The sequence below is a fragment of the Metopolophium dirhodum genome, chromosome 8 (assembly GCF_019925205.1).
Source record: "Metopolophium dirhodum isolate CAU chromosome 8, ASM1992520v1, whole genome shotgun sequence".
Taxonomy (NCBI): Eukaryota; Metazoa; Arthropoda; class Insecta; order Hemiptera; family Aphididae; genus Metopolophium; species Metopolophium dirhodum.
In genome coordinates this window covers 34,667,978-34,740,066 of record NC_083567.1, presented here as the reverse complement: position 1 = coordinate 34,740,066, position 72,089 = coordinate 34,667,978, and the positions used below count along the sequence as shown (strand labels likewise).

At 29.3% G+C, this 72,089-nt stretch overlaps 1 protein-coding gene across 1 annotated transcript; it reads left to right on the top strand.

The window, feature by feature from the left end:
• The first annotated feature begins 42,663 nt into the window (after window positions 1-42,663).
• LOC132950696 (uncharacterized) lies at window positions 42,664-48,160 on the top strand. Its single transcript, XM_061022234.1, has 6 exons — window positions 42,664-44,323; window positions 44,412-44,588; window positions 44,938-45,109; window positions 46,855-47,056; window positions 47,255-47,376; window positions 47,468-48,160. Exons 1-6 carry the CDS (start codon window positions 44,266-44,268, stop codon window positions 47,598-47,600), a joined length of 864 nt encoding a protein of 287 aa, XP_060878217.1. The 5' UTR covers window positions 42,664-44,265; the 3' UTR covers window positions 47,601-48,160.
• The last annotated feature ends 23,929 nt before the right edge of the window (window positions 48,161-72,089 follow it).

Genomic DNA, 72,089 nt, shown 5'->3' with positions numbered 1-72,089 from the left:
ATACACATTATTATAAATAATAATCAAAAACGTAAACGTTTATAACGAATACGGTTTTGGTCGATCTAATGTAATTTATGATAATTATTATTATGGGGTACCTACCTATAGGAGTTTAAACATATTCAGTCGATTGAGAGTGAGTCTGTAAGATATAATAACACCGTTGTGTTGTAAATTGTAATCCATGCACACACGGACTTTATACGCGTACGTAATAATGTATAGACAATAATAATATAGTCATAAATAACATAATGAAAATATTGCATTATGCTCACGAAGAACATCGTGTGACGTATTATTTATTAATGTATTTAATTTTTACAACAGAAAAAATACGTTTTTATTAGGTATTATATTTTATATCTAGTTACACTACGCAAATAAATTAATATTAATAATTCACAAACAAAAATAGTTATCAATTGTATTAACAACTATAATTATAATGACTGTAATTAAACACGCGTAAATTATAGATATAGTTGGGTGCCTCTTAACGAAGTAAAAATGAGATTTGTAAATTATTCGATAATTATTAATGGTGCACCGCGTATAGTGTGTACCCTCTAATTTTTTTATCTTAACACTTACAACGTCGTTGATCTTTCTGACATTTTTATAAGTTAATTTCTTTGTTTACACTTGTATATAAACACTACAAACAAAATATGGTAGGATATATTATTTTGTTTCATTGTAAGCTGCGTTTGAATTAAATAAATAAACAATACTCACATTTAATAACTAATAGGCAAATACCTACTATAGGTACAATAAGATGTTTATTTTAATTAAAAAACATTAAATACAAAAAGTGAAATAAAAATGATTCGATAGGACTGGACACTGGACCGCCGATCTACTCAGTATTATATATTATGTAGGTACTAAGATTACATTTTCAACTTGTCATTCAAATATTGGTAAGTTTAACTTATACATAATACAAAAAATAATTATCTATGTTTATTATTTTTAAATGCAGAGTAGTTACCTAGTTTTGATCAATTTCTTCTACAACAATGCAGTTGTTTCCCTGAAGTGTTGTATAATATTATAATGTTAACCTGTGTGCCATCGAACGACAATATAGTAATAACATCAGAGATATAGAAAACTCTATAAACTCTGTATATTATAATAAATCTCGTTTTCTCTTCTCCTACTACTTCTCCGTCTCATTATTATTATTATTACTATTATTTTACTGTAATACCATGTCTGTAGTTATTATTTTAAGATTTCTACACGCGTGTACTGAAAAAAATTCGATTATAGTATTTAATGAAATACAATATTATTATTTTTATGTCCCATCGCGTTTACCCTTCATATAGGCCGATATAATATAACATGTATATGCTTAGCATTTGATATCAACATGTCGTACGACATTATAATTCCATTTGATCAGTACGACGCGGTGGCTGTGCAAGCGGCAATAATATAAGCCCGTACAAGAATGTGTCATAAGAACGATTATATTATTGTAGGTTTATACTTGTCTACATAAAAACGAACGTATATAGTAGGTATATATTTAATATTTTATTGGAATTATCATTTTCCAAGCTGTATTATATAGTAGGTACTTACTATATATACATACATACATAGGGGTATATACTTTTATACCGAAATGACGGACAGTGACATTCCTCGACAACTGTCTGAAACGAAATTGGATTCTTGTCAAAAATTATACTCACTCGGCGGATCGGCGGCACCGTGTACCTACTATTATTATTATTTACGTATATATAATATATACAATGTATGCGTGTATATTTTATGGGTTTTAATTATATTCAAGAACGTAATCCAAACACCTGACGTCGGGGCCCGGTAAAAAAACTAATTTTCTCGCCGGTCCACTCGATTTACATTCACAACAACCAGCGCGCGCGATAACGTCAGGACGGGGACGAGAGACGACCGGCCGACGTTCGGTAACCCTAATAAGTAATAACCATAAACCAAACGGTTTTTCAACCGCCTTGAGAAATCTAGAAAATAAACGCAGTAATAATAATAATGATGATAATAGCTAGTAATGTTTAAAATATATATTATACTGTATTATACAGGTATAGGTACGCATTACTCACGACACGCTTGCGTTCATTTATCAATCGCACTGCAGTTTACTACAGAGCTGTGTATCTAACGCGTGATAATAATACTACAAAAATATTTCAATTTGTGTCGGTAATTACTAGGCAGACACAAATGTTTAAGACACGATGTACAATTTGATCGAAACATTATAAAATCCGACTGTACGTATATAAAATACTCATATTTTGTTTGGGTAACTATAATTATAATACAATGGATATTATGATAAATACAAGTAAACAAAACCGGCCTTAAGGTGGAGCGAGGACTCAGAATATATTTTTTTATAACGCGAGGCTGAAAATGTCATATACAAATGTGCGAGGCCCGAGATAGACCCTATCTACAAGGCCGGCTCTGAGTATACAGTGCACGGGTTTAGAGCCCGAATGCATACGATTTACCATTTTGTGATCACGATTTCATATATTCGGGGATAATTGCTCTCCTTACTTAAACCAAAATGTTCGAATTGCACTCGATCCGATCATTCCGCAGAACTTATAATTAATATTAACTTACTATAGGCGTTGACCAATGTATTATTACGCACAACGTAACTAATTTATAAATAAACGCAATATGTGGAGAGTGTCCACCGTTCTTGACGACAAACGTAAAAACATAACATTTTTAACATTTGCCAACATGCATAAAATTAAGCTTATTTAGCTTACGGAATCGTGTTATTAAAAAGGTATAGTTAGTAGATAAGTACCACTTATAAGCATCGTACTGCATGCAATCGTATTCCACCCGATATAGCGTCTGTCGGTCAACCCTGTATAGAGCGTTTTTTTTTTATCACCATAGTTGTACAACAATTCATTCAGTATTAAATTACGTGTGGATATTTATTAAACGCATTTGCTCGAATAACATTGAACAGTTTATAACTACCGTATTTATTTCGAGAGATGGTATAAGAGAGGGTAAGAAAGGAATTGGGGAGATGTAAGAGTGAGACGAGGGAGAGGTAGAAGACGGAATGATAGAGAGAGAGAGAGAAGCATAAGACAGACATTCTTCTTCTTTGGAGTCCATGGCGGCCATAACTTTTGGACCTCTCCTAAAATATTTCTCTCGTGACTCGTCTATAAACAGGCATTAACACTACTGCTGCAGTCACATGTAGGTACGCATATAACCTCCTCGGCCTGGTGATTTAACCACGATAGAATCGGTTTTTTCTCTATCGTCCATAAATGGAGAAAAATAAACAAAAAAATCCAGCCAATTAACCCAGAGATCCAGAGATACCACAAAACACGTGATCTATATTTATGTTATATATACGTATCATATGTATAAGACGTATAGTTTTTAAACATTTTTTTTAAACGGTTTTTTTTGTATTTTCTAAAATTTTAATCTAAATAGGGACAATAGTACCTACTATCATATTTTTTCAATTTATTAGGTATAATCTAAAAAAAGTTTAATAATTTCCAAGGTGTGACCTAAAATTAATGTTTTGTTTTTATAACTTCATGTTTCATAAAGTCAATTTAAAAACCAGCCAAGTATAAACCAAAAAAATGGTTGATTTTAAAAACAGGTGTATATGAAAAATAAGAAACAAAACCATAGTTATATTAAAACAATAGATAAGTATATCTATTTTTTAATAATCTTTTTATGAAGTAAATAATAAATATTTATACACAATGTGCAGTATACACTCCAAAGCTTTGATTTCATATTTATTATAAAATCAAAGAGTTAGATACCTATACCTAATTTTCTTTTTTTGTGTTCTAAAAAATTCCAAAATTTGGTTGTATATATAGATAGTAATAGTATTTAGAAACTTCACGCTTCAATATATTATGCACTAAAATATTAATATACAATAATACCTCCCAGGGAAGGGAGGTCCTCCCTATATTATTATTATAATATCATATTGTTTAACAATTTTTGAAAAAATAAGAAACATCACACGGTTATTTATATAAAAATAATTTTAAACATTGTCCAGAGAAATCATATATATGACGTCATTGATTGAAAAACATATCCTGGGATTTTGTTTGTTTTTTTTAACAGAAAAATCAACCTACCAATTACTCGTTGGAGACTTTAACGACCGTGTAACAGGTTTTCAATAGCGGCTTATAAATTAAAATTTACAATAAAATTATTTTCATTACTTATGTATAAGGTAGGTATTATTAGTGTATTTCATAATTACTATTTACTTCATTCAGACAAAAATCTGGAGTCTGGACTCGAATTAGTACGTCCCCCCCCCCTGTAGGAAATTCAAATAAAAATTTAAGAGAAGAAGCACTAACAAAGGAATAAAATGCACTAACGAATAAATTTGTTTGGACCTGAAATTCAATATGAGGGTGTTGGAATGTCCCCGGTACCCGCTGTACGAAATTCTAATAACTTTGGAAGGACTAAAGCACTAACGATGTGATAAAAAGCACTAACAACCAAACTACGATCGCAGCGGGTTCGGACCAGAAATTCAAAATGTGGGGTGCCATCGATATGGACTTGCAATTCAACAGATGAATCCGGGAAAATAAAGAAATTAGTTTTTATAAATGTCAAACCTATATTTTATAATATATACTGTCGATCCAGTCTAATACCGGCTTTACATATGCCATCAACGTATCTTAAATATATTTTGTACAAATAATGATTAGTATACACTAAGTAGGTATATGTACATAAGTATATATATCCAAACATATTTTGATGTCTGCAGTGATCAGAAAAAAAATGTTCTGGAATTCGAATAATTTAAAGGTATATAGGTATAGGATTTTGGTAATTATTTCAGTTGGTTTTCTGATTCATCTGCAGAGCGCATGCTTAAAAACTTTCTCGTTATATTGATATAATGTCAATCTCGAGTAATAAAAAACGTTTGCCGCTTGCCGCGTACATCGTTGGTATAGCAAAAATATATAGGATTTATGACGTGAAATTTGCAATAAAACAATAAAAGCATAATACTTCTGGAATGGCGAAGATTACTTTTGATATGTGATTTTACAACTGCAAGAACACAACTGGTTTACGGAGCCACGGAGGATTTAGTAAAATCTGAAATAATCGGCCTAAGTCTACATTAAATTTTTAAACATATCATATTATGTATGTAATAATTTATGTTAATATTACTATATTTATAATAGCTATAGTAGTAGGCATCATAGGTTAGTTTAGATCGTACCCATGTAAAAAGTGAGCATCGAGGTTTTTCGAAAGCGTATATATTATGTAAGTTTTATGCAACCTATACATTACAATAATATTACCAATATTATAATTTTTGAATTTTTGATATTAAAATTACCTTTTTTAATAGGCCATACAGTATGAATTCTCCAGTGCAAAAACACTTCTTCGATTAATTTATATAGACACACGCGCGCACATATTATGCGTGGGAGCACATACGTTATATTATATACGTAGGTTGTATAGGTACCTATATCATTTGGTTTTAGTTGAGCTTGGTTAAAACGTTTATGATACAGAATAAAATATAAATGAATAATAAGTATACAGTACTAAACACAATAAAATAACATTATACTGCCGATTGAGTTCACTAATATTGCACGTGAGGGTTATATATTGTAATTGTACGCCGTGCAATAACGTCCTCTCTACGGGATATAAATTATTATAAAACGATTTTCAATTAAGTGTAATAAGAAAAATTTAAATTAATTAACTTTTTGCTATCAAAACAAAACACTATTCCTAGTATAATTAATGTCTATCTAATTATGTGAGCAATTTTACTTAGAGATTTAGCAATATATTATTAGGTACCTGTATGCGTGCAGACAACATTGTCCATATCCTGCAGACAGCGGTAGTAATTGAAGTTTATAATACGCACGTGAAATGTAGTTTTAATTATTATATATATTATATGGCAGTTACTTTGATAAAAAATACTTAAATAAAATTCTTAACAAAACTATACTGCAGGATACTCCTATACAGTATCTCGTAGATGGGTGAAAATAACGTGATGTCCAAATCGTATAACTAGTTATCATATAAAATATGCAATGCTAATTACGAAATGTTAAATGTATGCTAAAAAAATAAATTTGATGTGGTAGGTAAACATTGTTTTCATTTCAAATGAAAACAATAAAGACATTTTTTCAGTATTTTATGAATTTTGTTACGGTTCATTCGAAATAATATGTACTTTAAATTCGTCTGTAAACCCTATTGTATCAAAATATTACCTTGACCAGAAAAAAACGTACTTTTGAAAATAAAATAATAAATAGATTATTTGCGTCTAGTGCATTAATCATGCAACATACACAATTTTATGATTTAAGCACACAATTTTTTACCTCTTGGATTTTTATTATAACAGATGAATAGATGACAAAATGTACAGATAGGAATTTACAGGATATACATATATAGGTACAAGGTAGAAATTGCATTATTATTTTGGTACAATTTGAAAGCGGTGATAAAGTATATTGTATCGAAACAACTTCTTTGAGATGATTACCAGAAAATGTTTAATATTTTGTTAAAAACCGGTTTGCGTATATTTCTTCTTAACTTTTCAAATTTCTCATATATTTAAATTTCTGTGGAATTAAAAATAAATAATGTCTCTAAAGTACCCAGCATGTTCAGCTTGGATCATTATTTATAGGTACCTATTGCTCGAAAACAACGTATTTCGAAATCAAAAAGTGTAAAACAAAGACTACATCATTATAAAACCGCAAGAGCTCCTTCGTTTGACTCAGAATTCAGATAACCTAAATATTATCAACTGAGCATATACTAAATATATTGACTCTATATAAGGTGGATATTTTAATGGAATATTAATGTAAAACTGCAGTTAACTCTTCGTGATTGAATGTGTACGAAAGTCTTTTACTGCTTATTGCAGTTTGATTTCGATTTTGATAATATTTGTATGAAAAAAAGTAGTCTATAGACTATTATAATATATCAACATATTATTATAATTAGATTATTTTATACTATTTTCAATTTTGGATTAAGAGGTGTCTACATTTACACACATAAAATAAAATGCAATAGGATTTCCTGATAAAATTTATTAATATTAAGCATTAGCTACAATTTTAATATATAATTATTTATCTAGAGCAGATGTTAAAATGTTAAATGTATTTATTAAATACCATAATAATTGAAAAATACATTCCTAGCTTTACTAAAATAATTAAATTCAAAGCAAATGTGATCCTTAAAACTATGTTTTATAGAGTTTTTATAGCGATTAATCAGGTTTCTATAAAAAAAATATATTACTTATAACGGCAATATTGAAGTATAAGCTTTCTTATTATTCTCGAATAATAAATTTTAAAAAAACCGTTAATAAGTGTCTGTAAGTTGTAACTATCATTTTGTACTCAGTTTATATTTATATTATCTGTTATAAAAAGGAATAATTATTATATTATAATATTTAATTGGATACCTGCCTAGAAACACAACTAATTATACAACAGCTCAAAATGGTTTTAGATTTTGTGATACATACATTCAAAATAGTTAAACTATTTTTTTATATCATCATAATAGGTACTATAATATTGAGTTAATTAAAATATTTAGGTAGATTCATTAGGTATTATTTATTATAAATTATAATTAAAAAAAATAATAATAACGAAGCATCCATAAATAATTGGTAACCAATGTTTAATTAATATTTAAATAACTACTATAATATGAAAAATGATATATACATTATACCTGCATATAAACATACTAGCTGATCCCATGCACTTTGTTGCCCGTTAAATGTACCAACTCTATATGACTCAAACCTTGTTCAGTTGGTTATTTAATATTCGGTGTATGGTGTTCAAAATTTATCTTAACTTTTCTGTTAACCGGAATAAAAATTCTGATTCGCAGCAGTACATTATCAGGAGTGCATTATAAAACAAATAAAAAAAAATTTAAAAAATAAATAACATTATGTAAATAATTATTATTATACTAAAAATGTTTAATTTTGAAGATCGATACGGACCTACCTTACCTAAGTCGTAAGTAGTAAGGAGTGGAAGATTTAAAACAATCGAAAAAAAAACTCATATTACCAATAGACCTGCCGTGTAATGCCGTATAAATGTAATTGATGGTTGATCAATCAACGATGCATTTACCTATAAACAAATGATCGCAAAACCTCCCTATGATATAGGTAAGTACCTAATAATGATTACACTGCGCAAAACGCGCTGATTGAACCAGATATACTGAAAAACAATGCACGATAATATTATAATGCTAAAAATATATTCGTTTGGATAAATGTATTGAATAATGATGTCTGTCGTATAATGCTCCCGGTGTATATTATGTTTTATTTCATTTTATTAGTATATAATATGTATTTATTCGGTCTAGCGTTTGAATTGCATACGTTCGCATATCGCAATATAATAAATGTATGATACTTACACAATAATCATTCGTTGTTCGGGTTATGAATATTGTTTTGACTTATACAACTCAAACTTTCTCAAATAAACTTCTATTTTCGCTACAAAATGTTTCGTGTCCAGCCTATTCATATTTAAGCGTGCAGTGACATCTACTCCTGGATTCAATAATATGAAAATAATATCGTTGTCCAACGACCAACCGTACCTGGTTCTCCGGCAACAATTCGAATTTATTTTTGTTCGTCCGACCGCGGCCTGCACGCGTAGAAAGTCGTAGGTGGTAAGTATAATATTAATATATACGAATCAAACCATCGGAAATTTAGTGTTGTCCCATAAATTTTTTTTTTTTATTCTTTTTTTTTTAGTTATGTCACTTTCTCGAGAACGGATTCCACCGCCACAACTGGACTAATGGACTATAGGTACCTATACGAATTGTATACACTCCAAGGCGAAACAAGCGTGAGAAAAGCACACGGACCCGATCCGCATTCTGCGACGTACCTATATACATTATTATTACCTATACCAACGTACTTGTGCTGCAGTGAATATTATATAAAACATATACATTTATACATGTTATATTATATTATGATGGACGATTTTATTTGCCAATCGCTTTTTTATGCCACATTTGCACATTTTAAATTAGAACTGCAGCGTGCAGTGCAATTAAATAGAAACATTTCATAGGACATTATAATACTATAATACGACCCTAATTATACACTATAATACTGCCGGAACATATTATATAGGTAACAACTGCACGGGTTTAGCGATGGGTGGATCAGGAGGATTTTAGGGATGTCGTATTTTATTTCAGAAACGCTATATATAAGATTAATAATAATTTGATTTATTTTTCTTTTATAAAACCAGAAAAAAATAATTAATAATTTTATATAATACAACTAAGCAAGTGCTGATATTAAATGCTTTTTTTCGAGTGATATTTATTATGAAAAATCAATTTACAACGAAATAATTATTACTAATAGTTCACTTTACTTAGCCCACTAATTACAAATGTCATTATTTATTTTATTCTTTGCAACTCGACTTAATATTATTTATTTAAAAGAAATTTAAAACCGAACAAACGAACCCCTAATTACATTTGATTAGAAAGTTTAAAAATATTTGCACATCAAAAATAAAATAATATTAATATATTATACTCATTGGTCTAGGTATATAATGCAATGTAATATCGTATCTATTCTGAATGTCTATTAACACTGTACCTACTTATTAGTCAAGGAGCTAAGCGAAATATTGTTTTTACCACTGAATTAAAATGATAATATCAATTGTTTTACGGTGATTTATGTATATGCCGCTTTTTCCATAAACGTTAGCTGGAGCTTGGAGGTAGGTAATATCCAATATTGGAATTTTAGTATTTCTAAACATTTGAAATATCTAGACTAGAACACTAGAAAGTAGTTTGGAGATTACATTTTCTGTACATTTTTTCATTAGTTTTTTCTAAGATACGCTTAGGAACAACAGTTCCTTTTCAACAATTTCGAAGACGTCATATTGTGGGCGCGAGAATTTTTAGCCAAACTGCATTCCCAATAATCGTGTTTTTAACTCGATGTTTTATTGTTGTTTTCAGATCAAACATCGAACACGACCCGCCTTGACACGTACCCCTAAGTATCACTGCAACATAATATAAAATATAATGTAATAGTGTAACACCTGCAGGATATAATAGGCCTATATAGGCCGAAAAAAAAGGCTCTGCACCTAAAAGGTCGGGCACGACTTAACTGAATTCATTAGACAGGCGGCTATGGCACGGCGGTCGGTATAATAATCAAAAATTTTACCGGCAGAGACAGCGTGAACGTGCCAAAAACGTACACAAACACATATGCATGTACCTATCAATATCGAGTCCTGAGGCGATTTCGGCTGCGAGGTAAACATACGAGTAGGTATATAATATGATATAGGTATAGGTATACCCAACTGCCGGCGAGTATGTTTTAATAGTAGGAATAAATCTAACGCGGAGCACCAGCCGGCATTTGAATAATTACGTTCATTAAAACCACTCTGTGTGCGTATCTCATTAAATTTCGTAATCGCGATTAAAAGAAAAACATGCCTACACTCGCGGTTAGGTTAGGTAGGACGCTGCAGGTGTTCGATGTGCGTTGGACTGGCGTAGGGCTCAGACATTATTTTTATTATTATTTTTTGATCGTCGGGTTATAGGATCTTCGTATCAATTCGTGTGAAAATCCTTTCCGTGAACCACGTTCGCCTGCCGGGTTGCAGCTATATCGATGTATTTCTGTCGTATCGTATCGTAACATCGTTAAAGAATTAATAACCATCGCGAACGGTTATTTTAGTGGAGAAAAATGATGAAACACATTAGGCAATAATATTATTTAATGCATATTATACACGCGGGCCACTATTTATAATTATGTAATATTTACTCTTAAAATATTGAGTGCAATGTGCAATATAATATTAGGATTAATGGATGTTTTCTTGAAACCCAGAAAAAATAAATAAATATTTAATAATAATATAACTAATTTCATATATAATAATTATAATTATTAAGTGGTGCTACGACCAACCTCTAAATCGGACTCATTACGATCCATACGTATACCTAACCTAACCTACGGCTATACTTTTAAGTGCATTGTGTCCTATTCCAATGTAACAAGTGGCAACAGTCTGTGACGCCACTCAATAATTATATTAAGTATTTTGATTGCTCTACTGTTTGTTCTATTTTGGAGTATGGCACAGTTGCCTGGGATCCGTTCACTACTGTCGATACTGATCTTCATTTGTCAGCTGGAACGAGTCCAGCGGACATTTCACAAGTGCTCTGCTTTTGAACTAAAAATTGATTGCCTTCCGCATGATAGTGTCCCCCTCTGGGCTCTTAATATGTCTTAAGTAGTTGTGTGCTCGATTTAAAATCCTTATCCAGACAGAAGTGTAGATAATGTAGTTATCTTGTGTTTTTACTTTTTTGTCAAAATTAGTAAATTCTGAAATTGATTTTCCTAAATTATTGAACTATTGGTTTTTGTGCGATCTTCCCTTATTCATTGATGTTTTCCGTACTTTTTATTACAAAAAACAGTCCAACGCTAAGAATGATGATGTTGGCGAATGGGAAACGACCCATCCATTCCTTGTTTGATTTTTATATAATTGTATAGACGTATAGACGTTCTAATTGATAAGTTTATTTGTAAATTTGTCATTAATCTTGTGTCCGTCATATGTATACAATTAGTAATAAATTCGAATCTGGTCTTACCTGTATTATTAAAGTACATAATTAAATAAATCAATTAGGTGTATTATTAATTTGATATTTAAATGTCTTGATTTCTAGTTAAAGTAGTTTTTGTCTTTTCCATGTACCATTTTCTCATATTATTATATTACATACATATTTTTTTTTTAATTGGAAAAACCTTTGTTTTTATGCATAGACTTTTACATAAAACAATTCACATATATATTCGATTAACTGATATCTCACATTATTAATTATGAAATCTTAATTACATACGTGCCAAACGTATTCTTCGATAACACAAAACACATTACATATTATATGATAATATAGGCGTATGATACATCGGATCGTATAATATGATTCCTTTCCTTTAGGTATTATATCATAATTTTTATTATTTAATTTATTTATAATACTTAGGCATACACGTCGGTTACGGCCAATGTTGAGAATATTTCTCAAAGAAATTCGGTATAGGTACTCATATCAGTATAATATATTATTTATATTTTTTAATTATTGAAGCTATCAATAATACGGATAAGACTCTATAAGAGTATAACATTTATCACGTCTAGAATTCTTTCTGCTCCAGATATATTATATAGGATAATTTTATAGTTTTTATAGTAGAAGTAAATAATTAAAGAGTTCCAATATTTATTCATATACCTATGTATTTATTTATGAGCACACCGCGGGGTAAAAGTACAGAGTTCACAGTTAAAAATTATAAAATGTTAATTTATTAAGTACATAACAATTTTTTTTCATTCTATTTTTAGGTCTACTGTTTACAGTAAAAAATTTTAATTTTTTTCTTCCCCGGGGCATGGGTCATTATAGTCTTGACCTAGGCTGTCTTATAGTCTATACTCTACACCGTAAAGACTAAAGAATTAATGACATTATGGTAATAAGTAATAACACATACACATTACACATAATACATACATACATTACGATTTACTTTAAATGCGTCTCATAATATTATTATAACTAGGTATATCGTATATGCCCATATAAATAATTTATTGTACGTAAGTTATCAGTGTAGGTCACACATTATGCTGCAGGTATTCTGACTATTATTATTAATTTATTATTATTATTTATTATTTATATTTGTTTTATTTTGTGTCTTTCTGTTCAATGTTAATCATATTATTAATTGCATCGAGTGCCTATCAATTTTACATATTTACTAACTCGGTACATTTGAAATTTAAATATTTAAAATAAAATATTACTAATATTAAATTAAATCATATTATATATTATAAGTAATATAATATACCTTTTGAATTCAGTAAAACATATTTTTGTTCAAAATAAATACGTTTCGTTAAAACAACATTATTTGTTATAATTAACGTTCGTTTCCTACAACTTTGTATACATAAATCCCAGACTATACAACTTACGTTGGTTTATTATATTATTAATAGCTTAATTTCGATTTTCTACATGCTGAGAAGTGAGAATATTATTTTTCACATACCTAGATATATAAATTTATATACATAATATTATATACCATTATTTTAATCTTAGTGACTCGTGGTAGTATCGAATTAAATGGTAAGATCATAGAATATTTTTTTAATGTTATTTCGTGTCCCATTATATTATTTAATATAGTCATAATGTATATATAATTAACAGTTGTCACGTTTTGGAATTGTTATTATTATTCCCCTTTCAAATTTCCATACTCCAAAGTCCAAACCCAATTCCTGATTTTAATATCATTGAAGAAATGAATACTGTTGTGAAATGGTAGTCGTTTGAGATAATATAATATGGCAATTCTCTTGAAAGATTGCATACATAATGTACTATGTACATGGACACCAAATAATTAGAAAATGTGAAAATCCAAAAATAATCTGTCCAGAGTGGATTCTGTGGGTTAAGAAAATTACGTTTAATATTGTTCGTACCTTATTATTATTATAGTAAATTGTTTGGCGCTTACAAATAATATCATCGATTGCGCTTTTAATGTTATATTAATATTACGCACGGCGGATTCGGATAAATAGACTTCGTTCGGTCGGGCACACTATATACATAATATTATAACTAAAGACCAGATTTATATTCTCTTAAAATACCTTAAATATGATGCTAATATTCTCGAAAATCCTTAAAATATTTTCATTATATTCTCTTAAAAATTTAAAAAATATGCTAAAATATGCAAAATATACAAAAATAATCAATAAACATCATTATATTTACTTTAATATGCATTAAAAAATTTTTTTTTTCAACTTTATATTAATAGTGAGTTAATTATTAGGTATTTAAAGTTTCGTATTCTAATGGATTATTATTGCACTTTAGTAAGAGTTGGAAATGATAAAATAAAAAATTGTAAATGTTCAAAAAAAATTTTTCTGGGTACCGTAATATTAAAATTAAAAATAAATACAAATTTTTTCTCACAATTTACGAAATATTCCAAAATATGCTAAATGAGTTAAATATTCTCTAACCCATAAAATATTCTCAAATATGCAAAAAAAACTTTTTTCTATGCATTCAGAATTGAACAAATCATCCACATTTTTTACTCTCATAAGACTGCATAGACCCAGTAACGATATGTAAAAACATATAAATCCGGTCTTTAATTATAACATATTCTATATTATATTTTATATATTGTATACTTTTTTTACACTTTACCTATATTATGTTATTATGTTATTATATTATTATGTTTATTTTGGTTATATTATAACATGTATATGTTATTATCTATTTATGACACTATACTCATTGGCTGCAGGTTAGCAGGAGCAAATCGAACGTGTTAATTAAACATTTAAAATAGGTATATTGTAATATTACGCTATTAACGGGACCGCGATTCATCGAATAAAATAATCGTAGATAGTGACTATATATAATAATATTCTGTCGTAGGGTGAGACGATAAAGATAACTACTACAACAGCAATAATAATAATAATACAACATTAAACGTACCACAAAACGTAAAGACGAGTGATAATAATACGCGCGCGAGGTACAGTCGTCCGAGTCGTCATCGCCGTCGCAGTCTCGGTAAAATGTAAATCACTCGTGATGGCAACCGTGCTCGGGTTGGGTTGTGCGACGAAGCTGAGGTATACAATATCTGGTTGTAATGGTTTATGGTCAGACGCCTCGACCGAGTCGACCCCGCTTCTACCCCGGTCACGACCGAGATGACCAGACGAAAAAAAATCACAACGACGACCGAATAACAACGCGCCGAGATATATAATAATATTATTAATATATTATACGTGCACGACGTAAAACCAATAATAATCTAATATTATATTAATATAATATTATCCACGTACGATACGTATCACATTTTATATTATTGGATAGTGTATAATATAAATTACTGTGCGCGGACGTGCCTATGAGCGCTGCTGTAAGTGTCGTTTTCAATAGTCGTAGTGGTCATACCTATCATTTAGCTTTTAATTTTAATGGAAATCGAAACGAGTAAAATATAATATTATTTAAAATAACTAATAATATTAGGTTAGCTCATGACTTACTGTTTTGCGATAATATTAACAAATCAAAAGCGGCCCATACACCATCAATATTATTGATATCAATAAAAATCCGTCAATAATTAATATCAAAACTGTTCTGATATTTTCGATATTGCATTGAAGTATCTTCAATATAACCAATACATGGTCAACAATATTGTCAATATCGAATATTGATCGTTTGTGTGCCAATTAAGGCTGTTTTTTTTTTAATATTATAAAATTGAATTTAAGTTAAAAAAAAATAAAGTGATTTTTAAAAGAAACCAAATTTTTTTCGTAAATGAAACAAAAGTAAACTAAATATTTCTCAAATTTAAAATAGAATTCAGGAATAAAATATTAATATAACCGGCATATTATTAATATAGATCACTAATAAAAACAATTGTTTCCCCTTAGTGTGTTTTCGAACCTCGAACGCCAACAATTCGAAATAATCGTTACTCGATGTTTTCACTCAACAATTTTCAAATTTAAATAAATTATCCATTTTTTTATTTTAATTTCAAATTACTATTTTTATTTGTATTAATCACCTACTCTAGTATGTGCTTATTACTCAGTTTATGTCATTATCAATATAATTAAAAATATTAAAATATTGTACTAATTAAAAGTATTTTCCTTTTTTAAATTTTATATACTAATTGAATCAGTGATTATTTAGATTTTTTTTGTTGATATTTTTACATTGATATTTTGTTGTTCTGATTCAGTTCTTAATATCACGATCTTAAACACATTTTTAAAGTGCTTGGTGTTTAGTTTGATGTTATGTTATGCCCAGCTCTAAGTTTCGTTAAGAAAGACATCTTTCTCCAGTACTTTTTTAATATTAGTTAATTATATTAACAATGTTTTTGTTAATTATCGTTTCCTTTTTTTTTTTGATGATCTAAATTTATTTTTACAGTAAATTTACTTAATAAGGAGTGGCGGGCGATGAGGTAATTAATTTGGGTATCACGTTTGATCGTGAGTTGAATTTTCGATCACATTTAGATCAAATTTGTTTTTACTTATTAGGCACTAAAAATTCTCTTTTTTGTTAGAATATTATGTAAAGAACTTAAATTAATGACCCCTACACAATCTTTGTATTGCGTTTTTGTGAAATATTTTTTGAGACACGGTGCTATAAATCTGTTATAGAGTGTGATTCTTATATATTTCTTGTTTAAGAGTCAAACATGTTCAGTATAAGTTCCTTAACATTTAAGTGTTTTAATTAAATATTGATCATTCTCTTCATGGTTATTAGGATATTAGGTATAATGTTATACAGCTGTTTTGCTTATGAATCGGCTTGGTTTTTATTGATAGAATGCTTCAAGATTATCTATACTTCTCAGGCGTTTAATTGACGTCATTATATTATTGACTCTCCGATACTACTGTCACAGATAAACTTTTAAATACCATCCTTCTTTATCCGTCACACATCTCCATTCTTCATACCTAAATTCGACATAAATTATGCAAAGAATCGACCAATAAATTAAATGATGCAAACAGCTAATAAGGATTCATGAATTATATTAGTATAATATATTTATATATTATTTATTTAATTATTATACATGCATAGTATTTAAAATATTATTATCTCTGTAATTGCCAACTGGCCAAAAAATAAAATGTGCCACACACATGCTCTGCATATATAGTTTTATTTTTTACAAACTATTTTTTAGATTTTTGGGGTACCTTGGCATAATTAAAACTGATTTTAAAATCAGTCGATGTGGGACACATTAATTCGTCTGCAATGACCCATTGGTCTGATGCCAATTTATTCGTGTAAAATTTGTTAAATTCCGGACCAGTGATATTTCAACAAATTTGACATATTTTTCGAAATTGTCTGCAAGTTTGCATTACTATTTGAATTAAAAACTTTGAAGTTGTTTGAACATATAAAACACGAATAAAAAAAATCACAGATATCTACCAACTATATCGACATGTTCGTTTAATCTATTTGTGGGCATCTACAGCAATATAATTAACAATTAGAAAAAAGATATTACCATGGTAGAAAATTATCTGAAAATTATTAAAAACTGGAACCTTTAAGTGATCACAATATAATATGAAACTAAAAATAGGACCGAAGAACCTCTATACAATTTTACTCGGACTTAAACTACTTAACATATTAAATACCTACAGTATACGTTTCAGGTATAACGATCGTATACCCACTGGAAATATGTGGGTAGGTTTATTAGGTATTATGTTCTGCGCGTTCAACTATATATAAAATGTTTACTATTCCGAGTTGTGTCCCGTTCTTAGTGTTCATAATATATTCATAATCTGCACAGGTGTACCTACTATATACACTTATTATACTTCAGATTTTCCGGTGATTTAATGTGTGGTGTATACTCGCACAGGGTTAATAATCATCGAAACGTTGAGACGGCGACAATAGTCCCGAAATTACACTTACCGTATCGGATTTCGCATAAAAAAACAAAATGAATGAATAAAAACGCTAAAACGGAAATAAACGTTCGGTATAACATGGATGTATACTTGATTTAAAACACTTAAAATAATTTGCATCCCAAACGGGTTTCAGTCGTTTCACCGTATCGCGGGAAATCGTATAAATCTATATTACAACGTCTTATAAAGCGGCTTCGATTGATCGCGTATTATAATATTACTATCGCTCTAAACAATTAAATCACCTTTTATAATATACGGTACGGTTGTTAAATCATTACGTAACGTTAATATAACATTATCAATGCCAAAGCGCAGAAACATCTACCCGCACGTCGACGAAAAGAATAAAAACGAAAACGTCTACGTGTAGAAAATAATATCATAATATTATTATTGCAATAATTTACAACATTCTGGCGACACCGATAATCGCGAACCCGTTGTAAGACGTATATACGATGGTTATTATTATTACTGCGTTAAATGTTCGTTTAATTTGAAAACAAACCGTGTCTGGCTGTTCATAGTAATATTATTATTTTCAAAGCAGACGGTTGGTCTTCCGACTTGGTCGTTGTATGTGATGCAATCAAAGTGTCATCGGTGCACCTAGAGAAGTATATGCGTTTCTATTTCGGGCGTAGACCGCCTTGCAACACAGTCGGCTCCTATAATCGTTAAAGTATCCGCGCGATAAACGCTGTCGAGTTTGGGGCTATTAATATTGTCGTCGGTGAAGCCGTCGAATTTTTTTACGAAATCGCTAACGACGATGCGTGGATATTATACTAATATTGCTGGACACGAAAACCGACCAGGAATCGTGCATTGAAAAAGCCGATGATTTTGATTTTGGTAGATAAATATTATTATGGTCGTTATTACTTTTTTTTTTGATTGAGGTCGTTTAGCTGCAGAGTATCAACTGTTTCCGATATGCATGGTAATATTTCATCACGACATCGTTTTTTTGGCAACGATTTTTCTTAACGACACAATATAGATATTGTATATACGATATAATATCTAGATACGGGATTGTGATTTGTTACAATGCGAGTATTATAAATTGCAATACAAATATTACTCTCAAGATAAGGGTCAAGTCATTCGTTTCGAAATCATCAACATTTAGTGATATCGTTTTTAACAGCAATTTATTATGTATAGTACATTTGTTAATAAAAAAATGGCGATAATATATTAAAACTTTTTAAGGAGATTTTGCATTGCTCTTAATCAATGCTATGATATTTAGAACGATCAATGGCTTTTCTAGTTGTTTGCAAACACATCGTGCATTTGAATGCACAATACGGTTTGGCTTTTGTAAACAATACTTAAAGTTTATTTCGAATATCAGCGTCTTTAAACTCATAAACCTATTAAAATACGAGATTTATCACATACATATTCATAGTCGGATTTAGCTATGCATAGAGGCTCCTGAATTTATCTCAGCACCCATCTTAGATTCTGAGAGAAGCGAAGATTGTACCGGTTTTACAATAATGTGTGGTTTTTGTTTGTGTCCATCTCACATTTTGGAAATAACGATTTGCGTACATCTTCAACTTTGAGGGTGATTTTTTGTAGAAAATGTTAATTGTTCGTGCTTAGAGAAGTCATAAATACGAAAACTCTTGTCATTTTCTTAATAATTAGGAATAATTAATGACATTAATTGTCGAATTATATGTGCCATATTGTCGTTTCTTGGTCAAAAAGTTTAAAAATGTAATAAAATATAAGATTCCTCATCAGTGGTTTTTACCGAAATTTAAATATACCAATAGGCAAAAATATAATATAGACACATATAATGTGACTTACTTCTCTTATAAACGATTAAATCGCTTTAACGAATTGATGCGAACAATTAACAACAATTATTAGATATTTGTGTTATTATTTTCGCACTAACTCTTAATAGTTCTTTAAACTTAATAACATTTATTAGTTTGAAGGTGTTTCTACTTGATGATAGTGATTAATATTCCGTACCTCGTCTACAAAACCTGCGGCGTGGCAACTGACTATGTCTTAATATTAGTAGGAAAATAAATATAATAATCGACACATGTTTACAACTTTACAAGTGTGCTGATAAATAATAATTAGTACGAATATATCATTATGTAGGTGTAGGTATACATATAATATTATTATTAAATCTATTAATCTATATTCGTTCTGTAAACTCAATTACACGTCCGTAAGTAGGTTAGACTATGGTATAGAATATTATGACTTATTGAAGTTGATCATCAAAAACCAGAATTGTTTTCACATGATTAGAAAACACATTGACAACGCTCTAACAAGTCTGATGTGTCATATTATATATTATTATTAGGGCTCGGAAGTTGATGATCTTAAAAACAATAAAAAATGACCATAAAAATAGCAAAAAATGTCCTAAAAAATGACCTAAAAAAATTACATATATCAGTTTTATATTTATAAAAATACATTTTTTTAAATATTTTACTCTATTTTACTATAAAATGCTTACAAATTATTTAAAAATCAAAATCATTGCATTGTACAATTAGAGAGTATTTTATATTATCGAAAGTAAATGAACGACGATTATCTGTTAATAAATTTTTATATTTGGAAAAACTTCTCTCCACGTCTACTGAAGTGATTGGGGCAAATCTGAAATGGACCAAATCATCAGCACTGAAATCATCCGGAAAACAATCACTTGAAGCTTCTTCATCATTTAAAATTTTAGAAATTGTTGACATAGTTTGAAATCCAGTATTTTTGGCAAGTACCGCATTAAATTTGTTGGTATAATAGGTATTATTCACTTTTACACGACAACGACGCGACGACTGTAATCGGCGAGATAAAATCGGATACTAATCGAATATTAGGAAAAAATAATAAAATGTAGGTATAATATTATTCACTACAATACGACAACGACAAAATGTAATCGGCGAGATAAAATCGAATAGGTACTAATCTTAGTCCGTGGTAATTCCAAGTTTTAAGTTATCGGCATAGACAAGAAACGATAAGAAGTGAATACTAGTGTGAAATCAGTAAAAATGACTAAAAATGTCGAAAAATGAGCTAAAATTGTCAAAAAATGACCTAAAAATGTCAAAAAATGACTTAAAAGTAAAGAAAGCCAAAAAATGCATAAAAATGCAAAATAAAATTTAGTTTTTCAGTTTCACATGCTTATAAAACACATTTGTAGCCAGGAGAGCATCGTCTAAAGAGTTCCAAAAAAAAATGCAAAATGCCTCAACTTCCGAGCCCTAATTATTATGTATACACTTTTTTTTTACTAATTGTACACTTGAACATCAAGTGACGTCACTTTTAAATTCTAATGTTTTTAAACTATCTTCACCTATCTTTCACTCATTGGCACACAATTAAGTCATTGGTCATCTTGGTCAAACCTTAAATATTTATAGATACCTTATATAATATTATTCAAACGCAATGATGGTATACTTAATTGACATTCATTTTTAAGTGGTTTGGGTACAGTTTGCGCCGTAAAGTTTATAAATCATTTTTAACTGTTTTTTTAAAATTAATATTTTAAATTTATAAAACAACCAATTAGTATTTTATCTTAAAAGCTCTATCAACTATTTTTATTATCATCGAGTAATATACATATTATTAAAATACATAATTTTTAGGAGGAGCCTATAGATTGTATTACCTAACAAAATGTCAACCTTTTTATTTATGTACTTACCAATAGTAACTATATTATATTAATTAATTTCTTAATATATGTTACTTCTTATCATACCATTAACTCATTTGTACATTTTTTAAATGTTCAACTTTTATACCTAAGGTACGAAAATTTAAAACAAGGTTCCACCTAAATAGGTAAATATAAAAATTACTTTATTCACAATAATATCATCATCAAATATACTTAGTAATATCATAGTCTGACTGACTGTTTTCGCTCAGAATCGTTTTTCTTATACAATGATATTATATCATTGAATTCAAATTTAACACCGTCCATTACAGTGGCCCACTGACGTATAACAATTAATATTCAAAGTCAATCCTTTTAAAGATAATGAGTTTTAAATGTTGAAACACACCCAATAATATATACGTGCGTATTTATGACTTTATCACCACATATTATTATAAATATAATTTTCATTGTAAAAGGGATGTATTATAATAATATTCTCAGTGCGCGTACAACTACCTGTGTGTTAACGTTAAGCGTATACGTTATTGACTATAGATTGTACAATATACTTTTGTAAGGTTATCCTCACGATCGGGCACTGTTAAGGGCACCGACCACCACAGATCCGATACTTTATAGTTAGGTCGGGAAATCGTGGCTCTTATAATATATTTATATTATACACAATTGATTTTAATAGTCAAGCAGTTGCCTACGTACGTATATTAAAAACAGATTCTTTTTATTGAAATATCGAATATAATATATATTTATTTATATATTTATAATATATGCATCTTTCGTACAATTATTGTATTATAATTCTGGTTTCGTACAATTATTATTGTATTATAATTCTGGTTAACCCGATGCCTGGCGTTGTCGCTGTTGTTGTTGTATTGTGGTCGTCAATCCCCGTGGCGTCCTGTTGAGGATTTCTGGCCAATCTGAAGGTTTTACTTCATGATTAGCGACATAACGCTTTATAATACATTACAATATTATATCGTGTATACAATTATTACAGCACGTCGATGTCCACGGTTGGGAAGGTGTTCGACAACTAACTAGGCGCGGAGGCGGCGGAATTATTTTGTATATCGATATATTTGTGATAGGGTGTTATATAAGAGGTCGTTGTCTATGTGTGTGCGAGCGTGTATGGGTGCGTTCTTTACGGACTCTACCACTATATGTATACGGATCATATTAATATTAGACTATATCACACATTACAATCCATACACCTACATACTATAGTTGCATTATATGCCACGGGGATAATTTGGTCGCGTCACAACTTACTGAAAAGTGAGAATAAATAACGGCAAATATTATAATTTCGTATTATATTTTAAGAAATAAATATACAAATTTACGAGATACTACTCGTTGAATAATAAATTGTACAGTACAATATATACAAAACATTTCATAACGTGCATAAAATACATTGCGTGCGTACAGTATTATGTACTCGGGTTTTGGAGGGAAAACAAAAAACCTGTCAGTAAATCATACTGCAGAAACAGTGATCTATTAGCTCATCAAAAAGTGATTAAGTATTATAACATGTAAAACTGCCGTATGGCGATGATAAAACAATAATAATAAAAATATGTATATCCGCAATCCAGAATCCGGTGTGAATTTTCTCCCCTAGCAAATAGCAATCCTTTCTCACAAGAATGGATCCCGGAGAGGGGAGTACTCTAGGCTAATGCACCCCGTTCGCAAAAAAAAAAAAACAGTTCTATTTGTATTTATTTCTTGTACATATTACATTTACCTGTGTAGCATAATAATTTATTATGAGTTATGTGTCATGACGTGCTAAATTCAAAATAGATTAATTGTACATTATATTTCATTAAATTCTTATGTATGGTTTCATTAATATAGTTAAAAATTCAGTAGAGTCGAAATTCATCTAATTCAAGTGCCCTCTCCGTAAACATATCCTGGATCCACCTCCTGTTGGTTACGCCGATGACGTGCCATGGGGTGGAAAAGTAGGTACCCATATAGAACAAAATAATATTTGTGTATGTATAATGTACGGAGATAACATAATAATAATATGTAAGAATCCGACGATCAACCGTATAGGACGATCGATTTAATGGACTTATGTATCAAGTATTAATGTGCTATTATATTTTTGTAACATCATGCGAATTGTATGCATCGACTAACATGCCTAACACTTGAATTTATTCGACACATGCTGAATTATTTATGAATTATCACGCACATTATAACATGTATGACTAAAATATTTTTGGTTTTTTTTTTATCTAGGAATATTTTTTTTGCACCTTTTCAAAATGGTGAACGTCCAATATCTCCAACCGTCATAAAGTCTTATCACATTTTAATCATCTTAAATAAATTCATCCGGTGTCCGAATTGTCTTGTGGGTAAAATCCCTCAAGTGACCATATTTTCGCGGTGTTACGTTATCAATAAAATATAATAAAAGAATATTATAATCGAACGGAATAATATGATACAATATCAAAGCTGGCTGGCTTAGCTGGCTAACCTGAGTAATCGTAATTCAATCTCCCGCGCGTATATGATAATATTAATATTATGAAGATAATTTATAGTGTCTGATACAAGAATAATAATACTTATAACTTAATTATATACCTAATATTAATAATAATTAAAAATTGAATAGTAATAAGAAGGACAATAAAAATTTATACTACGCTCTGCGCTGCAGCAGGCAACATCAGCCGAATCCAAAAACCACCGCACATATAAGATATAACAAGATTATAAAAAATAATTATTATAATTAATTAGGAGTAAATATATTGTGTTAGTAGTAACATATTATTATTATTTATTAATTTTATTACAGCATCTTCGTCGAATTTTCACTTTTCGGCTTGTTTTCCGTTTTCCATTACATGACATCAGCGTATATTATAATACATCGCACTTAAACGCACTTACGCCTACTGTCTTATAAAAACAATATTAGTTTATATTTGCCGTGCGCACAACGTTTAACATATTATAACAATGGTATAATCAATGGTACCAGCCTACTGCTGAAGGAAACAAAACAACGAAATAAATATACGTGTTCATTGAGACCGCATATGGTATAGATACGTACCTATATAGTTCACTAAATAAAATGTAATGTTTATTTGTATACAAGTACAATCTATGTCGAATAGAAAGAGGCGGATAGTGAGTTACCCTTACTGTTTATCTATATCTTAAATCTAAAGGCTAAGCACATCTCCTAATGTATTAATATTAATTAAGTGAAAAATTATGGAATATAGTGGTGAAATTTACTTACATAGTGACTGTGTGGATGTTATTGTTTTAAAATGTATAAAGCTAAATAATAAGCCTAATAATACCTATAATCTAATATCTATATATAGTATAATAATACAATTCTATAGCTAGCCGTCATTCCGAATGCGCCCGTCCCTACATATTATATTTTCAAACTTGATTTTGGCGGTTGTACCACGTTCTGCTATATTTTCTAACATGCCCTATTGGCTATTATAATTTATTTTGTCAATAATGACAGTGTTGTAAAAAATATAGAAAGTCGGCAGATTATCGGACCTCGACCATATATTATAATATGTACCTACCTATTAATAAATATATATTAGTTCAAGTTTCTCTATTTTACTATGTTGCGTCACATGGAATCGAAATATTCCCATCTGCATTATCAATTATGACGCGCCAATTTTACGTCTAAATGATATTATTAGATTTAGAACTATTAAACTAATTGATTTATCGTCTTGTCAGTATAATACGAAATATCGTTGTAGGTTACTTGCCTATATCCAAATGAAATACCTCAGGGGATCTATCCCTATACCGCCGCCGCCCCTTTTCGCCCATAATTATACCGCACTGTACTGTGTAATTATACACGCGTCATATATTTAACTTGTCACGTAGCCAAAATATATACCTATATATATCTTCGGCCGGTACCAAAATCACTATGGGACATGTACCGTTGGCCACGCGTGGATATATGACGCGTCCATCAAAATTATCGCATAGGTATATTATATTATTATTATATGCACGGGCCGGGCTGATTGATGGATCTACGCATAAATAATAATATGCCGTGCACGGACGCGATTATTCGCAAATTCGGTAAACCGTTTAACCAAACTAAGATTTACGTTCTGTCCTCGGGCGCGTAATATCAAACATAACATAATATTTTTTGGAGATCGTGTTTTCGGTAATTAATTATGTTTAATTTGTGTTCGTCCATAAAGCATAGTACACCGCGGCAACAGCGGACAGCACACACAAACATGTCAAGATGATTTTATACCGTTTTTGGTCAATAGGTAGAGGTGCACACGTCGCTTATTGACGAAATTCAACAAACACGATCGCCGGTCATTGTTGCAAGTATATCATTACACTTGCTGTACCTACCTAAATAGAACACGAGTACATGGCATTCGTTGAAACCTGGTTAAGTACAATATGTTGATTTCGTCTCAAAAATATTTTCCAATCGATATTGGTTATCTTTGTAGCATGGAAGTCTTTTATAGAAGATAGTATTATGTAGGTTATTATACCTTTTCGAATTTCTGAGCAAAGTTACTTTAATAGAGCCAAATACTCAAAGTAACTACTAAGTTCTATGTTTCATTCTTTCTAAATGTTATAACACACAGTTAGAGGTACAATTGTGTACCCAAAAGTGTGTGAGCATGTATTATATTATAATCTTTTAATGTGTATAGTCTACCTGACTGTCCTGACTACCTCTTAATATTATTTGCTAACAGTTTTTTCAGTTTTAGAAGTATACTAAGTAGTATTCACATAACGCATTAACAAATAAATCGCATATTATGTTTAATCAAACATATTTCTTATAAATATATTAACATAATATTACGTACTGTAAAGTATAAAATATTTTTAGTTAATTTCTTGTGACATTTTCGTCGATAGCTGTTTTCTTATATTCTTACATTATAAGTAATATCTAATAAATAATAAGAGTTTATAATATATTATTTTTCTAAACTATAATTTACTGATTTAAATAAAAAATCAATTGATTTTTTACTAAAAAAACATTTTTACAATATACGAATTGTCCATCGTTAAATATTCAAATTTTGCGTTTTAAAAAAGTTGTTTATTAGTATTACGTGTACAGTCCCATATAATGGATAATCTATAGTCTATAATATATTATGTAGTATACTATATAATATGTAGATTATAAATAAACGATAAAATTGGAATAAATAAAAATCGTCTCTATTTTCTTCAAACAGGCGCCTAGAAGACTTAGCTTGCTAGTCTGGATGGTCCATTTGTATAATATGGGGCTTATGTTTATTACCTTGTGTTCGGTGGATACCATTATAATCACTTTGCCGTGGACGCACGGAATTTAATTACGATTAAGATAACAACGGTCTGACGGAATTTCCACGGTTTTTTTTTTCTTTCTTTATAAATCAATATTCTAGCCATCATGGATTGCATTTGCATTTTTTAAAAAAAGCTCCCACGTCGTTTATCGTGGCGTATATATATAAACAATATAATGGTATTGGTATATTATGACCGCTGTCGGCAGGCTATTATAATATAATATGATTATTAATAATGTCCACATGGAGATGAAACGATATAGCGGACCAAAATCTTCATTCTTTTACATTCTCGTACATTCCACGACTGTTGGATGTAACTTGTAGAAAACATAAACACTAAACAGTATAACATATAGGTGTATTATATTTTATTCTTAATTTTGTTTTCAGTTCGTATATTATGGCGATGACGTTCCATCACGACGATCGTCAGGCACTGCAAATGATACACCGTACACGATGAAAATATTTTAATCATTCGTGTCGTTGAGTGGTATTATAATTATTATTATACAATTTATTATATAATTTTTTTAATTATTTCTCTACGCAATATAACATTATTAGTTCAGTGAAATAATATGATTTTGTAATCAATTTTTTTATTATTTTTCGAACACAAGGTCTCAAATCCTAAATGTAAGTAAAAAAAAGCCCAAGGCCAGCCCTCCAAGTAGGCCCTACAGTTATATATAGCGTTGCCCGTTGACAACTATTATTGCTATATTAATATATTATACCTTTACTGATGTTTACTGCGGTGAAACTCAATATTAGAATAAATGTTTGAACGTAAACTATTCAATAGTGGAAAGAGAAGAAATTACCTATTAATTACCTATCATAAATAATTTTATTCAGAATTTAATTAAAATCAAAACGTTTTAACAGATTGTAAATATGCAATTTATTTGTCAGTTCCTAGGTACCTGTATAAACATACTGTATAATTAATAATTTATTGGAACATTTGCGAAATTAGGAAGTTGTAATTTTATATTCTTACATTAATAACTACTAGTTTTTTTTTATTAATTATTTTCTATTAATGTAAAATTTACACGTAATTGGTTTTTTATAGAAGCTACAATTTATTTTAATTTTTATCTATCTAGTAAATCTCACGTTTTGAAAACCACTACGCATTATTCACAGAACACAAAACTAATTACGCTATGAATAGTAACTATTTATTAAAATTGCATTTTCGATCAACGCTCGTAATTAAATGCAAAACACAATTTTATACATCTATAACCCCACGATGCACAATATAACTATCAATTTAATTAATTTTCCTATTGTTGATGTTATATTATACCGTAGACATGATAAATACAACGTGGCCAACCGTTTCACGATTTCTATTTAAGACATAATTTTATAAGAAAACTGAAAATATTCATGTAGGTATTATAGCCCGGTCCGGTCCAAAAAATATTGTGAAAAAAAAGCCCTGGCCCGGTCCGAAAATAATGCTAAGCTCGTAAAAAGCCCGGTCCGGTCCATACATTTTATCCTCAAGCCCGGCCCGGCCTGGTCCAAAAAATATTGTGAAAAAAAATATAATATTATTATGGTATATAAATAGCTTTATTATAACGACCAATCAATATATTTATATACCAACGTTGGCTTTATCATTATTATTTATTATTTTAAATTGTGATTATTTACTGTCGAAGAAAAATCCTTAAAAAGCCCGGTCCAACCCTTGATTTATTATTCGAAGTCCAGCCCGGTCAGGGAGTTACTCGTTTCCGCCAAAATAATATTGGCCGTTTCCGCCAAAAGACATTTCCACCAAAAAAAGTTTGGAAACCATTGGTTTTAATTTTTCAAGCAATATATGTTGTGGTATGTATAAAATATAGTAATGTAACATGTAGGTAAAAGCAACGACATTTGTAAATAATTGCGAAGATCATAGGTACAACAATATATACGTAGATAATATTCGATAGTTGTTGATAATCGTCGATAATGGAAGAAAGCATACACTATATCATAGTTTATTGATAATTCGCACACAATAATTATTTGACAAATGTTAAATTCTTAAATTTCGATTCAGTATCTGTTCTGTTCGTCACCGGTTTAACAACAGTTAAAATGGAATTTGTTATAAGCAAAAGAGGTAAAAAGATGTTGATTTTTGAATCAAAATTTAAATGTGTTTTTGGTTAAACGTCACAAACAAATGTGACTTGGTTGAGATGTTTTATGAAAAATTGTACAGCCATTAGTTTGGAAAAAGAAAAAGTATTACTTGAAACGAAAGGTAAGTTTTCTATATACGAGTAAAATAAATATATTTATTTAATAATTTATGAAAATGAAATTAATCAATTATTTTTAATTGATATTTAAATTCTTATGCTAAATGCAAAAAAATTAAACAAAATACCTATAAAATAACTTATAAATTATAATATACTAAATACAGTAAATTATATAAAATATATTTATAAATTATAATAATGTCTGATAAACGCGAGCATATCTATATTTTAACTGCATTTAATATAATATTACTACACGATAACTATAAAAAAAACTGTGTTTTTATATTTTTGAGATTTTTTGATTACAGAATAACATACGTGGAACCTTGTTTTACATTTTCAATCCTTAGTTATAAAAGTTGAACATTTTATAAATTTTAATTACAAAATCATTTTAAAATTTAAAATTTGTTAAATGTTGTCAAAATCAAACTTTAAATGTTTATAAAAAAAATTGTACCTATGTATTTTTAATATTTTTTAACTGCTATTTAAACAATATATCAGACGCCTTGTATTACATTTTCACGCTTTTTGACCCAACAAATAATTCAAGTTTAGGAATTGATAAAAATATAAAATAAACATTTGGTGTATATTTCAAGTACCTATTTACAGTTATTCATTATTGAATACAGTAAAATAAGAACATCGGTACATGAAAAATCGAGTGAATATCCAATGATTAAAACGTTCATAAAAATTTAATTTAAATTTCCGAAAGACATTTTTTTTTTTATTTAGGTTGATGATAACTTATGAGAAATCTTGTATTAAATTTTGAAATTTTAGATTTAAAATTAAAGTTTTTTATACATACTAACTAAAAATAATGTGCACATTTTTGTGATTTTTACGTATTTTGATAAGTTTTGAACTTTAAATAATTATTAAAAAAAATTTTAAATTGTTGAAATCTATTTTTAATATTTTTCGAAAATCATTGTCACAATATAGAGACTCTCGTATTAAATTTTCAAGCTTTTTGACCCAACGAATAAAATTTTATTGACATTTATAAAAAAAAAACAAGTCAAAATATTTAGAAAATGTTATTGTGTATATAAAGGCTAGTATAATTATATTAACATGTAGTGGAAAATTCATGAATCCTATGGTCATTTGTTTTATAGTTACACCGAAAACCAAATTTTGTCGAAAACAGATTTTGCTTAAAAGTTCCCGTTTTCCTTCATTTGTATTTTGTTTTTCCCTGCACTTGAAAACTATAAAAAATGATGACCTCCTGAATGCACCAACTAGATTTACTTTTCCATTGAACAAGGTACTGTTGAAGAAAATCGATACAGTTTTACTGCCCCATACGGCAATGACGGACACATTATTATAAAATCAATATATTTATCGTTTCGCTCAGAATCTAAAATCAAGGCACATACAAAATACATAATAAATAATTAACAATGAACTCTTAACTTTAAAAATATATTGGTCTATTAGTTAATATTGTAATATACAGTCAACATTAACAAACAATCATCAATTAATAAAACAAAATCATATACGATATACTATACAACACTTAATAGAAATAATTCATAATGAACCCTACTTATAAAACCGTTCGCATCAAAATCACTAGGTTTTTATCTTACGTAAAGTAAAAATAATTTCACTCGCTCAAACGGTAAATTAATTATATATTATTCGCCCAAAAAAACTACTAATATTTCGGTCAAAATTATTGGATTCTCCCAAACGTCCACCGCCCGTAATAACAACTCTAATAAATAGGTCGGCTAAAAAACAAATTACAATAGGGGAGATGCCCCTCCCCCTGAGCATGCCGCACGATATAAAATATTATTTACGCTTGCATACAGATACAAATTAAATACCAGATGGGTATGATAATACTACATAAGCAGGCTGAATAATATTGCGTGATTAAAAAAAAAAAAACTGAAATGTCTGACATTGAATATAATATTATATTATGACCTACAATGGTGTATGGTATATAGTGTACTATTCCGCGCCGACGCTTTACGTCAATCAGGTTTTAACGTGTAATTTTTGTGTTCTTGAAAAATATTTTCCTAAACCGATATACCGTAATAATATAATCGTATATTATATATTTTATAATTATTATTCTGTGTAAAATTAATATAGTGTACAATGGTGTACCTACTAATTTACGTGTACTTAATACATATTTATTTGCGGTCATATAGGTTTACTCAGAGTTTTGCCACAGAAGCAGTGGTGTATTATTGGGGCCTGGGGGGGGGGGGGGGATGATAATAGATCCCCATCCCTCTCAGAGCTTTTTTTTTTAAATTATAATATAATCTACCAACCGTAGCTATGTTATTTGTCTATAAAACCATAACCCTTGACGCCGAAGACTATCAAAAATACCTCAAAAATTAGATCTTGTTTTTAAATAGTGTTTATTAATAATACCGGATGTGTATGTATTGAAAAAACGTGTTGTTAAATATGTAAATTAAAAAAAAAATAATAATAATAATAATAATCAAATTTTTAATTCATTTAAAATGTTTAATATAAAATATATAACTGTTAAATGTGTATTAAAAAAAAAAACTCAACCATGGTCAAATACCCTCTACCTGACGATTACATAACAAATTATCCATATCACCTTCCATATAAAAATCAGTACTACACCACTACGCAGGGGGGAGGGGCATAGAATAAATGTCTGCACTTTCGTCCTATACCATAGAAATCTGTGTGCAAAACATATTTACTTTTATAACGTTATGTATATTGTAATATTTAAATATAAATACAAAAAAAAACTTAAAGGTGTTTTATAAAAATTATAAAAATATTATATATTTATAACCATTTATAGAACCCCTTCTTTCTACATGTGTTCAGAGGAGTTAAGCTTTTAAATTAATGTATTAGTTCACCGATATAAATATATTATATGCGATTTCTTGTTCATTGTCGAAAATAGTAAGCAGACCACTCAAGCCAAGCGTTCCTGTTTTATGGCACTACTTAACTTGGCTTTTAAATTTATTCTGATCTTGGAAAATGAGTATTCGCAAAAAAAGTTATGGTCAAACCATAAGGGTTAAATGTTTTGATGCCATTACAAAATATGGTTTCCCTTCCATAGTTGGATACTGTAAGGCTATTTACCAAATCCCTCAATTTGTTTTTTATCACTTCTATATATACTCGTTGTATGACCTGTGTGTTTTAGAAGTTTAATTTATGCTTTCAACATATATCAAAAGTTAGATAAAACGCTTCAGACAAGACTGAGATATGTTTAAACTTAGAATTTATAAATGTCCAATACTTTGAGCAATATTATTATTGTTTCTTAAAAGAATCGTATATTAATTCCAATTTGGTTTAATATTGAAAGTACCCATAGTAATATATAGAAACCGTAATTTCTTCTTTCTTGTAGTTTCAAAAACAAACTTTGTTTAGAAAAAAACATAAATAGGAAATCAACTATTTTTTAAGGTCTGCCAGCGATGATGCATTGGTAGGTACTCATATTACGTATTGTAAAAACCAAACTCGATAATTGGCGGACTGCAGTTCCGGTCGAACAGGAGAAATAGTGTGAAACCGACGAAAAGTGCTGCTGGACAATATAACTTTACTTATTTTCGCACGTGTCACGTGCCTCCCGTAAATCTGAATGATGAAATCACGCGACACGCCATGGCACAATTATGCGTATAACGATGTAATCATTATTATTGCTTTTATCGTGTTATAATATAATAATTATATGTAAACGGATGGTGTGTAAAATAGTTATTTTAAATATTAAATTTACCGCTGTCATCCGAACAAAAATTTCAATGATAAAATACGGTGGCCGCAGATGGTTGACAAGAAATAATAATTAAATCATCTATTACAATATTATATGTGTGGTGTGGTGTAAATATGGTTAGAAGATAACATTTGTTGAGTGTTCAAAGTTTTTTAAACTAACAGAGTTTCTAATTTTTTTAACATGTTTTGCTTTAATTTTTGTTTCTTCCGCTACTGTAGAAATGTAGAATGCTGCAAAACTGCTGAAATTGTTATCAATTGAATTTCCTAGAGGACGGGACCAAAAACCTTTCTTATCTTGATAGTCGATTTCTCACGGTATGTACTTTGATTTATTTAACAATTTTAAATTTAATAATTATATTTATACTACATTATTATTACGTACCTAAGTTACATCGAAAACAGTCAAATTAAACAGACAATTACGTTAAGCTAATAAAATTGAAAATGTACGCATTAAATTATTGTTTGTATAGTGTGTACAATACCAGTCTCTAAGACACTGAACCAACACGTTAGTCACTGATATTATTGTATTTACTTTAACTACCTAGTTGTTTTTAAATTAAATTAAAAAAAACATCACTCGTATGACTTGACATAATTTTTGTTTTTATGAAAAATCTGAGTTAAAGTGAACAAAATAATATGTATATATAATATTATTATGCCGTTCACTTGATCAAAAGTCTTATAGCAAAGCACGAGATTATGTTACAATTATCGGTAAAAAAATATTGCTAGGGTTTGTGCTCTGCTACTCTATTATCAAAACAACCACAATAATATAATAATTTATATAAACTATAAAAAAAAAAAAACAGGATTGAACGGACTGCAACAAGTGCGAAACCCATAAAAAACCCGGCGTGTTCATTCAATAATATATTATACCTGTTAACTGCTTATAGAATCTATATTGGATGCATGGTGTAAAAATATTGTATACAATTATCTCTAAAGATCTCTTCCAAAGCCCCTACTAGTGCGTCACGATATTTAATAATAATATTAACTACTTCACGATGACCTACAAATAAAAACAATTATACACAAACGGAAAACTATTATAATATATACAAATAAGATTGATTCCATGGCAAACTCCATTCAAACAGCAATCTCCTCTCGGTTCACATCATCCAAAAACGCTTCCGGACAATGACTAAATAAACAATTTTGCTGTAGCTGGTGCAGCTGATATAATATCTACTTGGTGGGTAAAAGAAAATCCACTTATGAACGTACGCAATTATATGCAATAATGAGTGTGCCGAGTCACGTCTATCTCCGTCTAACTCACGTCAATCGCAGTTGTATTGTTTTTTTTTGTTTCCACCATCGGAGTAAACATTAAACGATAACTATTTCATAGGTAGCATTTGGAGGGGGATAAGTTTTCCCTCAGAAAAAATATTGAGAGGGTGAACTTATAATTATTGTGATTAATTTTTGTTCTTTCAATAAGTGCCACCTATGAACTGTATCAATCTATATGTATGTACTATCTTGCCAATAGGCAATTACTTCAATAATTGTTTTTCGTAACATACTATTATAATTTATAGCTATAAATGTATAACATGTCTTATATAAAAATACGGAGCTATATAGGTGTATCCAGAGGCGGTCAATAAGTCAGTTGATTTGTCAAAGGGTGGGGGGATACGGATGATTTTTTAACATGCACTATTGATTATTAAAAATATATTTTATGTTTATTAGATCTTAAACATTGAAAAAAGGTCATGGGGGGGGGGGGGGGGGGGGTAGACAACCGCTGGTATTGTATCTCGGTTTTAGGGTACCTATCTATCAGTTCACTGGCAAATCGGCGTTTGTGTACCTCACTTTGTGAACAAATTCGAAGATAAAATATGATCCATAGGTAATGATGAAAAAAAAAAATTAAAAAAATGTTCACTCAAGAAAATAAAAAAGAAAAAGAAATTCAATTTAAATTTTAGAAAATAAAACATTTATATAGGTCCGTAACTTTTTTTCTTCCGGTCGGATCGAAGATTTCAATAGGACTGAATTGCTCCTGACAATGCGGATGATTTTGCAAAAAACCACGTACAAACGTACACTGGTCCAGGTAGTTTTTGAGTCTAATTATATCTGATGTACAAACATCAATTTTACTATATATATTATATATGTATAGAAGATATGTAGGTACGCATATCAATTATCAGCGTATATATTACAGATATTATTATACAAGTATTTATAAATTACGTAATGTATGTATACATGAAAGATAAACCAATACGAGTGGTAACAAGTAAAAGTATTTTAGAGGATATAATAAAATGTACACCGGATATCACGGATTCATTACATGTTCTGTAATTTGTTACAATTAAAATATATTTATAGATACATAATATTTTTGTATAATATTAGTAATTATTCTCCCTGCATATAAAATTATACATGTTTACGGACGTGTGGTTGCACTAGCACCTATATCTACCTACATGGTACGTTAAATTATGATTTATGTAAATTATAATTATAAAATATATAGTGCACCTGGTACTTAACGCCTATTACATCACGCATTACACGTGTACGTTGGTAAATAGTTGTATTTATGTAGGCATATGTAGGAGTATTGCGGATGATTTCATACATGGTACATAATTGGAGCAAATTGGTGTATTTTTCCGTTTAAGGGGATTGGAAGCGGTGATTTACTGCCCATGCCTAACACACGAGGAACATAGCAATTTAGACGTGTGTTTATTCCAACGTACCAATTGATCTAGTGAAGCAATAAGAATTCCAAAATCAGATTTGAATTTATTGTCAATTCTACTTGCAGGGATTGAATTTCTAACATTTTTGATGTTATCTCCTTAAAAAGTCCTCAAAAAATCGTCAAAAAGTAATATTAAAAAAAAGGATAAATTTCTTCCAATGAATTGTCATTACTCATTACATTAGAAAGATAAGTTGTATATCAGAATATATAGTATATATAGTATTTACTATAGTAAGTTGTTAGTTTATAGCCTATACGAACAACGAGTAACGACACATACTAATTCTTATAAGTTATAACTTATAAGGGATGAATAGTATGATCTACGATTTATTTACGATCAATAATATTTATATAACCAATTATTGGTCTTTGTGATCAATGTTGTTGTTTGCATGGTAAAATAATTATGGTTGATATGTCGTACAGTGATTTAATTGTGATCAACTACGTAACTATGTCAGTTATTCATTTGTTATAAATAAGTCATGCAAATAACATTATGACCTTAATTGGCATAATTTAGATTAGTACCTAATTACTATGCTTGGATGAGTCTTGATTGATTAGGTTGGTACCGTTGGACAATTTATAGACTTTTATACGAATAGCTATTCATTTTTACCAACAATTTGATATAATTACTAATTATCAATAATAAAAACGATTAAAATCTTCTGAATAATTAACAGTTTAGTGAACCAAATAACATTATTGTAATTTATCAAATATGCCATAGTAGGTATATCAGTTATATAATTACAGTTGGTATTCGTTTAGATATCACACATTTACAATTCAAGCATTTTTTAAATAAAATAGTGATTATAATTTTTCTGGACTAAACTTATACATTTTTTAATTGTATGCTTTATTAATCTGAAGTTAACTTTTTTTTTTTATTAAGTTAATGCTTCAAAGGTTAGTCTGAAGATTAGTAGGTTTTTAGTTATAACCATAGGCCCTTTAGGTTATTCTCCAAAAGGTACGCTGTACGCCTGTACGCTGAGGCCGAGAATTGAAGTTGAATTAAAATATTTCTTCTCTGTTTAAAATAAATAATTATTTATATTCAACGTATTATCATTTTAGATTTATCAGTTATAATTAGTATATTATTTTTTAGTTTGATAAATAAATATTTATGAAAATGATTGGCCGGTAATCCTTGCCGAAAATATCAAATAATATTTGATGTTTAGGCGCTGAGAATGCTATTATGTTGAAGAAGTCATAAAGACAATAATCGTATGTATATTATAATTGATATTGATAATGTTGTTTATTTAATAATTTTAGGTGTCGGCCGAAACGAGAACAAAATGTTTTATGTGACAAACGATTAATGAATGAACAACCCGTACACAATGATTTATTTCGGACAACACTGCGCGAAACGTTCAAAATTGAATAAGAATCATGCAAATAACTATTTTAATAGCTGTGCGAATATACAACAGAGGAATATTACTATCTATAATATTTTGAAATATCATGTCCGTCACGAATTAAAGTATAATAACAATTAATATTCGTTCGTAGTCGAATCGTTCGGTCCTGCGCGTGTTATTTATCAAAACAATATTATTATTTATTATTGCAGCAATGTTATAGGTACCGGTGTGTGAAAAAAATTCGCGGGTATTTAAATATATAATTTATATATTTAAAAAAACGGCGAACAAATTCTCAACCTTCGCGAAACATAATATTATACAATACAAATAAAACGCTGCGTGTTAATCGTGTAAGTCCGATGAATTGATTATGCGTGTTGGACTGCAATGTTTTATGCACATGATAGTTACCTACTTACTTCATTCTAGATAGGTAGTGTGTGTATATATTACAGCGACATACCTATTACGATTTGACGGTTGTTTACGGTCCCGGTTATTTCATCGTTTCCGTACGTTTTATAAAATATTATAACTATAATAACGCTCATTTCATATTATAGGTAAATCTTGAGTTAACACTTTTGATATTTTATAGGTGTATTCCTTTTGAATATTTTGGAAACATTCCATTATTCCGATATAATTTACATTTTAATAAATTAACGTATACGATTTACAATAATAAAATTGCATACACTCACGTAAGTTAATAATATTGTATTATTATATAATACACGGGTATACATGACGTATTCATAATTTATGCAAAGGCAGATCTGAGGTCAATTATCAATTTAAGAATACGAGTTGATTTATCATTTATCACACAGTATACGACTGAATATGCATATGCGTAATACTAATAATAATGTGTGTTCGGTGTTTCACAAGGGCAATGTATCGATAGAAATACTCTTCTAATACACCTATTACTATAAAATATAAAACTACATGTTGATTGTAGGTAGGTACGTCGTCGGCGGAGGGGATTCCATTAGATGGGGCATTTAAACATTTTATAGTACCCAAAAATAATACATATTATACAATTTAAATAACCGACAAATACGTCGTAACAGACGCAGTGCACCTATTGTATTATTATGTATTACGTGCAACGCATTAACCCTTAGACGCGCAGCGGGGAATCACAAAAGAAAACACAAAAATATTCGTTCATCGCCTAAACCAGGGAAGATCGTTAAAAGTCTTCTAGAGATACCACGGCCGAAAGTATAAGTTTTTTTCTTCATTTTACGACCCTATTAAATGTGATACACAGTTTGGATTTTATTTTTACTATATTAAAACCCATCTCGCTGTACCGATGCGCAATAGTCTTTTATGAAGGTACCTGCTACCATGTTATTGGTCCGTGAAATACTGAACAACGAATAATATGTTTCACCTATACGAGCACACATAATTGCTTCAAGCATAGTATAAATAAATAAATAATAATAATAATAATAATATTATATAATAACTACAACACTACTACTACATGTACAATTATTGACTGATTTTGATTCAGAATTAGGACAGTGCACTAGCTAGATAAATGTCGACGATTAAAAAGTGCGTGGATGGAAAAAAGACCATTATTCGTGTTACCAATTAGTTATAATATTGTGATTGCGTACATCAGTATAGTTTGAACGTTCGTTTTTTTTTAAATTGTACAATAATTGTAATTACGATTACTTTTTGTTCGCTATTAAAATTTACAATATCGACTTTTCGATGTCAATCTCACAATGAATGCCAATTGTCAATAAATGTACGGTGAGTATTGCGTATCGATAATATTTTTATCTCTAAGCTTCGACGTTGCCATCATCTCTATCAATTGAGTCCGTCTGTTGTCTGTATTGTGTGTTTAAACACTGACTGACGGTAGGTAAATATAATATTATAAATTAAGACTATCGCCACTGTCGACATGACGTCGCGTTTGTGTAATGTGTATAACTTATGGTGTTATAATATATTGGCGAACGTCAATCATAGTAGGTTATACGATCGTTTTGTTTTATGGTGTCTAAACAAATATTTGGTTTTTTGCCTAATATTATTCTAATAAATCATTAATATAATATGTTTCTAATCGGAAACAAGTCGTTGTACAATTACAATATTTACAATTATTGTAATACGTATGTTGTACCTACTTGTGAGTCATATCAGTATATCGGGTAGTTATTCTTGTGCCCCCACAGTTTTGGGAAATTTGTAATAATTGTGGGTTGGGACGTAAATCTATAGTTTCTAGATCATACATGAAACCCAAAGAAATTCGTCGTATATGATATATTATAATAATATAATATTCCGTTTTAAAGAAGCTGACTGAAATACATTTTTACATAAGCCTATGTCATACCATGACCTATATTGTAATGTGTATAAATTTCAAAAAATATTTAATTTTGCGGCTACCTATGATTTCAGAGTGTATTGTTGTTTTTTAATATTTTACTGTTTATATTATTATTTTAAAATAAATAATATGTATAAGTTATTTAACCAACCTAACCAACATTTGTTCAATATAAGTAGATCGCATAGTCTCTAAATTAGGTATTGTGCAAACTAAGAAACATAATATTTCGGTCATAAACCCAGGAGTTATATTTCGGCGATTTTCCAATAAGACTACATATTTTGTTATTTTGAGCATATTTGACTTTTTTTTTTAGTATTTTTGTACAGATATCACCTTTAGTAAATGGACCGTGTTATTTTTACCTACGCATCTACAACATGATTTAATTGGGTCACATCGGTGCAAGGAATTGCTTTATTACTTTTATTTTTGTTTAAATTCAATATGGCTACATGTATATATTATATAATATTATGTTATAAACGTTTATAGTATCAGTCGAGTAAATTGTATAGTATTGTCGTCGTCCTTCGGTAATTTGGTCAGCACTGCGAATAGTGTCATCAGATGATTTATTTGAATTATCTGCTGCCGTTTGTTATCGTTCGTAATACTCGTTATGTGTGTAATCTTGATTTATATTAAAGTTTTTAAATGGTTCGTGATACAAATGTAGGTTCTATAAACAATTTGTAAGATAGACACCCAATTTAAATTATACATACCTATAATATAGCGACAAGTCACAACATACTGTTAGCATACTGTATAGCATGATTAAAATATAATTAAAAAATATTTTAAGTAGTACCTATTCACGTTTTTTCCATAAATATATCACATATTAGACTAACCTAAACGTAAAATATAGAAATGCAGAGATATCAACCATGATTAATGAAAATCGAAATTTTAGTTTTCAAATTAAGTAAAGACTGCTAACGTAACGTCAGGTGGCGCAGTGATAAATTGTATACAGCTCGCGGTGCCAGGACAATAATAAACAAGTTCCTACTTTTTTTTTATAAATACGAGTATGGGTTTGGTAGAAGTAAAATTGTCTTTTCTATTTTTCCAAATTTGTTCATCAGGTATAGTTTCTAAGACTGCCCAACTAATAACGATTTCATTTCCGCATTCCACAGTATATTATAATACAATTGTTAATGTCAAAAACTTACCTTTGGAATTTTAGATGTCAGGGATATTTTTTATCACTTATAATTTATTCGTTGATATGATATTTTAAATGCGTTTTATACAATACTATATTTGCTTTTCTAGCAACTATAATAGAATCAAAGTGTAAAATTCCTAGATGAATATTTTAGACTTTAATTTCAAGTTATGCCAACATAATTTTTGTCAAATCCTAACTATATTTACATAGTAACGACAAAAAAAATATATTATTGGTAAATAATTCTTTTAAACCTTAATATAGCAAACAACTATAGTACATTTTATAAGCAACAAATATTATTAACGTAAGTACATCAATTATAAATTTTAATCTAATTTATTAAAAATTATAACTTTATTCAATAAATTTATAAATTTTGAATTTGGTAGATACACAATAAACATTGAGACGGAATCGGTTTAATAAAATAAAAACAAAACACTATAACCGTTGTACTTTATAAAATAAAATTATATAATAATATGTGTGTTATTATATGATACATTGATTTAATGATTTAAAATAAAATGTGTTACCAGCAAACTTAAAAAAATATTGGAATAACGGTTATAAAAGTTATTGATTTATTTTAATGAACTATAGATACCTAATAGATACTAGTAATAATTTTTAAATGTCTTGGAAACACGTGATTTACTCATTCTAACTTGAGAACACAGCATGCAATGGTACGCATTTCTCATTTAAATTTCGTGAACACATCATACGTGTAGGCAACATTTACCATACTCAAGATTGTTTTTATTTATTATTTAGTATAAAAAAAACCGTTAAATAGAATTTAATTGCAATTTCGTAATAAGTTAAAAAGATTATAAACAAGTTATAGTGAAATATGGTATTATTAATTATAAATAGATATACACAATACCTACTATATCTAGTATTTAAATTATTCTTATAATAATTTTAATTTGTTATGAAGGTAATCAATAATTATAAACAAACTTACCTATCGCCTATCACTCATAATATATTATTCAAAATGTCTATAGGTACGTCGCACGAACATAATATAATCATAGAACAAAAAGTATTGTTAATGGGACATTGACATATTGTATTTGTTTAATATAAACAGGTGTGCTAACTAAAAATAAAACAATTATAAATATTTATTACAATATTTTTAAATCACTAATTATTATTAAGTAAAAATATGTGCACTAAATATTAGTAATAGGTGTAAAAGGATTAGTGCTCTATATACATAGCCCGTTAACTTTACGCAAGTATACCTCACCAGACAATAGTTATGTTTAATGTTTATCATCCAAACTTCATAAGTAATAATTAAAAAAAGGAAATTAAATATTGATTAATAATAATATTATCTTATCGAGAGTATTAATTACATTTGTTTAAGTCGTTGAATCAAAACTCTCGGGACCTACTAGCGTTCTCGTGTCAAATCAAACTATAGAACCAAACATTATAAATTATTTTTTTATATTATATTATTATATTAAATTATATTATCATAACAATAATTGTTCATAAACCATTGTTAAATTACGACTATATTTTGGTATATAATTATGGTTTTATTTTTGTACATTTGTACACATACAATCGAATTAAGATTGTAGTGGATTCGCATACTTATACTTGAACATTGAGATAGCAAGCAAAGTTTATTCTTATAAACCTACTAATAGTTATTTTACTAAGTCAAGGATAACGGTAGGTACTTACTTAGTATTTGTTTCAATACCGTTTGTAGTTTGTCAAGGTCAAGCTGAATTTTCCAGGTTAAAATTTCACAGCATTATTTATACATGTAATATGTTTATGATAATTAACATAATCTAATAAATCGTATTCTCATAGTCTATTGCGAAAAAAAAATAACTTGATATTCGTGGGCTTACAATTTATTATTTTAGTTTTCTATATCATCTGCTGTCGAATAATTACTGGAAAACCCTGGTACTCTAACTACAAACGCTTCCACGCATAGCTCCAATCCAACCACAATCAGTTCATCAGGAAACTTATCAACATTACCCGGGTAACCTGACCAGACGACTCAAGCGGAACTTGTGCCGTGACTTAAAAATTGTATAAACTGTAAATAATTGTAAATGCAAAGCCGCCCGTGTCTCTGATGTTAGACTTCCTGCCATGTCATTATTTACTCTTAGTTTCCAATTCCCCCATAACTATTGCTCATTGTGCACATATATGTATAGATTGTAATATTTCTAAAAAAAAAATTATCAAAAAGTATTTAAAATAAAACTGAACTCGAGTTGGGGAACTGACGATATTGCTATAATAAGTACCGTGTGTGTTGATTAAAAAGCTCTAAAAACAATTGAATGATTAATAATGGCTCAATTAATTCTTGATGACTCAATATTATTGACATAAGAATAAAAATTAAAAACTGAGCCAATGGATACACAGTATTAGTCATTTATCCCGGTTATGTTTAATGACTTTAATATAATTTTTAATCACCTATCACTAATAACTTATAAATTATTACAGCTTATTATGCTTTTTGTGGGGTTGTTATAGCGTTTAGTCTGTATGTTTTTTAACACCCCCACCACTGACCATGTTTATTAATTACAGCCTTCAGGTTACCTATAATAAAATAATGAAAAATATTTTGTATGACAATACGGACATTGTTATAAATTAGTTTTCAAAATATAAATATAAATATTGATAAATATGGTACATTTTATTTCGTCAATTAAGGTTGCTATTTTTGGGTACGCGTCTGATATGAATAATAAATTATAGCGAGTAAATATTACAATGTATACTTACATCTGTCGTTTGTTATATAGGTACTAAACGAGTTCAATGTTCATATACTATAATAATATAATGTATAATAAAGTAAATGTATGACATGATTGTAAATGCTAAATAATAATGCATTTTTACTGATATAAAATTTAAATTAATGTAACTTTCCCACGTTTTATTAAATAAGTAAACAAACGAAAAATATCGATAAATATACCAATTAATTTAAATTCTCGTTGTCATACTATTATTACGCACTATTCAAATTCTGTTAACGATTAAATTCTTGAGACACAACTGATAACGGACTAATTCCAAATTCCAAGATGACGAAACACTCTTTATCGATCGATCCATTAGTGACCGGAAAATGGGCAACGTTTCTAATCATTCAGTCTACGCATCGTATCCAAGATACACGCAACACGTTCCGCGGTGCACGAGAGGATTAATAACAATAATTTGCATCATCCAAATATCGAATTCCAGTTTTGTGGGAATGTTTAAGGTGTTTTTGGGTGGCCGATTCAAAACTGAAGTAAGACTCAAGTCCACGGATGCGTGTCATTGCGCTGTGATCACGGAAATAGAATATTATTTATACTCGTGACGGTAGCTATAAGCATGACGGACGAAAGTTGGATCGACCAAGACAAAACCAAAAGTTACGAATTTTTACTTGGTAAGTGACTCTATTTGTTTTATTCTACACGCCCGTGGTTAGGTTTGATAATGTTATATATTGATAACTTGTTCATTGCGATCTGTAGAACGTATGGCCGGAGGAAGGATGGCTGTATACATTAAGAAGTTCGAAATACTCCAAAAGGAGACAGCCAACTCGACCATGCTCATCGATTGTGTGCCTGTCATCATGGACCTGATCACGTGCGATCTGAACGTGGACAAAGCGTTACGACAGTCGTTGCTCCGTAGTCTTGTTCAAAGTCAGTAAAACAATTTTTTAAATCAGAAAAACCTCTGCTGTATGTTTGAGTGTCCCTCGTCACTCGCCAGTCGTCATTTGGGGGAATTTATAAGAAATTTTTTACTTTTGGCCCGATCCCCTACCTAGAAGTAACTAGATTACATTTTCTACCAGAAACCACCCTCAAAGTCGAATATTCAAATCAATTTTGCTGCTCATAAAGGTGACTCAGAAAAATAATACATCATTGTAAAACCAATTCACTCGTCGTTTCGCAACACGCTCAGAATTTAAAATTGTAAAATACATTAAAGTCAAAATAAAACACCAGTTCTATGTATGGAATAATAACTGTTTATATATTGTAGTGGTTGTTTCGTCGGAAAATGTTGTGCAAAAGCTCTCGGCCGCGTGGAAAACGGATGTGCTGTTGGGAAATCTGGTCCGAGTCATGCGTGAACACGTCTTGACGCAATACAAACACTATCAACTGTACACGCACAACGTGGTCACCGTGATGAAGTGTTTGGCACAAGTCATGTAAGTACGACGCACAGCGTGTGATTTAGAACTCTCGCACTGCTACGAGACTTAAATCAACTTAGATTGATACCCAAAATACCACTACCACCCCCCCCCCCCTCTCCGCCACTGTTTGCATATTACCCCTGGGACGGGCAACTGGCGGCCCACGTACCATTTTTCACTGGCCCGTGCTATATTTGAATTTAGTTTATAAAAATATAAAATGTTAAGATTTTTCTGTATTTTATTTTATTATATTTATAAAACTATTAAAATCGATATAATGTTTATCGCAAAACGTAGATATAAATTCGTATCTAGTATTGAACTATTAAATGTAAATAATATTATATTCTTTATAGAAGTTAGTTAACATTAGGTTTTTTTTTTTTTTTGCTTCCTATGTTCTCTGGCCCGTTAGATTTTCGCACATTCAAAATTGGCCCTCTAGTAGCATTGAGTTGCCCATCCCTGGCATATACTATTATGTCTTACACAAAATGAAAATGTAATATTTACACCCTGTGGTGTGGTTAAAATGTTCTTGAAATGTGGCGATTGGGCTATAATATATTAATATAGTAAAATGTCATGATCTGTGTTTTTTAATATTATGCTACCTACCTACTCGTTTTTCATTCATAAATATAAGTACGACAGTTCCCGATGTCATGCAGTTATGCTATTATAATGGACAGTTTCCTCGCCACAAATAATAAAACAATAGTATAATAAAAACATATACCATACATTTTTCTTATCGTAACTATTGTGTATACTTACATATTGTTATATTCATTAAAATCGAATTTAAAAAAACGGGACTAAAAGACGGAAATTTCAGCTAAATAAACATAATAGTATGTCATGTCATACGACATACGAATTGCTACACGGGCTCGCACGAGATAAGTGTAAAATGAGTTATAAATTCTCGTGCAGTTCACAATACTAATGGTTCTATCGTGATTTTTCCGACGCGATTTTCGTAACAAATCTGTTGTACGCTATATTTTGCTCATAAGTGCGCATCGACGAGTGCCAAACGTTTATATAATACGTTTGACTCTTGTTTAATGCCAATACTAATAATAATATTACGCAGGTACTATACTAGTACAAATTGTAGAAATTTACACATTATAGTATTGTGCTATTTTAATTCCGATAGTAGTTTATTATATTTACATTACATTAATTTATTAAAATATTAAATATACAGGTAGGCATGTAGTCCTTTTTTCTTCTGCCTATTACTTTTTTTTTAGTGCCCATATAATATGCGCAATCACTTACTATTAAACATTGGCTGATTATAATCTGTGCTTAAACTTTCAAATTTATTTCATTTTCGAGATTGGGCTTTTATTAATTATTATGTCCACGTACAATACTCTTGAAACACGAGCCGCCGTGCGTCGTAAAATTCCCGCGAATGGAACATTATAATATTTTGAATGCACAAGTTCGTATGCGATAGATTAAATGAAACGCAATTCGTATTTAAGCCCGATAAAGGTAATAAAACTTTATTCACATTGAAACGTATATTATTATCACGTGCGAATATTCAGATTTCGTATGCATTATAACAGTGAAATGACAAAAACAAATATTACATATTATTATTATAGTGCAATCGTTTTGTAATATACCGCTACTACCTATTTCTTATTATGTTTCGACCGGGTAATAGAAACCAGCTATTATTTCATACACGAGGTAATTTATTGACTTTGTGTTGGTTGGACTTTCTACAGGAAAAACAACAAAGCTAAAGAAAATAAGCTCATCCAGACCACGTACCTAGTGGGTAAGGACAGCTGCACTATGTTGGATGTTCTTCTGAAACCCATGCAGTATCTGGTAAACATGAACAAGATGTTTAACGATTTGGGGTTGCTGTTGTTGAACACCGAGGACACGGATTATGTAGGCGAAATAAAGCGTTATTTGACTCAGGTATGAACCTGTAAAAGTTATTGTTATTGATGATAAATACTTGATCGAGAAATAAATACACTATAATATTATATTTGTATTATATTTTTCATAATCATGTACGTGAATTTTGAGATCTGGTTTTTAACTTTTCAAATAATTCGGTACCTAAATATTACAGTTACCCACATTAACTCGTTGTTTTGTTTATATTAATAGGTTTTCAACAAGATTCAGAGCAAACTCGATCTTGTGTCAGAAATTATTGATCAAATTGTCAAACGATATGAGAAACGGTGCGAGAAAAACAAATCAGCCGACGAAAAATGGAAGAATTTAAAGTGAATTTTTTATTAGACATTTTCACTCACAACTATTAATTATTATCATTATAATGTTATATGTATGTAAACCATTTTATTTTTGTTTCAGAGAAAAACTAAGACAGATTTTTGAAACCACTATTGTTGCACCTTGTTCGTTTACTTTCAACTTATATTTAAATTACTATTTTCCTAACGAAGAACACATCAATGAGTATTTGAACACTTTGATTAAAACATAATAACTAATAAGGTATTATAATATTATATGGTACATTTTTTTTATTGCTTATAATATGTAGATCACTTCTACTATTATACATTTTAGTTTTTAATATAATTTAATGAATTTATTTCTGTTTAATAACAATAATACGACAACGTTTATTTTTCAGTTATACATTTAGCTTAGTAAAATGTAGGTATACGCTCAATTAAGATTTTTTAAATCGACAAATTTGAATAAACGTCGATTGTTTTATACTGCCTACTATTATTTTGTCGAATTAATCATTTTATATGACTTATCATATTCTTAACATTTTTTATACTACTTAAAAGGCAAGTAACCTTCATGGATTATCTTGTATTTTTTATATTTTTGTGTTTTGTATTTTGTATTTTTTTTTTTTGTTTATTAAAGATCCATGGCAACATGGGTTTTTACTTTTATATACTTTTATATTTAATAATTTATTATTTTTCAAATGTTTTTTTTTATATTTTGATAACGTTTTTATAATATGTTAGTATAATTTGTAAGTGTTTAATTTTAATTTTAAGTTGGTTAACGAAAAGTAACTGCATGTATTTTTGCTATTGGTAGTAAACATTGACATATTAGTACAATATATATGACACATGTTATTTGTGTTTATTATTTTTTTTTAATTTATGACAATTATTATGGCATGGGATATAAATTTAATAATGTTTTGTTATAAATCATAATCAACAACTATTAAATATTAGGTATAATGTATATGTTAATTTTTGTGACAATATACCTATATGTATTACCTAGGTATATTAAATAACGCTCGCATTTTTTATTAAAATGTAATTACTAATTAAAGTGATTGCTTAATTTTGTAAATTATCAACGTCGTTTTAGATTACGGATGATTGATTAATGAATCATTTAAATTTTTGATTTACCTAGGTAAGTAATGATGTGTTTTTATATTTTTTTATGAAAAAACTTTTTATAAGTAGTAGACAAACTTACATTCATGAACTTGGCCCACCCACTTAACCCGATTCACTCTAAAGGTATGCCAAAAGTAGCATTTAATTAGCAAATAATATCAAATTGGTTTTTAAATTAACAAATTATTTCTTCATATTTGTATATACTTAATTAATTTTTAATTAGATGCGGGTCAAGTTCAAGGGCCGGGTGTGCTTCGAAAAATTATTAGGTTTTCAATCTTGAGGATGGTTTCTGGTCTTACAATTTGTATGTTATCAGTTATTACTAATCATTGGATAAATCGGATGTTAAATTATTTTTTTATGAAGCGTCTTACTGCGAATGATCGATTGATAGATACAGATAACTAGGTATATAGATGATTTTTAGAAAGAAAAAATAAATAAATGTATTGGCCGAATAAGCCCCCAATGAACAATGATTAAATCGTCCCATCAATCTGCTGCAGTAATCCAAAATACTTTGCAGCGATGCTCGAATGATTTTTTTAAAACGATGTCCAACTCGTAGTTTTCCATCAGCTTCGCGATCTTAAGTAGTTTCTCATTAGTGAAACACGAACGAAAGTCAGGTTATACTTAGGCGTGTGTAATAACACACTTGCGTGCAACACTTATTTCATTTTTACACGTCAGATTAGATCTCGAACGTCATAATACGACTGTACAACATATATAACAAATTACTATTATTTACCGCCTATACGTGTAATAGGCGTATACCGCACACCAAACACAGCACATGATCATTCTTTTTGTAATGTATAATATTCTTTTTCTTTTTTTTTCTTAAGTTTTATTTTTTATTGACAATATATGTATTTACATAGTGCAATGATTACATTGGAGGGGGATTATTGGCGTGAAGGGGAAGTCGCCCATTGACGACACCCCACGAGAAAGTACCGATAAAATATTTTACATAATATTATGTGTGATGTGTCCAGACTGTTTGTGACCGTTTTTCATTTATCGTATACAACAGCATATTAGGTTCCTACATAAGTAAGTATCATACGGTGACTAAAGCTGCAACTGATAGCTGGTAAGCGTGTTTTACGGAGGTTGTAAGAACATGATATTAATACATATATTAAAATTTATATAGGATATTTTAAAACCTTTAATACAACATAATTTACAGTTTAAAAATTAATTAATTCTATTAACATTTTTACTATAAGGTTATGAATTTCCGTAATGAGTAACTATTCCTAAATAACTCTTTACACATAAGTACAAGCCGTGAATAATAATAATTGTGTATCTACCTATATAGTATTAAAATATGTGATAAAACTATAGGTAGGTGTAGAAGGACAAATGTTTGTTTTTTATTCGCCTTTATGATGTTATTATGCGTTAATTTTTAATAAATAACTATTCAACACGAAATTGTACGTTAAAAATGAATTTAGGTTGGTTCTGAGCAAATATACCAAACAGCTTATTCAGTTTAAAATAATGATTGCATCAACTCTTCGTTATATAAACTATCAAGTGTAATAACTCAACTTGAAATTGCAAAATTGTTATATTTATATTATATTCACTAGGTAGAGTTAAATTAGGTAAACAAGTACTTACATTAAAATACAAATATATATAGGTATGTACCTAGGTAGATTTTAATTGGTACAAAATAACAACATTGATCAAAAACACGGTTACTGATAAGGAAATAAAATAATTTATACATATTTTATACGGGTTGTAGAAAACTAAAAATGTCATTAAAATGATTTCAACCGTAGTAAATAACTATAAAATAACATGCCAGCATGTCTGTTTAAATGTCTTATATACATATATACCATTTATACCTATTTTGTTCTGTACAAAATATGCATAATATCTGTTACATAGATGATATTAAATCTCGTCGTATTAGCTGATATCGTTTGATATTTTCAAAGGTTTACATAGGGAAATAGGTAATATACTAATATAATATTGTAACACGGAACTATAGACAGCTTGTCAAAAAATATATTTTCAAAAAAATGTTTGATTTATATTGACGTATAATGTGATGTGTTATATAATATAAACTGTTGGCGGGAATCTCGAGACAATCGAAAATTCATCGAAATAACCCCAGCTTAACCTTTTTTTAAACCCCGTCTTGTTGTGTTTTGTTCGTGGAACTGACCAGATAACTTTTCCGGAAACATATTATTATAGCGGTGGGAGCCGTTTTTTTAAAGGTTCACAGAACAGCTAATACATTTATTTTAAGTCAGTGACAGTTGCTTAAGCTTAGTTATATCTTCATCAGAGATTTCGGTCATTATTTACTTGCGGGGACGCAGGGTTATCCATACTGCAACCTATTTTATGTCGCATTTCGTGCCGCTGTAATCGAATCAACTGGATAGCAAAATACTTATCACAGCGTCTACTCATAAAAATGTGTATAGGTTCACAAGTTGTAACTGCGCAAAAATTGATTCTCAACTATAAAATGCGAAACTTTTCCAACTGTACCAATATGTTATTGATATCATTTTATCGGCTATCTTCGTAGTCTGTTATGTCTTTCTACTTTCTAGTACCTAGTCTGGTTTCTTGTATACCCTAACTATCTGGATCAAGTGCAGGTAAATAAATTATGGTATATGAGAGTAATGAGACGACATATTTTGTAAAGAAAAAAATCATGGATATTTTTCCTATCTATGAATCATAAATATGTTTTTGTTAATAAGTAACCTTGACAACGAAAACCTTACGAAAAATCGGTCAGAAATATTGTATCGTGTATCCAACTCAAAAACATATTTATGTTAATATATATAATGTGTTACGTCCTGTGATTTATATTAGGTACTATTACGAAATTTAATTTTGAAAATAGTTCTCGAAACATAATGGTATATCGGATTACCAAACGAGTTGTATATAGTTAACATATTATATTCCATCAGAAAAATGTGTTTGTTAAACAACGCGTGCTGTATAATATCGATATAGCTTAATATTTGATTTTCAATGGTATTGCAGTAAATTATGTGGGCTAAAACACGTACGTATAAATGAACGGAGCGCACTATAAATTCCAATAGAGTAATCTCAACTGATAACTCCGATGAGTTATATTCTTGATTGATAGTAATCAGCCTTGGAAAATCTATGGAATAATAATATGCATAGTGTATAAAAATTAGTAATTATACATGTGCAGTAATTTACTGAAAATAAATAACATTTGAATATCTATTTATCTGTACAGTATGCTTGGTAATTATTATCGAGTTGATTATTGGTTGTATTAATCACATAATAATACTGCAATCGCGTACCTATAGTATATAATATCAAAATAAATCTTATTTTTATACGATATTATAGTTATCTGTTGAAATCACTCATTCGTTATACTATAATAATACTATGTATCGGTGATATACTGATATTAAACGTACGTAACGGTAAAAGTGAGCAACGACTACGTCATGATTTAAAGATACTTATTCCGATGTTCCAGCAATCATAAACGTATTTGAAATATTTAGCATTCGAAATTACCGAAGATATTTAAAATCTGGTTCCAGTGTATTTTAATTTCGTGTGTTCGCTACTTGTAAAATGTGTGTAGCGTGTACGAATGTATTATTTATTTATTTGACGGGCGTATTGCTCAGCTGTATAATTTTAACAATTATTTACATCAGTTCACGGAAAAACAAAATCTTAATTTATCGACAAAATAATAAAAAAATTAATTGTACATAGGTACTTACACAATTTATAATAATTACAAATTTAAAAAAAGAAGTGAGGCGCTTTACTGATACGCATCATGCGAACAATATTGCAAGACAATTCCTTCTTTATAATTAGTACTATGAACAACAATGACAAAACGAGAGTAATGTCTTGTGGAACGAGAAGGTACTTTAAAATTTATTAGAGAAAGGAGAGAAGGAGCATCAGCACTTCCATTAACCAGCCTCCGCCGCAAGAATACCAATAATTAATTAGCCTTGGATTCATAATTATTAGTGGACAAAAATCCATTATCATCCTTAGGGTATATATGCATGTAAAATATTAGAATTTAATCAACGACGGTTGCAGACGGGTAAGGACCATAATATGTGTAAATATATGCGGAATAAATTATAATAGCATTCGAAAAACGATTCTGAATGTAATAAATTAGGTTAAAATCGCTTGCGTTTTTCAAAAATGTTTGATCACTATATGATATGTAGTCTTTCCTACGCGTAGTGAATTCATCGAGAACTCTAAAAATGGCTCATTTAAAATACTGCACCGATTCTTAATTGAATGTGCGCAACAAGAGGTGTTAACAGAAAAATATTTAATATAATATCACAGCATTGTAAAAATAATACACTCCTTGCTTGGCTGACAATCTATAAATAGCTGTTTATTTAAAACGTATAATGCTTGGATAATTAAATGTAACGATGCGTCACGGAAGACGGTATGGTGTGAGGGTGGATACTGGAACTAAGGGACCAACCACAGTGGGGTACCTAGACAACGTCACAGTTATTATAGGGATGCAAAATATTTTTTTTCATTCTTGAATCATTCATATAAATCATCCCTCACAATATAATAAAACAGATTCGATACTCACTTTATACATCGACGAAGACTAAAATGTTATCATTAACTCAAATAAAGACATTACAAGCATATATGATATAATATATACATACATGAATAGGATTTCGTTATTTATGATATTGACATATTGTATAATATAAACATTTTGTTTTATAATAATTTATCGAGTGGGTGTTGCTTTATCGAAAGCCATCACTACCTATTATACCAAACAGATTAGATTTTGGCATTCAAAACGGCACGGCTGAACAACACATTAAAAATAACTCGTGTCTCTAAACGCTATATAATGCTGATATAGCGATATTCATTTAAAAATGTCGCCACGAAAACAATATTGTGTTTGATTTTGTAGCTTAATTTTCGGTTCCCTAAACGTAAATATCGTTGTAGCGCGTCGTGATAAATTAGGTATATCGGATAAAACTCGTTTTAATCATCTCTCTGCAATGGTGCCTATAATACTATATTATGTTATGCTTGTGCGTATGAACAAATGTCCGAGTATTATATTATATACATATATTACGATCTGACGATTTTCGTCTTACACATCATATAGGCATTACATTAAATTATACCGGATCGATCGTATAATATATCGATGAAATACCTAAGCGATTTAAATAATAATAGTAATAATAAAACAGTCCAACGACGTCACACCCAGATAATTTTGACTCTCTGTTAGCCGAGTAATAAATCTATAATTTGTTGGCAGTAGTAAACGATTGCGGGCGGGAATAATTTAAAAAAAAAACCGTCTTGAGACGCCAATGCCGCCACCGCGCCTAAAGCGATCTATACCGTAACGATATTTTTACACGACTCTTGTGTGGTTATCGGTATAATGAGATCAAATTGTGTTCCGTAAAAATATCATATTATATTATTATGCTATGTCTTATATACAAATATATTATGTGCAATATATAGGTCAGCGGTATCTGTACGTTTTCGGAGGTTTTCACCAAATCCTTAATGTTGTAACTTGTCCACCGCCAGCTATAAAAACGTCCGTGTTCTGGTGAGAAACACGCTCGGACATTCTCTCGTGTGTAGTTTTAGTAGTATAGTAATAATTATACATATATAATAATTATTATATAGTCTGGTAATTAACTATATTTTAGCCTTTAATCGAATTGAGGGGATAAAATGTCGAAATAACGAAAAACCAATAAATACAAATTAATAAACCGGCTTCTCATATTTGGACATTTTGGGTGGCATAATTAAATTACAGACTGTTAAAAATAATTTGATACTTAATACCTTCTAAGCAGACCGATGAATATATCAGTTTTACAATGATATGATTTTTTTAGCGCTTGAAGTTTTCTTTAATAAGGGGAAATACAAATACTTTAATCTTCAACTTTGAGGGTGGTTTATTGTAGACAATTGTATCTGGTTTGTACTTTGAGAAGGTCAGAAGTTAGACTCCCGAATACTTTTCAAAATAATCAGAAAAATAGGATATCGATTTATGTAAAATCCAATCTATGTTTGTAACACAGAAAACTAGACAAATTAATACAACGTTCTTCGTAAGTTATACTTTCATATTTTTTTAAATTTCTAAAACACATAAGCTTTATTTAGTTTTTATAGTAATTTCAAGTTAAAAATTTGATATAAACTGATTTTGGTACATATTTCAGGTTTTTCGTTTTTTTAAGTTAGTGTCACGGTATGAAAAATATAAAAAATGTGGAAGAATATAAAAAAATTTATTTTTGTATCTTGAATCCGATCAAATCAAGTTTGTTGAAATCTATCAATTATTCTTTAAATTATAAACATGTGCAACTTACTTTTTGATTGACCCTCGTCTAACCAATTCCTTTTAAAGTCATGAACACTTTTGGGCCCGAGGCGGATTATAACTGATTAAGAAATAAATACATTTAGACGTCATAAGAACAGCTATATATAGGAATCATATTATTATATTACTACATTAACAATAATGGTGTGAGTGTGTAGATGAAAATCGATTTAAGCCGACTTAATAATATTATACATATATTTACGTCTATAACAACTACACGCCTATACAAAGTGGTTCACCGAGCATGGTCGCCACTATTTTTTCATTTAATAATGAATTTATTCAAATTCTTAAGAGGATGTCAGCGTACTATTTGTTTTCTCTTTCTGACCTACCCGCACCATATCAAATTTAAAGGTTAAATTTAAAAGATTTAGTAAAAAGGTTATTATTTAAGGCATCTTATAGACGTTTTATTATATTTTAATTTTAAAGCTAGTATATTAATATGTACAAGCAATTTACAGTTTTAAAATACACATGACATGCTTTGAAATTAAAATATAATAAAACGTCTATGTGATTCCCTAGATAATAATATTACCTTTAAATTGTATAATAGGTAATTTCACTTTAATTTTAGAAATTATTATGACTATGTGAACGTAAAATTTGCTGTGTTGCGAGTGTTTTAGAGAGAAACCAAATAGTGTGCTGACAATTGACATCATCTTATATATACTTAATAAATACCATAATATATTGAAATTCTTGAAATTTACTGTACTGGGTACTTAATTAGTGTCCTGTGGTGACTGGTAATACAAACATATGTTTATCAAACGAGAACCCAGATTTTTTTACTGTAAATTATATTTTAGTGGATCATTTTTTTTTAAATTTTGATATATTTAATTCAAAACTCAAACGAGTAGTTTTTCAGTGATTAAAATGTTTATACTAAGGATAAAAGTCCTTAAAAATGGTTTTGAAAAAATATCAAAAATATCTATTAGAAGCATTAGATCTAGTATTTACTATAATTAGACCACTTTTACAAATTATAAAATATGTTGATACCTAGATTAATTACTAAAATATTCAAGTCACCATAGCCCTGATATCTTCCAAGCCCATCATCACGGACCTATTATCTTTAGTAGCTAAAGTTAAAGGACTCTAAAATTTCCCCGTTGAATTTTAATATTGATAATATGTCAATATTTTCAGAAACATTGTCTGCTAAATAATTTACAGTTGAAAAGGAGTTTTAATTTGAAAAATAGAAATTGTCTCTCCACAGAACATTTCTTAAGTTATCCATTAAAATCTCAAGAATATGAAACTATAGCCTTTAAGTGTATTTAAAAATTCCAAAAATTAGATTTTGAATAACTGCATTATTGAAGAAAAAGGGGGTGAGGATGCTTGGTGGATCACCCTGTATACACAAATATACTATACATAATTTATAATAATATATTAGTGTATATAACTTTATGCATATACACGTCCCGATACCGATTTCGGGATGTGACTTTCGAAATTAATATGACTTATAATAAATAATAACATCGTATATAGTTTATGGGCTATCTACGTCCACGTGCATTATAATTTATTAATTTTTAATAGGTACATTTTTTTTTCCTTAGGTTATTAATTTTTTTTTAAGTGGTTGGCCAAAATTGTTTGAAAACATTATATCTTAGCTATTACAATTTCCGAGTAATGTATTCATGCCATTCCCTATAATTTTTTCAACTCAAGCAATTAGGTTATAATTGTTTTAGATTTATTACGTTTTTTAAGAAATTTACATCCTAAAAAATTAAATGTTGTTAAACTGAAGTCCATGGATTGCAAAAAAAAAAATGACTATGGTCAGCAATTTATTGGAAAAATATATATATATAGTTGAGTATATTAGTACCTATGAGAACTAATGTAGGTACACATACTAATATTACTCAATCCCGAAACAGCTGCGGATACCCTAATTTTTATAAAACGTTGTGTAATAACGTTATTATAATATTTAAATATACCATTTTTTACTTACTTTTTTGAGGGAGGGCAAGGTTATTACGTGATAATATTACGTGCGATGCTGTAAAATACAATGTTATGCATATCCGATGAAATATAATATAATAAACGTATATAGCGTGTCATATTGTTAGTATTATTATCACAAATAAACGTCCACCTCGGTTACAGTGACCATCGAAAAAACAATATTTTCATAAAAAAATTTTAATTTAAACTAAACGGTTTTTAAATGTTTGATACAGATTTGATAATATTATAAGGTATTTTAATAACACGATTGAAGAAGATGGGTTGGGACTAAGAATTTCGTGGAGGATACTATTTCTACCCTTTTTAGTTGTTGATTACTGCATTCGGTTAGTCGGAGTGATGTTGCATGGAGGCCATGTTCTCCTTTGACATCAGATGACCATAGGCCATTATTAATGTGTGTCCTTATATTCAGAACGGTATATAATAGTCTTCTGGTGAAATATTCAAGAGAGAGAGGGGGGGGGGCATGGGATAATGATTGATCTTCTGGTTTTGTTTAAGTTAGTCGTTATTTTTCGTCACTCCTTTGCCAAATTTCTAGAGTAAGGTTTATATTACTTTTTTAACGTCTATATAGATATGAGAAACAGTGGACGGGTGTGGAATTAAATGAAACGTGTGAGAGTTTTGCCGATATTTCAGCTATATTGATGTCGGTTACGTTATCGTGACCTGCAGGTTATCGAGGTGGTCGTATCCACACAAAAAAGAGAAGTGTTTGTTTTTTTATTAGCGGGCAACTAAAATGTTTTGTATAGGTATTTCTTGTGGTGATATCGGTCCAATGGTTAGCGTTTTTGTATTAGTTGTAGAGCACTCGGTGAGCTACTACCTATAACATTATTCTAAGTCACCGAGTAGGTATACACAATATTTGCATAATACCTACACCTAAGATAATGTTTTTAAAATCGCTATAGCCGTAGGTAATAATATGGCGCACGTGTGTATTATTATATTATGTATATATGACCGAGCGAGTTTACATAAAACATTAGCAGCGTAATCGGCGTATGTAAACACTAAACAATGGCAGTTCATAGTAATTATTGTGTTTACTTTTTTCTACTTAAACGCGTATAGATACCTATGCACGGCCACATATTGTGTGCAGTCGGACGGACGCTCTGATGGCATCGCCCAATCCTACAAACAACATTTATTTGATTTATTTTATTTAATTTATTTAATTTAACTATTGTGTTAAATTTTTTCTACTTAAACGCGTATAGATGCACGGCCACCCACATATTATGTGCAGTCGGACGGACGCTCTGATAGCATCGCCCAATCCTACGTCGAGTCGAACAACTATTGGGAAAACAGATTAACACTGGGAGCGCTGTCGACGCCTATAATCGTACTGATGGTTAGCCGAGGTTCCCCCCCCCCCACGTGGAGCCGGGATATTGTACGTATTTTCCCGACGTTTCATATTAGTAGAAATTGTACTTGCCAACGTATACAGTTGGCTATAAAAGCGTATAAAGTTTCGATACCAGAATTAATTTATTATAAAAAGTTAAATAACCAACATAAAACCATATCAATACATCCCGAATTGGAAGGCACAAACTGTTTCCACCAGACCGCGTTTTGTTAATCTGTTTCCCCAATAGAGTCGGCTTGGTGAACTATCATATTTTAGAATATTATTATAAAACGTAAGAAAATGGACATTACTCTGAAATTGGGTTGATGCTGAAATGGTTTATACGCTATACCAAAAGTACCATGTCTAATAGGGCATTGCCTATAAACGTCTGGGTTCGGTACTAATATATTACAGTTGCGGATATACCTAAAAATGCTAGAAGGGCTATTACAATTTGTTTTCTATTATTGCAAATTAAAATTAAGGTAAAATACGCGCAAAAAGATACTTAATACAAGCCGTCGACAAAAACCGCATACTTACCATTTGTAAAACACCATTTAAAACCACACACATTTTTGATTGACAGTTCATAATTAAACATTTATTGATATTAAATAAATCGTAATAAAAATAATTTAATATAATATATGATTTTACAATTATTTTAATATTAAATAAAAATTATTATATTTTTTTTCCGCTTCAGAGGCCGTTTAGGCGCATTGTTGTAATGCAAACTTCCTTCCATCTTTCTCTATCCACTGCTATCTCCTTGTATTTTTCGACTCCTGGCGTTGTTAGAGCTAATTATTTTATTTATAATTAATTCAATATAATATAATAAAAAAAAATTAATATTTAGATTGGAATAAATTGACATCCTATTCTGCCCACAATATCTGTGAAAAGTGATTGGTCCGAATATAATTGTACAATATGTCGGTGTGTGTAGTGGTATTGATGTATAAATGTGTGCGGTCACTACGACCGTTGTCGTTAATACATCATATGAATTTTACTAAATTTAGGGAAAAATAATAGCACTTACGTTTCTACCTTCTAATAGAATTTTAATTTTTATAGGTACCTATAATACTTTCCATTGTCGTAATATGTGTAATTTATGTATAAATATATTATAATATAATGTTATGTAATATAGATTTTTATTTTAGATTCTGAGTGGAACGATGAATGTATTTATTTTACAGTGATGTGTGTTTTTTTTTTTATTTTTGATATACGAATAATATATTCAACCTAATAATATTAATAATCATATTTAAGATTCTGAGCGAAGCGATGAATGTATTGATTTTATAATGATGTGTGATTTTTTTTTTTTTGATTTTTTATGGCAGCTGTAGTTTTAATATATTTTGATTATTATAATATTTTACCAACTAAAAATTAATTTAGTATATATTTTTTTTTTCTAAGGACACCGGGTCGTTATTGCACCATAGCGCTTGGGTCAAACATATTAAATTAATTAAAAAAAAAAAAAACATTAATTTCCTCACGCTATTTAAGGTAAAAATTTAATTTCCTAATTTGTTTTCTCTCATATTAAAAACTACTAAACTATACTTAAAGATCGTTTGAAGTTAGCATTTCCTATACTCCATAACATTTTCCAAATATTTTGACTTATTTTGAGCTGTTTATGGGCATTTTCAGTTTCCATTTTTTTTAGTTTTTTTTCTATAAATATCAATAACATTTTATTTGTTGGGTAAAAAAGCGTGAAAATTTAATGCAAGGCTCCTGGTATATTGTTACAATAGCAGTCAAAAAATATTAAAAATTCAAAGGCACAATTTTTTTTTATAAGCATTTAAAGTTCAAATTTTGACAACATTTATCAAATTTAAAATTTAATAATTATTTTGTAGCTAAAAATGTATAAAATGCTCAACTTTTATAGCTAAAGATTAAAACAAGGTTCTATGTAAATAGGTAAATATATAAATTACTTTATTCACAATAATATCATCAAATATACTTAGTAATATCATACGCTCTCTGACCGTCTTCGCTCAGAATCGTTTTTCTTATACAATGATATTAAATCATTGAATTCAAATTTAACACTATCCATTACAGTGACCCACTTATAACCTACTGTACAGCAGAGCGACACCCACTTGCCCACCTTTTTTTTACTATTCATGCTACAGCATCAATTACCAGGTTATTAGCTTATAACAAAATAAATATTAGTTACGTATAAATAATACAATGGTTTCCTTAGATTAGGTTGTACATTTCAATAAGTTTTAGAAATGTGATAATTTTATTGGTGTTGTCTTGGATTGGGCTAAGGGATTTGAAGAGGTTGTCAGACATTTGTAATATATATTATACTTATATAGTTCACATAATTACAAAATATATATGTATTAATGGTTATGCATACCTATATAGTTTTCCGTTTCGTTTTAAAACTCTAATCCGAATTCCGTGAGAAAGAGAATGCATTGCAATCATTTTATACAATATAAATTTTGTGGGTACGCCTGTTGGAAAATATATAATTACAGATCCGGTTTCAGTGCACATTTTTTATCATAGATATAAATTAAAATAATATTATTCTACAGAGAGCATCAACTGATACGATCGATATCTTATAAGCTGTTTAAAACGTTTTATAATATGTATTTATTTTAAATTTATATCACTCGATTAAGTATAGACATGAGCATCATTTATATTGACTGCAGATAATATGTTTTTTCATTTAAATTAATGATTGTAAAACGATTGAAATGAAAATAAAACATGGGTATATAAGAATGCAGCGGAAAAATAAGATTAATAAAATGGATTTAATATTATATTAACAAAGTATACATATTACATTCCATATAAGTTATTATGTTTTACCTTTTCTTGCTTAGTTGCTTCTACCTACTTTGGAAATATATAGGTGGGTACGCTATAAATAGTAAAATAACATAGTAATAATATTACTAATATTATATTATATATTATATATATAGTTAAATCGTTAATACAGTCGTAAGAGTCAAAATGGTACAGTTAAAATTTAACGATTTCATTATAATAATAATATGTTCATGAATTATTTATTTATATTTAATAAAACACCATTAAATTAACTAACAGATCTAGTTTTTACGACTATAATAAACAATCGTGTTAATAATTACATTAGACTATTGATCCTTTGTTTATTATAGGTATACACAAACGCCAATGCGTATAAGTACTTACAATATATTATATCGTATTTGTTATACTTATCTGATCGAAACAATAGATTGCTACCACATTTTAATTCCGTAACGTTTTAAATGGGCCGTCGATAAAAAATAATATATATATATATATGTTTCAAATTGTAATAAAGGTACAGTATTTCATATCAAATCACATCAAATGAAATTATTTATCAAAAACTCTTCTTCAACACGAACAAATAATATGTTACACATTACACGTATCAACTTCGTTTCTATATCATATCATATCATATCCAGTAACTTGAACTATAAATAATTTCATATAACTATTAATTAATAGACGAAGGTTGAAAGAGTTTATTCATTATTCAAGGTAAAAGAAAAAAGGTTTCGTGATTTTATACACAAAAAAATAGGTAATTGAAACGGAGATAACATAAATACATAATAGTAAATTGTTTGTAAGTTTATTTCTGCAATAACATTATAGGTGTATAATGTATTACGTATAAGAACCGCTGTAAAAACATAAAAATAATATAATTTATATTTTATATGGTAAGATATAATATTTTACTATTGTGGCAATTTTTTTTATACTGAACCGCCGCGTTGTAAAACAAGTTAAAAGGTTTTTAAGACTTTTTTCTACGCAATAATATTACACTGTTTATATTATCTATTACAATCTTAGAATCCTAGGTAATTTTTGATTCTTAGCGGAGCGATGAATGAACATGTTTTACAATAAACTGTTTTTCATTGTTTTGGGGTGTTCGTCTTTGCCATTTGGTGCAGTAAAACTGCTTTAGTCTTCTACTTTGATAAAGGTTTCCGGTAGCGATTTGTATCCGTTTAGTACTTTGGGGAGGTCAAAAGTAAAAAATACCTAGTACCTACCTACTTACTTACTGTTAAAAATTGTTTCTTTCTTTCGTTGTAATATTCAAAAAATGAATAAGCATAAAAACGTTTTCTAGACGTCATGACTAATTTTCAAAATATTTTAGCTGTTTTATGATACATTAATAGTCATTTAAAATGTCCGAAAGGCTTAAGTCTTTTTTTCTATTAATTTAGATAAAAAATAATTGCACTGTAAAAAACTTGAAAACGTAGTACTAGAATTTCATAGGTTAGTTACATTATTTTAAATGTATTAAAAATACTCATGGTCAACTTTTTTTTATAAATACTTATGTCCGTATGCATGGTCTATGTGTCACATAAAACATATGTTAAACTAGTTTACTTGTACTACTTAAACTTGTATTATTATGTGACACATAAATTGACTATGTATACGGATATTGAAGTTCTAATTTGGATGAAATTTGATATAAAATAACAAAATACAATTTTTAAAATAGATATTTAGATTAATTTTTATCTATTTATTCTATAGTTACGTGGTATTACTGGTATTGACTTATAAGTTAATAACAAATATTTATGATACTTATAACTTATATATTATAATAGTTAATTATGCAAGGTGTCCCGTGTAACATATTATGTAGTAATAGTGTTTACACTCATTAATTCGAAAAGTTTAAACTTTTTTTAAAATGTATTGATTTCCTAAAACTTGATGTCATTGCAAAACAACACTTTTGAAATAAAATATTAATTAACATTTTTTATTTTTTTTTATTTTTACTTATTTAAATGATATTTTTAATAATATTTAATATACTTAATATTTTTCAGAGTATTTGGATACATTAAAATTGAATTTCTTATGAGTAGTTATTGGTTATTATTTTAAATTGATACCTATATAATTAATTTCTAGTTCAAAATTCAACTATTATTTATTGAAGTACTCTGAAACAAAGACTGGAACCTTGATGATTTTTACGGTTCCGGTTCCAATTTGGTCCTTTAAAAATTATAATAACATATTTCAATTATGGTGGGTCAAAACTAATTTTCAACCAGATATCTTAACACTTCCTTAGACTAAATAAGTAAAAAATGTACTCATCACTGTCACTTAATATATGACCCCGTTTCAAATAAGAAACCAAAATGAATCTTAAAAAACCTTGCCATAAAAGTAAAAGTATCGGTTCCGGTCAAGTTTCGAGTTTTAAATCAATTTAAATATGGATTCCGGTATTAAAATTAATTTAGATAAGGGTTTCGTTGAGGTTCCGGTTACTAATATTCAAAGGGTTTCGATTCCAAAACCGGTTCTGAAATATATTCCGCTTCAGAATATGAAATTAAAAAGTGGGTTAGTATAAGTACAGTAACCAGTAGGTGTCAAGTGTGCCTAGTGAATCGTCAATGAGTAAGTCTCCGTAATTGATGTGTTTAGTTTGAGTTCATTGATTAAACATGGCATACGCAAAACGTTTCTGAGCGAAGACGGTCTATCATCATATTATTATGTATTTATATTACTAAGTAACTAATTGTATATTTTATGATATATGATTATTGGTTATATTTCTATAATATATTACTGTAATACTATTAGTAATACGGTAGGTGTTATACGGTATAAATATTAAATAGGCTTAAAATGAATCAACATGTTTTAAAAATAACATTGCACATAATGTTAAAATATAATAATACATGTAACACGCAAAATGGTCAAGTTCCCACTAAAATCATTTTTTTTCAATTACAAAAGAATAGATACCTAACTACAATCGTTGTTCTTCGTTTAAACATTTAATTTATCCAAAATTTAATTTGAAATGCTTATAAAAACAATTTTTAATTTTTTGGTTTCTGTATAGTCAACTTATGAGGAACATTGTATTCAGTTTTCAAGCCTTAACTATAAAAATTTAACATTTTATAAATGTTGTACTACAAAATAATATGCACATTTTCGCAAGGCTGGGCATTAACGAGTTAAAAAGTTTAAGTTAAGTTAAAAAGTTAATTTGATTTTAACTTTTTAACTTAACTAGTTACTTTTGTCTTTTCATTAATCTAACTGTTAACTTGCTAAATTTCTTTCTTAATTAACGTGAAATTAACGAGTTAATTTTTCATTTTAAGAAGTAAGTCAAGTTAATTTATTTTGTTTTTATTTTTATAATATTTCACTATTTCAGTCTATTTCGTTTTCATGTCAAAAATATGTATCGAAAATTGTTTAAAGTTAAAAACTTATATCATTCGAATCTAACTTATATGGAAGTACTGTATGAAGTATAAACACTATATCCTATAATTTAGTTTTGGGTTGGAAAAAATTTAGTTATGTTTGTATAAACAAATTAACTTTTCTTTAACTTAATAAAAAGTTAACAAAAAGTGTGTATTAACTTTTAACTTTTAACTTTTTGTTATTGATGCATATTAACTTAACTTAACTGAGTTAAAAAAAAATATTAACTTGCCCAGCCTTGCATTTTCGTGACTTACGAATTTTGTCAAAATTTGAATTTCAAATCATTATAGAAAAAAGTCGTGTCTTTTTATTTCTTATGTACTTATTATTTATGATTAATGTTTATAATCACTAATGTGAATTTAAATCGAAGCATTAAATCACTACTTCCAACGGAAGCTCATATAGGAAGTAAGTGAATCGAAAAAAAAATGTACTGTAAAGCTATATTATATTATACTGTTATATTGTACGATTTTTAATTTAAAAAAAAAAGTAATAACATCCGTCAGTTATTACTTATTTCTATTACACCCTGTATAATATGAGTATAATAATATGTAGTGAGTTGTATGATAGCACTGTTGATAAAATAATAATAATACGGCGTGTTGACGTGGAAACCGTATAATATATTATATTAATATTATAGATACCTATATATATTTTTTTTTATTCTCTTGTTCTATACATGGCAGTAAAACGTGAATATGTGACGTCAGGATTTATACGTCATTCTTGACGCGTACACAGTATTATGATCTCATATAAATATATAATAATATATTCATATGATTATGCAAATCAACGAACATGCGAAACATACACTCTAGATGACGGCGCGTATCTACCATTTTAGTAAATGGGTAGTACCCACGTGGAAAATAAAAATTCCAATTTTCATACACCATTCCCGCATAACTTAAAGCCGATTAATATAGATTGACAGTGGCCAGTAGGTACCTATACTATATTATATAATTTGTGAGGTACACACCAACAAGCAGGAAAATACAAACTATTGGAGATCGGATCGCAATGCTTTTCAAAACTTTCTTCGACGATTGATATTATTATAATTTATATCAGTTTTTATCACAGAAAAAAATAACTGAATACATAATATAACATAAATATCAGTCAAAAAGAAAAAATAATGTTTCTCTGAACGCATTCGACATGATAATATTATGTTTTTTATTCAAAATATACAGTATCGGTACACATGACATAACAAAAAAATTCATATTGGCATAACTATTTATTTATGTGGTTATAATTTCTAACGTAATGTGATACGGTTCGTCCGAATAGACGGCCCATATCGTGAATAAATAATAAGACAACTGTTTTTTGGTTATCACGTATCTCTATTTCTATGGTATATATATATATATATATTTACACTATTAGGGTTTGAGTAAAGCGTCGATTTGTGTCGACCGGACTTATATAAGTGAGTCGACACAATCGGAAGCGCTTGGAGTTAGTCGGGCAATCACCGGACTCTATTTATGCAGTTGTGTGATAGTCCAGTTTATATGGTACAAATAATGGGGAGGGGGAGTCGGCCGTCGTCGGTACAAACTTAGTGAAGCGGTATACCGACGGCGAACCTGGATCGGTAAGGACAACTTAGTTAAGTGCCTTGTCAGGTGAGGTGGTGGCCCTGAAAAGGGCCGTTTTCTTGATGTGATGTCGGAGACCGTTGATCCTTCGTCACTGCGTCGATACCAGTCGTTAGACGGTGGTCGATGAACGGACGATGTTCGTTGCCGTGGAGCGGCATTATCGTCGTCGTGCCGTAGGTCGACACGAGTATTGTTACTGTCAAATGGTAGCCTCGTGGACAGTCGGTCGGCGGACGGCGGTTGTAGCCGTGGAGCGGCGGTGTCGTCGTTGGACTGCAGGTCGACACTTGTTTTATTTCCGTCGAGCGGTAGGTTAGGTTAGGTAGCCTCGTGGATAATCGACGGTTGGACGATGCTTGCAGCCGTGGAGGGGCGTTGAAGTCGTCGGACTGTAGGTCTGTTGAGTGGTCCGGGTCCTTCTTCTGTCTGGAACTTTTGTTGAAGTTGTTGGCTGTTGACAGTTTGAAGGCTTGAGATGGACTGACTAGATTGTCAAGTGTCCGGTATTGATACCCTCTTCGACAATCTAGTCCGGTGCTGGTTGGTCCGCGGGATTTTGTTTGACAGATGAAAATCACACCGTTGTTCGGATATTTTCATTTACAATGTGTGATTTTCATTTGTCACTTTGTCTTGCTTTGCCCTATCATTTTGTTTGGTGGTCTTTAAAAAGACCTTTTTAGATTTTATGTTGTTTGTTCCGTAACAAATGATTGTATGAATTAAGTAGTCACATTAATTTAAGTCTACGTATTGTTAACAGTTCATAGTGTTAGGTATAATAATATAGTATAATAATATAATTAATTATTTGCAATTCAAGTTTAAAAATATAATATCAATATAGCATATAATATATTTTAGTTCCTAAATAGTTAATACAAATATAAATATGATATATTATCTTTCAGTCGACGTGCATTTGTATTGTATTACTTTATGTCGTCTAACAGATAACTACTATAATGTGATGAGTGATCAACGAATACACGTCTTACTGAATGCAAGAGAGTGAAAATGCTAATTGTCTATAGAGGGCCATTTTTTACAAGTACTATACCGTAATATCATCAGGTCTATATCGCGCGTCTGAAACATCTATTTGAGAGCACACTGGAAGGTAAGTCCAAAACGTAATAAACGTCCAAGTTCCTTTAAAAAGACGTGTAATAAACGACGTTGATCGAGGTCATTTCGACGAGATCCTTATGTACATGCACGATGCAAATATGTAAAAATTTATGTCGTGTGCAAGGTGTATACGTGTGCTTATTGCACCGACAAAGCTATTATAATTTATAATAGCCTAGTTTTACACTCGAGTTAAGGAGTATTTTTTTCCTAAATAATTTTCTAACATCAAAAACTTAAAAAAAATTATTAGGAAAAACGTTTAGTACCGTTATAGTTTTTGATATCCTTATCTGTAGTGTACAAATGTACTACACTCCTACAACATCGGCTGTTTTGGATGTCAAACACCGTTGTATATGATACGAAAGCTGTTCATTTCTCACTCGCGTAGTCATTACAATAATTAACATAAAATTATTTTGTTGCTGTGCAGTGTTCATATTTTATATCATAAAATTTAATCGTTACTCGTGTATATTTTGTGAACTCTGTCGTCTGGGGAAAAAGTGATCACTAAATTATAGCATACAGTAACAGAACCAATATACTGTTATAATTATCTACTATAATATTATGTATTATAATTATGCAAACACATCTGTTGATTTTTTTCCAAATACTTTTAATCAGCTGCAATTTTAGTTTCGAAAATTCAAAATTAAATATAAATAAGTAATAACACATATAAAACACAAAATATATATCGTATATAATATGTATAATTATGTATGTAATACTATTATTAAATTACGCTCATTGCTCATAATTAAAATGTTAATTGCGTGACCATTGATTTAAATCTTTCAGAATACAACCGTGGTAAATCATTATACATTACATATATATTATATATGTACAATGTACATTATAGTTTTGTACATAAAAAACTCGATCTCATATTCTTCGTCTGTTTATAATTACTGCACATTCTTTCTGTCTACCGATTTATTTCTGGTTTAGTTGAATATAAAATTAAATTAGGTACCTACGTCACACACGTGTCTTGTGTGTACCCTGTGGGCATGTGGCCATGTCCTATATACTACGAGACGATCCTAGGTATACACCACACATCAGACTTCAGTATTATTGCATTTATATTATATAGGTTATACGGTTATACAAGACTAGGGATTACAACGATATCACAAAATAAAATAAATATAATCAATTTCACGATGAAGATAAATTAAAGCGCTGTAAATAATAATTGTAATATAGCCGTTATGCTGACGATCACATATTTATATTAGGTATGTACCCACTACATACTATTAATACCTTAATACCTACTATAGTCTATAATGTTAACGGTATGATCTATACGCGCCTATTAATTATGATCGCGGACTGTGCACCGAGCGCACGTATTATATCCACAACATTATTATCGAGTTCATTCATCAATTATTGTGATTATATTATTATTTATTATTACTATTTTTACTACAGGTAGTACACCTGTCATACGTATATGAGGTCTATTATCATCAATTAGACAACGACTTAACGGCTATCTGTTATATTATTGTAATTAAGTACCTAGGTGCTTATTATTATTGTTATTATACATCGACGTTTTATAAGTAATGCACTCCTACAGGTACCTAACGGCTAACCTATAAATTCAGTATGTTTTATCGTCGAAGAACGTATATTTATTATTTATTGGCTATTACCTACTATTATCATATCATATAATATTATAATTATAGATAATATTGCGTATACATAATCTACCTATACGCGGGGCCGGAGGGAATACACACACGTACCTATATGACTGTTTGATAGCTCTCTCCCCACCCCTTCCCCCCACCATCAAGTGGTTGAAAGTCAGAATTGGGGAGACCATTGTTTTTTTCTATTTACTTTATTACAATTTTTTATCATCAGTTGTTTTTGTGAAACAAGACTATTACAAAATTAAACTTTATAAGATCATAAACAATCGATGTGTTTAAAAATATTTTGTGAGGATATATTTTTTTATTACCACATCAGCATGAATGGAAATATTGGTGTAATAAAAGATTAATAAGTACTGATAATGAGTAATATCAGTAAATTGCATTTGTTTTATTTGTTTTTTATTAGATTATACAGATTACAAAGCGTAAAGTTTTAGTAGACTAATTTTTTGTCGATCTCTTTTTGTTCGATTTCACGTGTCGCATAATAAACCCGTTGTAAATTTGTTAATTTAACCATGGCTTACCTAACGCAGCACAAAATATAAAAATCTTATTATGCTAAGTAATTTTTAAACCGATAAACCTATGTACCGCAAACATTTTTAATTCGAATGTAAGTCGATTATATTTTGTAGGACGACGGTCGAGCGATGGACGTATTTTGACCGTACACATATAATATAGGCATGAACACACGCACACACATACACACACACACACATATAATATCCATATAAATAATACGAAGTATTTAATTTAATTTTTTTAACACACGTCATACCTCGGCTTATGATTTCCTTGAATTAAATTAGATAATTGTTTTGGTCATTGCAACATCTTGACGTACTTAAAACATTTCCAACGTGTAGTTGTACCTTCCTAGCTATTACCTACACGACTATATTATAAACTCGAATATTTTAATAAGTAATATTATTATATTAAACGTTATACACTTATACCCCACAACTGTTGTTAAAATTATGCTGCTGATCAGTAATATAATATCATATGTACGTATCAATTTAATTGGAAATTTTTCAGTAGATTAACAACATTTTCAGAAATTGCCGAGTGTCCGAATCAAATCATAGCCTGATGAACTCATGAATAACGTGGTATAATTGACGTCCATATTTTTAATTTCTTGAATTTAAACGCGAGTCTAGGTATAAATAGTAAAAACTAAAAAAGGTGGGCGACTCGCACTGCTGTACTTGTACATTGTACAAGGAAATATAGGTATAAGGAACCTTATATTAAATGTTCAAGCTTTTTGACCCAATTAATAATTATTTAACTACATTTATGGAAAAAATTTAAATAAATCGAAAATTTTTCATTTCTAAGACTATTCGAAAGGAATCAAAATATTTTTAAAATTTTGGCATGTACGGGAAATAGTCACATAAACATTTGGTGAAAATTAAAAGTACCTATATCCGGTAATTTGTTTTTGAGTTATGACAAAAAAACAAAATTTATTTTGTCGAAAAATAAGTTTTGCCTTAAGTTACTAGGAATTCCTTACCCTTAAAGTACTAACTAGATTCACTTTCTTACCAGAAAAAAATGCTGAAATAGAAAATCATAACATTTTTACTGCTCTAAATGATATTAACAGACAAAAAAAAAACACATCATTGTAAAATCAGTACATTCGCTCAGAATCTAAAATAAAAATATATAGTTTATTTCAGAACAAATAACAAATTAGATATTAAAATTCGAACTAGGTATATTCTATGTTCATCCTAAAAAGAGATAAAATAGTAAATTGAATACTTTATCAAAGAAGCCTATTAATTTTTTTGTGAACTTTGAAAATAAAAATATACAATCTGTACAGCACGCATTATGTGCAATAAGCATAATATGTCATGAAAATAAAAAAATGGTAATCAATTAGTGATGCTTCACGTGTGTGAAAGATTACCTGACAGAAGATAGATTAGATTGAGGAGGCCTAACTTTTTATAATTGGTGGGTCAATTTATACACATTTATATAAACACTGTGGCACCCCAGAAGGTAAAATATTTTTATTCATATTTTATTTTATAACATGCAACATGTTATCACATTATAAATTAGTATTAATTTAATATAATTTATTATTACTATTAGTCGGTGATATGATCGACTGCCGTCATCTCCCACTGCCTCGCTGTTTATTATTTTTTAAATACATTTACTACATATTAAGTCTTTTAAGGAGGTACAAAAAAAAAAGAAAGACTTTGAGGGCTGCAGGTTGGACCACCCTGTATTAGATGATGGAACTATAGAGACTTAAATGTTATGAGGTATCTGCACCATTTCCGGTTTAAACGGCGAATGTGATAAGGTAATTATTATTAGTGATTACCAACCAAAATATGTCGTTATATCTAACCCTGATCAATTCAAAATGAATTACCACGAGAAAAATTAACTATTTATAATCCTATACGTATTCATGTTTATTCACTGATATAATTGAATTGATTGTTGTTAAAATAGTTGAAATACTCAGAAGAGTTATCAAAATACGTATATCACATATTTTTCAGTACCTAGTCAACCGTTTGTTTTTTTATAAAAAAAAATGATTAAATAGAATATTTACAATAGATACATACGTACCATAAAAATGTCAAACAAAACTTCCTTAATTGAATATTATGTGAACTAGTATAGTAGTATCTAGAACAACCAGTACAAAACATAAAATCTTTTAACAAATGTAATAAAATGTTGAGTTACTACAGCAATGACTTAAGTTATGTTTCTTTTTTTCTAAAGGTCCGTAAAATCTATCTTTCAAGATAATTATAGAAATGTTATAAATATCTTGTATTTTCAGTTATTAAAACAACGTGTGGTTTTACTTAATT

Excerpts from the sequence above, each read along its gene's own strand:
- LOC132950696 (XM_061022234.1), top strand. The coding sequence starts at position 44,266 with ATGACGGACGAAAGTTGGATCGACCAAGACAAAACCAAAAGTTACGAA. Across the intron at positions 45,110-46,854 it reads AAGTGTTTGGCACAAGTCAT|GAAAAACAACAAAGCTAAAG; the intron begins GTAAGTACGACG and ends GACTTTCTACAG. Across the intron at positions 47,057-47,254 it reads TAAAGCGTTATTTGACTCAG|GTTTTCAACAAGATTCAGAG; the intron begins GTATGAACCTGT and ends TTATATTAATAG.